Genomic DNA, 72089 nt, shown 5'->3' on the forward strand with positions numbered 1-72089 from the left:
TATAAAGCTCTTGAATGCTGGCTGCATGTAGGCACATTCAAATGATCCAGAGAATTGCATGGAAATATTCACATATTTACCATAAAATCTGGAAGCACAGAAATTGCACTTCCAGTCTGATTTGTCATTTCATTCAAGACTGAGATTACTTTATATAAACTGATTTATTTCTGTGTGCATAGTATAATTTAACTGGAAAATATTTTTTCCTTGATGTTAACCATTAGTACCTACTATGAGCTGCTGCTAAGTTCCTTAACCAAGAATTTTAAGTACAGTGCTTCACAAAAGGCTTGCAGTTACCCATCGGGAATGATCCTGGATAAATACATTTTTGATTTAACAAAATAAAGGTTAAAATCCCAACAAACCCACCAAACAAACCTCTGAAGTGATACATCTCTTGAATTAGTTTAGCAACACATCAAGAAACAGTCAACAGTTCGGTAAGGCAGTTGATGTTTTCCTTAGCATTGTAGAATTGAGCTTCAGTATCCACCACTGTTAGAAAGTTCAATAATTCCTTGTTTTGATAACAAACTAAAAATTGCCCATAAAGTGGAAGGGTCTTCACAGTTATGATGACTCTGCCAATGATTACAAAGATCCTCTTTTCTTCCAAATAACTGTTTGCATAAAATGCAGTTATAGCTCACTTTAGAAGAGATTTCTGCTTTTCTGCTAGGTGTACCAAAACCTACATTTTGCATCTCCTTGGCTGCTTCACCACTTCCTGACTGAGTCAGTTCACTTTTAGATGATACATCAACATTATTTTGATGGTGCAAGTAGATCTGTCTTTTCAGTTTTGGAAAAGTATAAACATCCTCCTCATGGGCACTGCATTTTGCTAAATGTCTTCTCTCATTGTGCTGTTTCCAGAAGTGGGTTGCATGTTTAATCAGTTCCCCCTTCACTCCTCTATTTCCTTGCAAACCCCCTTCCTTTACTCTTCCCTGGATCTCTTGTCCATGAGAGCACAGTAAGTGAAACTTCATTTCACCAAAAGACTGCGCAATAAACTGGCATCGACCACATCTGACCTGTAATTTCACTTCTCCTGGGTTATGGAATAAGTCCTCAAAATTGCATTTATTTCCCCTGTTAAAAAAAAAAAAGGAAATATGAGCTATTTCAGTATTAGCTATGCACAGAACAGGGATGGCAATGTCTGTCTTCGTAAGTTCCAAGAAGAGATGACATTCATAAAACATTCATTTAATTAAAACCAGGCACTGTGCTATAGCAATTAAATTATTTTGAGAAGAAAAAAAGGAGAAATAATGTAATAATAAGGGTGATTAGGAAAACACTGAAACCAAATGTTATTCAACACTGCTGAGTTTAAGAATAGTCTCCAAAATTAGCCTTGGTATAAATAATCTTTTAGCAACACCAAGATTTTAATAAAAGGTTAAAAATGCTTTTTAAAGTTCCTGATTTAGCGAGGTCAATGCAAATACTTCTAATTCTGAGCTAGAAAAATGAAAATAAGTATTACCTGTAGCGTACTGCTAAGAGATCTAACGTGTTTACACTGCGTGATCTAAGGTCAGCTTAAGGCAAAACCACATACTCCACCTCCTACTTCAAGATGGAAATAATGAAACTTGAAAGCTGCTTTTTTTTTTTTTTCTTCCTAAAAGTCTGTAACACTTTAGTTTAAAAAGTCTGGTTTTAAAACTTTAAATACCTAACTTACAACTGGACAGCCCCTCTCACTGATTTAGGACAACTATGCGGTACGAAGGAAGCAGCTACACACAGAGCTAGTAAATCCCTGGTTTAAGCTAAGCTAATCAAATTAAGATCTCCACAGAAACCAACTCACAATGTCTATGAAAAGGACCACATTATACTGTGTGTTTCTACATATTAGACAGATTATCCAACGAGATAAGTAAACTGAATGATTCATTGTACAATGCTAGTAAGGCTGTAAGAAAAGCACTAGTATTTTGTAGGTTCAATACCTGAAAAATTGCTGATGCCCCACAAAGTGGAGCTATGCAAAGCAAAATGTCTAAAACTGAATGGTAGTGTCATAGTGAGGTATCAGGTTGAAGCCCTGAGCTTAATAAGGCATACCTTCATGAAAGTAAATGCACAATGGAACAAACAAAGAAGCCAACATTTACATTGTGTGAAGAAATTTCACCTCAAAATCGTAAGGCAGAGATAAATGTTCTATTCATCTTAATATGGTAAATGTTAACTTTTCTACTTGGCTAAGTGATTGATAAAGCAGCAGTAATAAGCACAGAGCACAGGTTAGTTCACAGCATTCCAGAGAAGGAAATGGGATAATGTATTTAATATGATAAACAAACTACAAGATAATACTGAAATATGAATTGCTTTTCACTTGTTGCACTTGGTTCTCTCATCTTCTGGGGAAAACCCCAAAACTGGTAGGACACAGAAGAGAGCATAGATAAACAGAAAAAGTGTTAGCTATGAGAAATCAACTGATCAAAATAGCTCAACTGGCAGTATATTGCATAGTACTAGAATATATGCAAAATTACTTTGGTTATTCAAGAGTCAGTAATACTTTATAGTCAATAAATCAGCTAAAATATACCAGATGGTCTAATGGATTGAATAGATTTCGTAACAAAATATTTAAACCTTTAGGAATCTCACTGACTGGAGGAAAAAAGCGACAGTTTTCATAAGGGTGATATTTATGAATCTCGACTGGCAACTTGAAATCCTGTTTTCATTCACATTTAATTAGTGAAAATACTCACCTCTCTGTTGCTTCTTCCGCCTCTTTTATATTTGTGTCTCTCTTCTTCAAAGCATCTTGCAGCTGTTGCTCACTAGTAGAGGGCTCTGTGCTGATAACAACCCTGTGGACTTCTCTGAGGTGTCCAAAATACACTTTTGCATGGCCAAAAACTTTAGCACAGAATTCACAGCACACGAGCTTTTGGGGTTTGCCTTCATTGTGATGAAGTTTCATATGCGTGCTCAGGCTTCCAGAATGAATATACGCTTTGCGGCAAATTCGACAGCTGTAGGGCCGTTTGTTTGTGTGGGTGTTCATATGGTCCTGAAGATGGTGTTTAAACTGGAAGATGTGGTTACAAACATGACATTTATGCAACTGCTTAGGTACGTCTGAACATGCATTTCTACTTAAATCACTTGATTTAGCTGATGTAGCATCACTATGCTTATAACTTGTATGTTTTTTGGGAAGTGATCTATTTAAAAAAGTTCCTTGGTCTAAGCGGTCAGGAGATGGTGTCTCTACTGTTGCTGCAGAAGTCAGAGGTGCAAAAGTCTGCACAACTAACACTGGTTTTGGTCTAATACTACGGTATTTTTTCACTGCCTCTGCTTTTTTGCCATCAGGTGGCTGAAGATCAACTTTCGCCCTCTCTCTTCCTTCTTTAAACTTATTAATGATGCATTTCCTTCGCTTGGTCTGAAAAGCCAACAGATCATCTGGGGCTCTTCTTTTCCTGCCTCTTCTTTTAGAGGCTGCACTGTTCTTTTTTTTAAGACTGTCAATATCCACTTTATTGGATGGAGAGAAGGTACGTTCTCGAATGGTTTGTTTGGGGACTTGTGTAAATGACACAGCTAACCGCTTATCAGATGCTTTAGCAGGAACATGAAAGGTTTTTGCCAAAGCTGGTGTCTTTTCACATTCAGAACTTGGTGAAGGACCAGATGCATCTGTAACATTAGTATTCTCCTTAGATTTACAGAACACTGAATTTTTTACCCTTGAGTAAGGCAAAATAGGAAGTTTTCCTTTTGGTGCTGATGGAGTCATCTGTATTGTACTGCCAAAAAATGCTGGTGACAGGACAGCAACAGAATTTGCGGAATTTGTGGGTTTTTCCTTTAGTTTCTCAGATGTTATGAATGACTCTCTTGTGGTTTCAGATGCTCTCTTCACAGAGCGTAGACTTGTTTTCTTGGGATTAATTGTACTTGCCAGCTTGGATAGAGAGTCTTTAACTACAGATGGTCCAGAAACATTACTATTGGCACTTTCAGGTTTGTTCTCTAAAAGAGATCCAGATTCCACACAATTGCTTTTATTTACTAATGTGGCAACGGTAATTTCAGCTGAGTCACGGTCTGTTAGCATTGCTTGCTCAGTTGAATCTGAACTAGAATGAGTTTCAGGACAGTCTTCACTTAAAGCAGTCACGAGGGAAGCCTGTGATGAGATCGATGCTTTGGTAGGAACCTTGTTATGTGCACCCAAACCAGAAATCTGTGCCATTTTTTTGTCACTCAGCATTTTATTTCTTACAGATTGGTACCTAGGGATAGGCAGCTTTGGGTTTTTAGAAGGGCCCACATTTGACTGCTGGACTTGCTGTGTTAGGCCAGGGGCAACGTATGGCAAGGCCAACAAGGAGAAAGTTCCCTCATGACCAGGCACCTGCATAAGAGCATAGTTTTGAGTTGGTACCACCAGTGGTTTAGAACCTGCAACTGAAATTGGTGGCTTTTGATCAGGCGAAGATGACTGAAGACAAGAAACCACTGAAGATGTTAAAATTTTTGGTACCAGTTTTGGAGCAATGGTCCTAAACTGATTTTTCTTCTGAAAACTTCGTATTATATCTGAAGGGGATTTGTGTTTATCTGTAATAACAACATAAGAAAGATGCAATATAATACAGTATTTCTTTTAAAAAAAAATACAGTATTGAAAATAAAACTACTTACAACAGATACTATTATACACAAATTTATTAAAAATAATTAGGTATTTAAATGACCACTAAATTAAGTTTAGAATTACACATGTTTCATGGACAAGAATATTCCCTGAAGCAATGTGCTTGAATACAGATATGCAAAAAAACCCCTCTTAATCTCATCTTAAATGAATGCTTCATTTAGTTTAGAAACTACATGGCATTTCAGAACAAATGCACTTAAAAGCCTCTTCTGCCCTGGAAAAGCTGACTAGCACGTTGGAAATATTCAGCTGGAAGGACAGGATTGAAATCCTATGATGCAGAACTTTTCTGAACACCCGTTCTGATTGTATCTCTCAACCAAAGTCAATGCTATCTTTTAGAGTTTCTGCAGAATTTAGAATTTGTGGGTTTTATCAGCAACAGACCAAAGCTTACCTGATAGAAGTGTTAAAAAAAATTACTGATATAAAACTTGCAAATAGTGTAATGAGAGAAGACGCACCACTGTTAAATACTCAATCACACACGTTGCCTATGTGCCTTTAATACACAGGACTACTGTAGTTAAGTTATTCAAATATTTTCTCGAAAGATGCAATTTATCAAGGTTTTATCACGGTTCCTTCTTATTTCTGCTTGTATTGGTTAGTGTTGCAAACATTTTTAGTAAAGAAGAATGTGTGGATAATTAAATAAATATAAGGAAAAAGGTAAAATGTGGAAGATAATCTGCACTGAGCAGCAGAGATGTATGCTGACCTTTTCAGGCACTCCATACAATAGGATTTGCTGTATAGCTCATTGTACCACTACCATTTCATATAACAGCCCCATTCAACTACTGGTGCTTCCAGTACTTAAAAAAATGGGATAGGTTTCCTGTGGGGAGGAAAAAAAAAAAAAAAAAAAATTCCCAGCAATCTCAACCACAGAAAATTCAACTACAAAGATCCTAAGCAGGAAGGCAATTTGGGAAGGCAACAATGTAAGAAAAATTTATCTAGAGAGGAATCACGTTTGAATAGAACATGTAATAGTAAATGCTGGGACCTTCAAATATTGCAGTAAGATAATTCCATAGGGATTTTTCCATTCCTTACTATTTTAAAGCCTGGTATTACAAATGCCATACATGGTTATGGACTTATAGAGGTAAGTGTGATTTATTACCAATGCTGGAAAGTCCAGTAAGTTTATCTTAATCCTGGATGTTCTTCTCACACGTGACACACTTAGCAAAGTACACTGTAAGTTACAGATCCATCAAATTTCATGACCAAAACTTCTGGACTGATATATGCACATACTCATGGTATGCACATGTGCAGTAAATCCACTGCCTTCAGGACATGCCAGTTTCACTGAGCAATCACATGTAAATTGTTTGGTTCATACATAGTTAGTCTGATGCTTCTCAAAACCCTTTGACCTACACAAGGTTAGAGAGTAATAACTATGCAGGGAATAAACCTTTGATCCATTTATTGCCATCTGTAGCATCAAACATGAAGTCTATTATGCACCTTCTTGATCCTCCAATTAAGTGAAACTACTGGGCACAACCATAACTTTCTTTCTGCTCAATGTCTGTAGAGATGTCCAGAATTTCTAGATACTCTGTGTGGACTGGACTACTAGATAAGGAAATTTTGTGTAGACTGGACTACTATATACGGAAATCCTGCACAAACAGAGAGATCCCTGGGGTAAGTCCAGACCTACAGAGTTTGTGCAACCTGGAAAAAGCAGAAACATCCTAAATTTAAAGTTCTGTTTCCCTACAGTCCTTTTTACTCTCCGAAAGCAAAAAGCATATACTATTTCTCATTTAAGAACTTAATTTTTGACAATCTACAACCACCAAATACATAGAAACCTTTATGTTTTCAACTACAAAAATTGCTAGTAATACTCAGATTATTTTTTGTTTCCTGCCGGATATCCTCTTGCTGCTGCTTTTAATTTGCATAAACTTTTTAGGAAAACCAGCACTTCAGCAGACTGCTACCTGTGCTACTTTACACTTCAAGTTATAAGGCGCCTGCTCTCTACTAATGGCAACAAATTATTTGAGTTCAGGAAGAGACCGAAGTTTTGCTCCAGACACACTACCCTTACAAAAATGTAGAAATGGCAGCTAATGCACCACAAAAGAAAGGTTAATTTGAGGGTAGAAGGCAGTATTTGTAGAAATTACACTTGACACTACCTTTAAAAGTAAGCATATGCTTCCCAAATATGCTGACTTGCCTACTGCAAAATTAGGCAATAAAATCACTTCTCTTTAACGAAAGAATCTCCACATATTTTCTCAGCATTCCACAAGAAAGTATCCTTCTAGAAGCCAAGACCTTCATAAATATCAACCACAAAATGCTCTTTGAAACAAGGTCCATTTAGACCAATATTCTTCTTATGCAGTTAACACAATACTAAGCATTGATAGAACTGCTTGAGAAGGGATTTTTACACAAACGCTCTTATTCCAGCAAGCGCAATTTTATCATAAATACATCTTCCAGGCAAGCTATGTTTGGAATCAGCCTTCAGTGAAGCTTTTTTTTTTCCTTGCCCCACCCCAATTTTATATTAGAATCTAGTGCAGAAATATTCATTGCAGTGCTTCTGGTAAGCAACAGATACTCAACTCTAATTCCCTCTCATCCAACACAGCTGCTGTAGTTAAGCAGCTTAGCCAGTGTCTAAATATAGAGACAGGCTAGATGCAGACTAGCTGTCTGACGATCCTCCACACTCAGTTAAAGTTTTGCTTATGGACTGGAAAAGCTAATTGGAAGAACTGGTGGAAGATTATGTAGCATCTTGCATGAAGAAAAAGCAGTCAGTCAATTCACAGACTGGAGGTCCTGCTGACCCTACCCAGAACGTGCAAGTATCATCAGTGACCCAAACTATTTTTTCCATTTATACTTGGCAAAAAGCTCCAACAATTTCCTTTGCACACAGAGATTGTTCCAGTAATTTCTGTTCACCACCCTGGCACTGAATGACTCGACTACGTTCTGGCTCTCTGGCTACAATAAGACCATTTGGAAACTTAATATGCACTTCTAGGGACATTCCGCTTCTATTCCACACTTTCTGCCAAACTATTTCTGATTCAAAAGACTCATTCTGACTTGTCAGTTGTGACCTGAGGAAAAGCCTTCAATGCTTTTGGAATGAAGTCTTCCATCTAAGAAAGGGAATTTTCAGTTAAGGTAGGTTCTGCAATGGCATTTTTGAGGATGGCCCTTTGTTTTAGACAACTTTCTTTCTACACATCAGTCTACAGGTTCTTCACTAGAAGCCAAAAATTTTTACACTTCCTCTAAAATTTTTATTAACAATAATGAAGTTAACAAAACCTTAGATTTAATACCTAAATGATGTGATGCCCATTTTTAACTTTCATGTTCTAAGTCTTTCAAATAGGCATAGAACTGGGGCAACAGGTAGACACTTTAATTAAGCACAACGTTAAATCAAATGCAGTTCAATTCATATACTTTAAAAGTCTCTGTTAAAACATTAAGGGTTACCATGCTAGCACCTGCAATATCAAACCACTGAGAAACTTGCAGGATGTCATAAGCTCTTGTCTCACCCATTCTAAATAACCTTAAAATTGTATAGGACCGGATAGTGATACACAAATTAAAAAAAAAATGAACAACAATGCATCAAAGTCTTTGACAATAGCCATGCTGGGAAGAATCCTCTGGAGGAAACAAAGTCTTCCACAGGGCTCCTCTTCATTCATGGTTCCCCTTCCTTCCCAAGTTATTCACTTCTGGTCTACTCCAATCTGTCCTGCCTTCTCTTTGTACCTCCTTCAGTTTGTTCTCTATGTAATGCATGTAACATTGCTAACTCAGACACTGTAGAAAACTTGAGAAGAAATTTAATTTTCCCCACTAATCTGGTCTATTTTGAATATTAGAATAAACCACTAATACACCAGAAACTACTGCGTAATAATGTTAATTTTTTTTTAATAATCCTTTTAGGACCACTTCACTTGCATAAGAATGTATTTAAATTGTTATGACTGGAGAAGTGACAGAAAATAACACAAACACAAAAAAGGATTATCTTATTTTGAAGGGAAATGCAGAACACATATGAAAAAGAATAATGAAATATTTTATTCAATGGGTGTTTGTTGTCTTTTGCTGAATGTGAAAAGAAGAATATCTTTTCTATGGGAAAGAAGAAAATGCACAACTTTCTACCAGATTTTTTTCTGTCAATGATAGTTAATTATTCATTTTGCCAAATCTCCATACACACTAAATACCTGTGGATACTGTCTTTCCAGCACAAGTTTCTTGTTTTTGCTGACCCAGCATACTTTGTTGGACACAATGTTTCACTGCAGGATTAGCATGCAAAAAAACACCACCTGCAAAAGTGCTTCAATCAGTTATAAATAGATCTCAGGACAAAAAACCACCCCAAACCACCCCCAAACCCAATGAAAAACAGAAAAAGACAGTATAAAATGACAACATAAAACATTAACTTCCAGTTAATGCATTAAGAAAGCTACTGCAACTTGCTTTTTGCCATTTTTCTTGCCTCAAAAAATATTTTAAATCTAACCTGTTACATGCCAAATGCAAGGTGATAGCTTAAGAATTGAGTAATGCTGGTTAATGTGGTAAACAGATGGGATGCTTTAGCTTCAATGTCATGTAAGACAGTCAACTGCACCAAAAAAAGAGCTCAGAAAAATGAAGATTCAGTAGCTTTAGTAAGGTTTTTAACCAGGGGGGCTAAATAATATACTACTTTTCACTTCCTGTAATTCCACATAAAACACTGGAACCGCAGATATTCTTGAAAATAGAGTATCTTCCTTCTCTATTCAAAATCGGGATTGCCACATACCTATGCAAAGTACAGCTGGTAGTAAAACTTACAAATCAGGAGTGCCAAACTCTGTATATTACAACAATTGATTTCCAAATGTTTCTATTTGTGCCTAATAATAACTGTTTGGGTGGAATGTCCTGGTCTGGCTGTTTGCCCCAGATAATCTTCTAAAATCAATTTCAACAGAAAATGCCAGCCATACCCAGGTATAAAAAAAAAAAAAAAAAAAGAAAAAACAAGAAAAGAAAAGAAAAGAATCCAGTATGTGTGCCTTAGACAAAGACCTTGATATTCAACACAGCAATGTCTCTTTTGTCTGTGAAAAGCCGCCCAAATTTGGCAAAGTTGTAAGCTATTGGCATGTGTTCAATAGATACTTTAAGCAGCTAATTCTTCCAGTGCTTGCGATCTATTGAATGTGCTCCTGCTTCAGGCTGGGCTGGATTTTTCCTAAAACTACAGCTTAGGACCAAACACCCACATTGGAACAAGGAAATGGCCTCTCCTAACTGCTAGGCTGACAGCATGGAAGAGGATATTAGGATTTACACAGGGCAAACGGGAAAAGGACAAGAGAACCAGAAATGAGACTTGGAAAGAGTTTAGGCCACAGAGTCAGGACATGGGAATGAAACACAGACTTTAGATGGGTAACAAACATTACTATTAAATGTATAAGAAGAAGCATTTAAACCACATGCATAACCTTGTGTCTTGCTTTTCACCACATGCATAACTTTGTATCTTGCATTTCTTACTTTTTAGTACTTTTTTTTTTTGAAGAATAATATGTTTACATGAGTCCTTTTGTGCGATTTAAAATTGATTAGAAAAATCACAGAATCATAGAATAGTTAGGGTTGGAAATGGACCTTAAGATCATCTAGTTCCACCCCTCCTGCTATGGGCAGGGACACCTCACACTAAACCGTGCCACCCAAGGCTCTGTCCAACCTGGCCTTGAACACTGCCAGGGATGGAGCATTCACAACCTCCCTGGGCAACCCATTCCAGTGCCTCACCACCCTTACAGTAAAGAACTTCCTCCTTACATCCAATCTAAACTTCCCCTGTTTAAGTTTTAACCCGTTACCCCTTGTCCTGTCACTACAGTCCCTAATGAAGACTCCCTCTCCAGCACCCTTATAGGCCCCCTTTCAGACACTGGAAGGCTGCTATGAGGTCTCCATGCAGCCTTCTCCAGGATGAACAACCCCAACTTTCTTAGCCTGTTTTCACACAGGAGGTGCTCCAGTCCCCTGATCGTCCTCGTGGCCCTCCTCTGGACTTGTTCCAACAGTTCCATGTTCTTTTTATGTTGAGGACACCAGAACTGCACACAATACTCCAGGTGAGGTCTCACAAGAGCAGAGTAGAGGGGCAGGATCACTTCCTTTGACCTGCTGGTCACGCTCCTTTTGATGCAGCCCAGGATACGGCTGGCTTTCTGGGCTGCAAGCGCACACTGCCAGCTCATGTTAAGTTTCTCGTTGACCAACACCACCAAGTCCTTCTTATATTCTTCTTATATTGCAACAAACAATATAAGTACTCTAATGTAAGACTGGAAAATCATAGGGCATCATTCACAAAAACACAGTGTATAAATACACTTTGAAAACATGCTCTGGTATACCACAGGAGGACAAAATTAAAATAGTTTACTAAAATTGTAAAGGGGAATATTAGACTTTTTAAAGCTACATATAATTAATTCTGATTTGAGCATCAATGTGATTTGCTAGTTGTGCAATAAGCATTTTATCATTTAGAAAAGTCTTCTTTGAAGTCCATGCAAGTTTATTTTATGAGATTAAGATTACAGTGCATTTCAAGAAATTCTGTGAGCAGTGGGAGGCTTCCTGAATTCCTTGAATATTCTCCAAAAGACTTTTCTTAGCAGAAGAAAGCATTAAAACAGCAAAGTTATACAATTAAAATGGTGGGGGTTTATATTAACTGGACTCTATTAAAGCAGATGTTCAAACTTCAAATTTCTAGCAACATTTTTCAGTGTGGGAATAAGTTAAAACTATTTTTTGGCATAAACAGTCATTTTGGAGATATAACTCAAACAGTAATCCAAGATCATGGGCACACAGTTCATATTTAGGGAAGTTCTTCAGTTTCCGGTCTAATTCAGTCTTTTTTTCTCCCCTGAAACATCTTTATTGCACTATGAACCATATAGAGACATATGCCAAAGTTTATAGAGATCTACTTTTCAGAAAATTCATATCTAACACAACTTATATTAAAAAAAATATGTATATAAAAAAGAACAATCTCTATTGTTAAGTAATTCCACTTTCTCAATTTCCAGAATTGCTTTTCTCTGTTGTTTGAGAGTATACATACGAGCTGCTTCATTATCATGCTGCCATTGATGTTGACTTCTGTAAGGCCTTTGACATTGTCCCGCACAACATCCTTCTCTCTAAACTGGATACAGATTTGATAGATGGGCTGTTCGGTGGGTAAGGAATTGACTGACTTATTGCAACCAGACAGTAGTGGTAAACAGCTTAATATCCAGATGGAAGTCAGTGACAAGTAGTGTCCCTCAGGGGTCCCTACTGGTACCACTACTGTTTAGTATCTTCATCAATGACACAGACGGTGGGACTGAGTGCACCCTTAGCTAATTTGCAGATGACACCAAGCTGAGTGGTGCAGTAGACACACCTGAGGGACAGGATGCCATCCAGAGGGACCTGAACAAGTTTAAGAAGTGGGCCTGTATGAACATCAACAAGGCCAAGTGCAAGGTCCTACACGTGGCTGGGGCAGCCCTTGATATCAAACAGGCTAGGGGGACAAAGGGATTGAGAGCAGCCCTGCAGAGAAGGACCTGGGGGTACTGGTGGATGAACACCTCGACATGAGCCAACAATGTGCACCCAACAGTCCAGAAAGCCAACTGTATTCTGAACTGCATCAAAAGAAGGGAGGGAGGTGATTCTGCTGGTCAAAGAAGGTGATTCTGCCCCTCTACTCTGCTCTGCTGAGACCTCATCTGGAGCACTGCACAAAGTTCTGGAGTCCTCAGTACAACAAAGACATGGACCTGTTGGAGTGAGTCCAGACGAAGGCCACAAAAATAATCAGAGGGCTGGAGCACCTCTTCTATGAAAACAAGCTGAGGGTGTTGGGCTTGTTCAGCCTGCAGAGCAGGCTCCAGGGAGACCTTAATACTTTCAAAACTTAAGGGCCTTTCAATACTTAAAGGGGGCCTATAAGAAAAATGTGGGCAGACTTTTTAGCAAGGCCTGTAGCAATAGGTCAAGGCATAATGGTTTTAAACTCAAGTGAGGGTAGATTTGGACTAGATTTAAGGAAGAATTTTTTTATAATGTGGGTTGTGAAGCACTGGCACAGGTTGCTCAGAGAGGTGGAAGATGTCCTATCCCTGGAAACTTTCAAAGCCAAGCTGGATGTGGTTCTGAGCAATCTGATCTAGTTGAAGATATTCCTGCTCATTGCAGAAAGGGTTGAACTAGATGACCTTTGAAGGTCCCTTCCAACACAAACCATTCTATGATTCTAATTAAGGTTTGTTTCTGCAATTAAGGCTTCTTTTTGCCAATACAATCTCACCAGCATCTTGGCTCTAGTGACTCTGTTCTCAGAGAAAAGTGTAACATAAAACAATACCTATGCAAAAGCTGATCAAAAGTTAACGAATCAAGAAATCAATGCATTTTGATACTATATTATCAGCATTAGACCACAATAATAATCTAAGACATCATTTTGGATTTCTCACAGATTTAGATTTCACATACCACTATATTTTCCCAACACAAGTAACTTTTAAAATATGTATGAAATCCTGTTTCTATGGATAATAAATTAACAACAGCTTTGAGGTAACCTGAGTTTTTATATCAAATCTATTAGCCACATGTGGGTAAATCAATATTCAAAAGCAACATCTTACATAAAATATGGGCAACCAAGGCTTAATACAACCTCCTATAAAGAGAAGCCATTTTTGTGCTACTGTATAGAGGAAAAAAGTCTTGGAAGTCTTACCTAAAATTCAGCACATATATCTATATGAGAGATAAGAAGAACATATATATGGAAGAGATTTTTAAACACTCTTCTGCAATGAATTTAAAATCTATTTATTAGCAGACCCACCTGTTCTCTTAACACCTCTCATGTGGTGTTCTGAACTTTAAAAGCTTCCCATTTTTTGAAGGCACGGCCTTTCAAGTTATGAGTTACTCATTTATATTAATGGTAACGTAATAAATTTTAAGCAGATCAAAATATTTTCACATCAAGCAATGAAAACTGACATAAAGAGAGCGACACATAAAGCATCTGTAATTTTTAATAACTTTTTTCACCTTTACAGTTGAAGAAATCACACAGATTTATGGCATGAAGAGAACTTAGGAATAAGGTTTATGCAGCTAAATCTTTGGGCTCAAGGTGCTGCTTGGCCTCTGCAACCACACAAATCACTACTGAAGATGAAAACACTGGTTCCTGTGTAAGCACGGAACTTCTGTCTGAGAGAGACTGTTAGATGCATCATCAAGGCCTGTGTTTCAGCTTCTATATGCCTCTACCAGCTTCAGCAATCAACCAAATCAATCAAATTTCAGGTGGGCATTATCTAGAAATGCTGCTGCTACAACAGGACTCAACTGAGTAGAATGAAAACTATTTTGGTATCACTACAAATCCAGTGGTTTATCTTTGTTGGTTTTGCCCAGTCACTCTGTTCCATAGAGGGTACCATCCCTGGAGATTTGTGAAGTGAGGCTTCAGTGCCACAGCCACTTGGCGGAACAAATTGTTTAGAAAGTAGCTGATGGGAGGTGATGGAAGCACTGGCCATAAACTCATAATTCATAAACCTTCAATGGCATTACAGATACAAATTAGGTACTTTGGAAGGTGGGGATAAACAAAAAATTCAAAGAAAAGGTTGCAATCAGAATTTTAAAAATGATTTTCTGGGAAAACAGCCAGTTGAAATTTCTTCTAGCAAGCTTCAAGTAAGATATGGACCTAAACAGTAATTCATTCACTGAAAAGTCAGTATCAATGTAAAGTCCTTTTTAAAAGGCCCATCAAGATCAAGTCAACCTGGACAAAATCATGATATGCCTAATATATGTGGGAATTAATATACTTTTTTTCCTTAAGTGCAGGAAACAATAATTATCAAGTCTGCTACAAAAACGAAGGCAGAATTCCTCAGAAACTATGCAGCACAAAAAGGTCAAGTAGAAACATTTTATGAAAAAATAATGAAATATTTTCTGACTAGACTCTTGCTCCCCCTTCAAACAAGCTAAGAATAGAATCTATCTTTGTCTTACTCCGAGTTTAACCCTCCTTCCTGCCCTCTGTGGGACAGCAAACATTCACGTCTGATTGCAGTAAGGCAACTATGCCTCTTGCAAAATTTATTTTTTCAAATACTGATGCGCAAACAGAGCACAACAGAAGATCAAGCTTGTTATTCCTTTTATAAAGTATCACATTTTGGGAAAATTAAAGCACTTCCTTAGAAGAGAGCCTGTGTGCAGGAGAAAACAGTTAATTCACCCCTTTGGCTCAATAGAGCAAATATATTTCACTGAAGGCATTAAAAGCATCTGTATGGTAACTTCTGTGCTACAAACCTCAGAGAGTGTTCCCTCATTAAAGATGAACAGAGGATCAGAAGATTGTCAGTCTTGGCCTGGCCTGTTCTGAATCTTCCAGTATGAACTATACACAGGGTTTATCATTCCTCAAAGAAAGGGCCAGAACACAGAACAGATTGTTAACTTGGATGACAGTTGGAAAGTATTTTCCATAGGACTTTGTAAATAGCTCATTTTCTTTAAAAATTACCTAAGTGATCTAACTTTTGAACAGGGAAACTCTATCCAGGCATTTTATCTGCTCTAGGTGTCCCCCCTTTTTGTTCTTCATGACCCAAATTTCTTCAGAAAAAGACTTTACAGTTCTAGTTGAGATATGCCAAACATCACCACCTGTAATCAATTCCACTACGGAGTAAAACAAAAATAAAGATTAGACGATCTCCTCAGTACTTCAACTAGATACGTATATTTTTTCAAAGACAGACACAGCTCTGTATAGCATAGGAAAACTAAAGCATCTCCAGAAAGGCTACAGTCCTCACTAGGAAGATATTAGTCTTCAGAACATACAAAACTATTACCTGCTGCTGAACCTGAATACAGCTAGATCTTTCTGGCAGCAGGACGTAGCAGAAAACAATTTAAATTACAGTATCTGAATGGTTTTCCTCCCCCTATGCATAATTGCAATTATTTGCAATGCTTATTGGCATTGCTAAGCACACCCATACTAGCCACTGTCTTGTTTAAAGGCAGCACCAGTTCTCAAAAGAAGGTACTGGATGTGCTGTAAAGGAATTGTTTGAATACATCGCTGCTAAGTGATAATATATCACTAAACACTTGTAAAGGGTGCCAGCATGCGAGGGAATGAAAACAGGAATGCAGTCAACAGGAATGTAGGCCAAAGATGATATCCTTAACTTGCCATGTGCTGAACTATCAGTACATTTCTAATTAAACTCACGTGTATCTGGCTGTGCGGGCAGACAAAGGAGCCCCTGAGTGCAGAGTCCAGCAGGGGGAGTCGGGCGGCCGTCACCGTTGCCTCTGGCCACCACCGGAGCCAGGCAAGCCTTGCTGGGGCCGGGAAGGCTGCACAGGGCACTTTCTGTTCCTTCATGTAAGTGCCAGCTCAGTTTAGATCTGCCACTCACGTCAATTACCCTACAGTAATTTTCAAACAACAGAAAAGCTAAACTATTTGTCTAATAACTTTGGAATGCTAAATACAGTTTCTATTGAAAAATCCCCAAAGTCACGAAATCTTCTACAGCACCACGCACAGCCTTTAGAGTTATGTTATTATTCAAAATTATTCTAATTTTGCCAACTTTTCAGTCAATTCAATGTTTTGTATGAACTTGAGAACAGACTGAAGCAAAGCAGTTGAAACTTCCTGTTAAAAGTAATCACTTTTATTTAACTAGTTAGTATCTTCTGTAGCTGCAGTACAATTTTTGTATGAGAGAGTTAAAAATAAAAAAAAAACAAACCTTCATAGATTTTGTGTTAATCTAGCTAATGTCAAAAAACCCACATGCATGTTACTAAAAACATCAGTATTTATAACAGATGTCCTTCTCTTGGTAGACATCTGAAAATGAAGCACTGTTACCAACATATTTTCCTATCCCAAGCAATACCCTGAAATCTTTGTCAAACTTTCTCACTTTCATCATTGCTCAGCTCATCACACAAACCATCTGCATAAACAAAGATGTAAGCATCTGCTGTATGGCAAATGGTCTCAAGGGCAGATGTTTTTATCCTTGCATTCATGTCACTGGCTTGGATACATTATTTGAACAGATGTACACAATCTGAAAGTGTCGTGTCCCACAGCAAAATGTCTCCAACTGCTTTCTATCAAAGTACATAAATGCTATTTGCACCTGCATTTATGTTAATGATATAAAGGCAGCAGGGGTTCCAGCAAAGTGAGAGCTGATTCTAAGAAACACATTTACACAGCTAATGAAGTTTGAGATCTCCCAGCACCAAATGACCCTACTAACATGGACACAAAATGTACTAAACTATACAATGACTTTTTAAAAACTACATGATTTTGTAAAAAAAAATAAAATAAATACACTCAAAACCATGATTTCAGGCTGTGAGCTACTTTTCCAATGTATATTTTAAAGACAAAAAGGTATTAAATAAATTCCTGGGTAAACCAGGACAGCCTTGTATTTTGCATAATAACTGTATAAGATGCATAATTCTTTCATGTTAGAGTGACTTAACAAAAACGTTTTATAAATCTGACAATGCCAAAGTGTTTCAGTTCTTTAAGGCATGCTGATATTTTATGTCATCATGGAGCACTGTAAAAACACCTGCACACTTGCTCAATAACAAATATTAGCATGAATGTGAATAACAAGATATAATGCTTCAATAACTTCATAATTCCTAAAAAAAAGTTAAAATCTTGGAAATTAAATATTTATCATTATTCAGAAAAGTACATCTGTTTGAACATGGAGTTACATTGTTCAATTGCTTGTTGTGCAAATGATAATCAGCTTTCTTATAAACTATTTTAAATTGAGAAAAATACAGATGCCCTGAAGCAGTACACATCATATTACAGAACTCCTGCTATTACATGACAAATGGTAGAAAGTGATGGGTTTATGCTGTCACTCAAAGAACCTGCACTAACCTTAATCTCCATACTTAACTGAAAAATAACAAGCATTTTTGAAGTACAGAAAGACAGGAAAAATGGTATACTGAATGTAACTGATGGATAGGGTCTACTTCCAATACCATTTATTTTCAAACCTTTTATCTGTAAGAAATGTACCAATGTTATAGTTGTACATAAATCTTTATAAATTGCTAACAGCATCAACATTTTTGAAGGGCCATAACACATTTACGTAAGAAAAGTGATGCGTGATATAAGGATAAAAAAGAGTGACAGTAAAAGAATACAAAAACAAATATACTGAGACTAGTATGACTAAGACTAGACCATGACTTCACACTGATACAGCTCCTGGCCAGGATCTGGGTATGATTTCTAACATGAACCCTCACCTTCAAAGCTTACGACATGGCTCCTATAATTCACTGTGGTGCAAGCTGATAACAGGATACTGACTGGAATGGATTTTTGTTTAGGAAAAAAAAATAAGTAAAAAAAAAAGTCTCAAAAGTGAATGATTAATCAGTTTCAAGTTTGGAAACAGCTTCACAGTCTATATTCTCCTCTTGCTATTCAGAATTACTTCAACGCAAAGATAACTCGTTCCATTCAACTATAACTGTGGTCAAATTCCTGTTATTTAAAGGAAGAATTAAATTAAGGCTTTTAAGTATTGAAATTAAGTATTTCACTCTTAAGTATATGGATGAAGAACACACTGCATGGTAGATAGCTTTACACAACAGTAAGTACCGTCTCTCTTGAAAGAATAGTCCCATTAGACACAGAACTCGTCAACTAAGATCGATTTGCATGACATCCTTCTGGAATAGCTTCCTCAGAATAATTACAGTATCATTAAAATACTCAGTCTTCACAAAACAGGTAAAGTATAAACTTAAACGACAGCAAAAGCTCAAGGCTTCAAGTTAAGTAATATATAGTACTTTTCTTAATTAACATAAGTATTAACAATGGAAATTTAACTGACAACCTGCATTGGTTCTGAAAGGTCCATTAGTGCTTATGTCATATCCATCAAACGTTCACTCACATTTAAGAAATATCATTAAAAATGACATTCAAGTTCAAAATCATACTTAAACATTAGCATTGTGACACAGATCAAAAGGGAAAGGAAATTAAAGTTATGGCTACACATTTAGAGGCTTGGGAACACACAGCTGAAGCACAGATATCCTTATTAATAGCAGAGGGAAAAATCCAAGACACCAACCCTACTGAAAAAATAAATTACCAAAAAATGATGTTTGAAGAAACAAAACATAGAAGAAATACAGTTAAGCACAAATAATGTTAGTAAGGGTAGGAATGATTGAGAAATGGCACTTAAAATCTAAAAATCTAAGTTTATATTTAGAAAACATTTTCTTGTTTGTGCTAGTCCTGTAGCACAACTTGCAAATAGATATGACCCCAAATTATATGGGGGTCAAATATGACAACGATTTTCAAATGTATGAGATGAAAAAAACTGCAATAAACCCTGAACACTTAATTCTACTGAATCAAGCAAAAAGTAGATGAATATATTTCAAGCTTCGACTACAGTTTGTAAGAGTAATTAGCAATGTCCTACAGAAGAAAACAATTTTAGCTATTGTAATCATTTAAAGTGATAAATTCTGCAGTATAATGGCTTTTTAAAAAACACATATTAGGGTAGAATAGCAGACAGGAGTTATACAGTGACTTATTAATGATGATGACATTTCTTCCACGCTTTGAATCACAAGCATCTAATTTCTAAAAAAAAAAAAAAATAAATAGGAAATATATACTATACCTGCAGAAAAAGTTAAAGGATTCTGCATTATGCCCTTCAAAAGTTACGACAAAGTTCCTGGAAAGAAGAAATACAGATACTTAGAAGCTGATAATTTTTCAGAAACAAACAAAAAGAATAGGAAAATGGCAATAGTTTTCAAAAACTGTATTCCAGAAAGGATCCCAGTATGCCCATACCTCATGCGAAAACACCACCAGAGTTTTAAACCAAGTGTTTCTCTGGATCACACATACCCTTATACGCACTCTCTGTATTTCAACAGTGGGTACAACTAACTTAGGCTTCTTATAATTGAAAACCCCTTTTAAAGAAAGAAAAGGGGGCACGTCGTGAATTCCAGTGTGACAATGCATTCTGAAGAATCACAGCCAACGTAGGCTTAAACAATCATTTTTCTTCAAACATCTGACTGCATGGATCCCATATAACTGACTGACAAGCAGAATCTTCCATGGATGCTACAATTAATATATTAGCTTGCATTTGTGAAGCAAACATTACACTGCCACCTCTCCTGAATTTAACCACTAAATTTGATACATAATGTTTGACATAAAATAGCATTACATCAAGTAAACCACCCAGTAACTTAACAGCTGGCTATTTCTTCCCAGTGTGGTCAGTGTCGCACAAGCTTCCATCAAGTGACATTCTAAAGTCAAGTAAAAAAACCCTAGTATTATACAAAGACAGTATAATATTGTGTTGTTATCCGCTGAGAGATTTTCTTTAACGTAAAATGGTCTAGCTTTTGGAATGGCTGTGGAATAGTCTGGTTCATGTTAGAAATCAGGGTATAAAACTCTCTCTCTTGTGATGCAGCTGGAGGCTTTGGGAAGGTAACCAGCAAGTATATTGACCTACACAAATTGAACTTTAACTGTTTCAGGGTTTACTTGGATCTAGGCTTTCATACCAGTGCATATCTATAACACTTCCCATGAGCAGAGGAGTTGTGTGGATGTGAAGTTTGCTTACTTTCCTGGCTAATCTAACAGCAAGTAGAATCTTACATAAAGAACATTCCAGACATGCACTCAAGAGCTCCCTTCTGAGCACATGAAGTACCAACAGATTGGTTTGGGGTATATACAAAAATAGTTAGGACAAATTCTGATGCAATTACTAAACACAAAAGGAAGTCTTGAATATGTTTCTTTATTGTCATGCAATTGACTTTCAAAAAGCAGGGGTGGGGTTCCAGGAAGGAGATGGTTCTGTGGGCAGCAGTAAAGTATGAAAGAGGCAAAACCAATTCCATTTCCAGGAAGTTCAATACTAAAGCATAAAGGAAAATTAACTGTGTCTGCCGTGACGAGACCTCACACACAGCAAACAGGTGAGGCTCTTTGGTACACATATCTCTTGTGCTGAGCCATATGTAATAAGAAGCTCGTGTACCTAAACCATCACCTCCTGGTAGAGGTTTGCCAATGCGTAACAGCAGATCCCAGGCTGCCTCAAAGAGCCTCTGTCCGTGGTACTTAAGCAGTCAACATCTCATCTGTCAGACCCAGTACACAAACGTATGTCAGCTCATCTAGGGGTAGTTTTACATCGTGGTAACATACAGACAACTCTACTAAACTGCAAGAATGAGCAGATTACACTGATGTAAGTTTAGACTGTACAGCTGCCTATACCTACTCTCAGTGGATTTTTTTTTTTTTTTTATTTTGACTATAAATCTGGCTTGGCATGACTACTACCCATAAAAACCATGACATTAAAAAAAGAGCCAAATTAAAATTATTACATAAAATTAATCAAAATTATTAAACAAATTTTGTACCTGTTTTAAGCTCTTACGTATAGAACAAATTTTAGGTTGGACACCATTAATAATCCAGGATGTCCCTTTTTTTATTTTTATTGAATACTGAGGAGGCAAACATTCTTACAGTCTTTCTTCGTTATATTTGAGTCCAGTACTGGTTCTTTCCAAATACAGAAGATATGTGGCATCATTATCAATTTTTCTCTGGGAGCCTATCCCAATGATGACATTTTTAAAATTCTGTATAATCTGTCAATCTGTTTTCCTCAGTTTGTAACTCTATCATAGGACAAAAAATAAAATCATTCAAGTCACAGTACTTCAGAACTCAAAATAGTTCTGTCTAAATCTGCTGCTGACTGCTCAAAAATGAAATCTGTTAGAAAAAAAAAGTGGAGTTAGAATTAAAAAGTAAAAATTACCTTAATGCCACAAAATAAGGTCTGTCATGCCTATACTACTCCTTATGTTACTGCAGAATGAAAAGATAAATGAATTTTCAACCAGAAGAAGCAAAAATATCAATAAATGGGAAAAAAGCCTACACTGTAAATTGGTCTTTAACAATCAAAGGAAGCAGAGCATATATACGTAATAATTTAAAAGCAATTTTCACAGAAAGATACCCACAGGTCTTTTACATGAAATTGGTGTCCTGAGAGACAGACTGAGTATCAGGTGAACCCAATTAACCTAATTTGATGCTTATGCATACCAAGACATTTATTTCAGACGTTACACAAAATCCTTTAGGATACTACACAGAAAACGATAAATAGGCTGTAAAGGTTATGACATTAATTTTACTGTCATTCTCATGCTTTAAGCAGACATCAAAACTAAAAATCTCATCCTCTGGGAATGAAGAACTATCTGAAAGTAATTACAGTACTTATTATCATAACAGTATTAAACTAAACCACTATGACCCTAACTGAATTTATTTTTGGTATCTTTTGTTAAAAGAACAAAGCTTCTCAATGATGACTACACCTTCTAATGCAGTGAACATTAGTTCTGGTACTGGAAGAAAGCATTAAATCAAATCTTGTAATTTTATATTAAGCTTAATTATGAATTTTAATTTAAAACTAGGCAGGTAAAGAAGTGTCAGTCAAATATTATTACATAATTTCATTTCAGAAAGAAAACATTCATATTAGAGAAAAACTGAATACTTAGTACAGTTTATAAAAGACATTCTAACAGAGGCCCACAAAATGTCCATTTATATTTCAAAGCAATTTTATTCACTTCCTTTTTCACACCTGTTCTTTCACATACTGTGCCATCTTGTAAGTGACAGTGCCATGCAAACATTATTTCCCAAAAATTTAGAAACTTCTCAATGGAAACCAAGTCCCCAGAAAGCATGAATGAATCATATCAGCATAACTTTCAGGAAAGTTAGCAAAATCTGTTGCTATTTAAAGGCTGAGTCAGACTTGAAAGATTAAAACATTGGAGCTACACAAGAATCCTGAGGAAAGTAAAACTGACAGACATAAAGACTGTGTAATGTAACACACAAAAGCATTTGCTCAAGCAAGTACATTTGCCAAAAGCTTGAAGTGCTTGGCTACTTTATAAAATCAAGCACAAGGCATTAAGGCAATTTCTTTAAAAATAAAGAACTCTCCAAAACCCTTAAGCGCAATCACCAAGCAATAGCTGATACGCATTTCTGAAAACCTGCAGAACTATTCTGCATATCCCTATCCAAATCTTCAGTCACAGAAATCTGATTTATTCTCATACAAATTTTTCTATTTTAAATCATATTTTAACACTAGGACTTCATCCTACATCAGCAGATCCTCACAGATCTATATCCGAAGAGACATGTATGTAGCCACAAACAACAGCTTTCTCACAAGAGAAATTACATACTGCTTCTGTTTCCATACTTAGGTAATTAATCAGGGAGAAATGTGTGTCAGTGGCAGAATTCTTTTGGCTGTGCCCATTAGGTGACTTTAGCAGACAGCCAAAAAGAAACAGAAGCCCCACTGCAACTGGTCCCTTTTCCCAGTACAAACACAGCAGAACCTAAAACCCAGGCTATTTTTAAATTTTTGGTCATCCTATGAGGTGGACCAGTCTGAGTGCATTTCCTGAACTCAAAGCCTTACACTGCACTGAATGCCACAGTGGTAATCCTGGACAAAAATTCTTCCCTTCATACTTTGTTAGGTGAAGATAGAATGGTTGGCTGGCATGCCTACACCATGCCCATCTGTCAGAGTGGAACTGTGCCTACATGACAGGTTCTATGCTGCTTTCAGTAACATGTTGCTGATAATAACAGCTTATGTATGAAACAACACAGGGCAACTTCAACGTCTGGCTTAAAATAAAAAGCAAATGCAAAGTATTTATTTTTCTTGAGGAGATAAATCCTTTGAAATAAACTTCTGAGGTTCTTCAATTGTCTGAATAAATACAGTGTATACACTGCAAGAAATGAAGATGTTCCATGCATTTTTTACTATTGCTGACAGCTAAGCATACGGTCTCAGTAATTCTTATTTTAGAACTATAACTATCTCCAAGACAACAAATTGAAGGACCTGCAAAAGAATTTATAAAAGCTAAGTTTCTCAAAAGGACACCTGGCAGAAGAGAAAGCTAAAGAAAAAGCAACACTGATTCTTTATTTCATGAAATCTATGTGTATTAAATAAATTGCAGTTGAACAGATTTTATGACAGCAAATAACTCCAACTATTTTCCATTTGAGAAAACAACTCCATTCTGAAAAACTGAAAAAGAAGAGCAAGTAGCAGCACAGTTGCTGTTATGCCTAACATTAGACGATTCACAGAATGTCAAAAAATAACTTTTTTTTTTTCAACTTTCCAATTTAAAATGATAGATTGTCATTTTATGTTTTCCTTAGTAAATATCTTCGTAGTAGTGCTGCTTTGAATGCTGTGAACTGGAGTCCTTTATAAGTTCCACATCTCTATACACATCTTTGCTATTATTCTGTATTAAAAGGTCATAGCTTCTGACTTTAAAACACAGTCTTAGATCTTACTGTTGTGAAAGTAACTGTGAAATGATGAATGAATACAGATCGCTATATTTTTTTCTTCATTCTCAGAGCCACTGGAAACAATAGTTCTGGAAAATGCAAACTACTAATTTTATTTTTGTAAGCTATTACATGAAATCTCTGCCGTCAATAGTTCTTCTATTTTAAACTCAAATTAATTCATTTAAAAAAACTCAATCAAACCAACCAAAACAAAACAAAAAACAAACCAAGGCACAGAAACATCTAGTATGCTTATTTGGCAACGGCTAGTCTAGAATTTACTTTAAAATTCAAACTCCACAACTCCTTCTACTCCTGTTCTGCACTCTCCGCCATGTTATCATGGTCCTAAACTAAACATTAATTTATTGCTTGTGTAAAAACTGCTAAGAAATTTTGCCGGGATTCTCAACAATGCAGTTTCATAAAACAGAATATCTACATATCTTACAATTCTGCCAGCAATATGCAATGTCATTCACAGTGGAACTGAAGTACACCATTATGGCTTTCAATTTGCAATACCTGATTAAACTGTGAGACTTTCTGACTTTGTTGTTGTTCATAATTAATGATTGTTTCAGTCTGTTAAAGACAGAATACATAATTTATCCTTCACTATGTATCTGCTGCAGTACATTAGCTTTCTTCTCAGATAAACAATATCACAAATACTAATCAGCGATTTCATTGCACTTACAATCAAACTTCATAGCATTCGACAAACATCTGCAATTGTGTACATGGCTACTCACATCACCATTCAGGTTGGCAGGGACTGCTCTAGGCCATCCCATCCAACTTCCCTACCTAAAGCAGGGTCAACACTGGGATTAGGTCAACACTGGAAAACCTCCAACTTCAAAAACTGCCTTTCAGCAATCAAATTCTATTTGCCACTTGACAACAACAGCCTGAAAAATCACAATAACATTGGGTCAATGCACAAAGGACAGATTGTTCCAGCAACTCCTGTTGCAACGCTTTTGCCACACTTCAGAATTAGCTAAAAATGTACTCAAAAAACCCTTCACATATTTCGTGCTACATTGAAGGATTAAAGAGAATTTGACTAAGCAACAGAGAACAAAGATATTTTATAACAAATTTCCACATATACTTTTTATTTACTTGCTCTTACACTACAGATAAACACGTTATTTCGAAGAGTACAATAAGTTAACGTACACCAGAGGTACCAACCAAAATAATTAAAGATGACTAAAGGAAAGACCAAGAAAACCACATTATCTGGACATTACTTGCTTTTTTCCATTTCCCTCAACTTTTACATTTGATGAATAAGTTATTACTAATAGTCCAATGACAATTTTCCACTGAAAATGAAGTTTTGAGATTCTGTCAATTATCAGTTTAGGCTACAGAAACAACCAGTCAGGATTGCAATGCTGAAAGGAGAGCAAGTGTTCTGTTTTCTTAATTTGGTAGTCCTAACATATTTTAGAGATATTTGATACCTTAGAACTTACACATGGTCAAAACATATTTGAATGTCTCAGGTAACAGACCCCTAAAAATTCCATTAATAATTTAAGGATTAAGACTAGCGCATGACATATTCACCTGCACAATCTGACTAAGTTTGAAACATGGCACTAAAGTCTTCACAATGTCATAGCTAGTCCTAAAATTACTGCTGAACAAGAAACAATCGATCCCTAAACACTTATTCTGGCTATTTTAGGTTATTTGCACACTAATCTGAATCCCTCAGATAAAACTTATTGTGTCATTCAGGAAGGATTTTGTACAGGGTTTTTGTTATTTTAATAAAGTTCAGGCATGTTGTTACTGTTCTACTTAGCAGAAAGTTAACCAACAGCTGACAAAAAGCAGAAAAACAAACTTTTGCACAGTGAACTGCCTTCGGAATTCTGACTCAAATAATGGAATTTCTTTCGATTTTACAGTGCAAACTTGAGCATAGTACTAAATTTTGCCATTTTACTAAATAAATTAAGTAAGCATTGTAGTTTCTGTAAGAATTTTCATTACAGAGTTTCTTAAAAAGTCAACCAGAGAGCTTTCAGTCAGAAAGCTACATTCTGACATTTATAATGTCTGTGCAGCAATATCTTCAGTGCAAAAAATTATACCACATTTTAAAAAGTAATTTCAATTGTATTATTTGCAGACTGAAGTATTCGAGAACTGAAAACAAATAAATAAGAAGCTTACTATTACATGGCATAGAGGACAAAGCGAGAAGGCCAGCCTATGACTGTGACTGATCCAGCAGTAAATGAGCTAGGCCAACATGGTATGTATTTCCAAGATGTTAAAATTAAAATCACATACCAACTACTGACTTTTAAGAGAAAGTCCGTCCCCCCACCAAAGGGCTCACCTGTAACACACATTTCTGAAAAGTTAAAGAAACAAAGAAGAGAAAAAGGGTATGAGGGACAAAAAAAGAAAACAATGCACAATGCCTAAAACCAATCAAAGCATACTAGATTCTAAGGCTTAATTTCTCTCAGTGAAAAAAGCTCTTAGTACAAATTACACACTGAAATATTTAGCTTGTTACGCTGAAGGAAAAGGCCTATTTTCTTCAGCTAAATTCAAAACTAACCTGCAAATTCTACAAAAGTATTCACTTGAGAATGTGTTAACTGTTGTGAGGCACAGCTGGTGCTTGCAGATTGCCCTGTACTGAAAAATACACCAGAAAAATAGTCGGCTGTACAAAGAACTGTTCAACTGTTCTGGTGCTACACGGATTCTCCCCTCAAACTTTGCCTCTATCATTGCTAGCCTACACTGTGTTTCAGGGCTAAGCACCTTTTTTCTCCTCAAAAGCTGCATGCCCAGTACACTTTAAGAACACACAGACTTTTAAAGCCAGAGATGTAAGCATAGTAGCTGGATTTTCTTAATCATGGTGAACATTATAAACATTGCCCAACTATGAATTAAATCCTATGTTTCCCAAACACGATCTTACTCACCAGAAAGGAATATGCTCTTAACAAGACACACTAAAAAACCCTGTAAAAATCTAATGAGTGGCATAAGCAAGTTAAATCCTGTATAGCTTCCACTTTTACTGCCTTCTAAGCATGTAATGAACTGTTCTACACTAGAAGAATCATCAAATTAGTTTACAAATCAGATCATAATCTCACTGAAATGCCCTCATAAAACTCAGGAGTTCTGAGTTTAGTGAAAAAATGAAAAGGTCACATTTTATGTAAGTTCTGTCATAGTAAGCACCTTAAGCATTAAAGAATATTGCATACATTTTACACTTGCAGATTAAAAGAATTCCCAACACATAACTAATGAAGTCAAAATTATCTTGCAAAATTAAGGGCAGTTCAACTTCCACAGCCAAAGCAACAGAGACAGCTGCAGAACCCTTGTTAACACTGCACCAAGAGAAGCAAGTGGCCAGCTATGTGCTGAGGAGCATCCTCCCTTCCTGCTGCTATGCCCAAACTATTGCACACAGACCCCAGCAAAGAAATTCATCTGTTTGCCTGCATTCTTTGCACAGTCACACTACTCTCATTTTCTGGGAAAGGACTGCCACCACTTCAATGGACTTTCCTGCATGGAATACCCCAGTTCTCTGGTTGGGAGAGCCCGGTAGTCTGACCTAACTGACAAAGCAACTGCTGGGCCAAAGTGACTGATACATTGTTTATTTTAAGAACAGCCAGAATACAAAAGAGTATATTCTATAGCCAATCTCATATAAACACATTTCTTAATACAAACTGTAAAATTTAGATAGACAAATATATTTCATAAGCTTATCTTAGATTTGGTGACACTGCTTGACTGATTAGCATCAAGAAGCAACATAAAATAGTGGCTGTTCAAACTGGCACACCATTCAACAAGTAGTACACAGGACATGTGCAAGACAAAAGTGTATATCCACATACTATGATTTACTTAAATTATACCTTTTTTACAGGATTTATTACTGTCTATCAGCACAATGTTACTGATAAATATACCTTGTCATTACAAAAACCTTCACACAGATAAACATACAAAAAAGAATAAAGTCTAACCGGTCCTAGCTCACTGCCTTCACTCATTTATCTTGTGTTGTTTTCATTGGGCAAATAGTCCCTGCCAATATAACTTTCATTTTTGTATCCACCACCCTGTTTGCTGTTTGTAAAATGTTAAAGGTGCAGAGCTTCAAAGACTATCAGCCATACTTAATGAAGTGTCCCCAAAACATGTTCATGGAGAAAAAATGCGAAATAAACATGTCAAAATTATTCCTGGCCACTGTCCAGCAACCAGCTGTGGTGTGCAGACTATGCTAACCCTGGGAACATTCTTCTTTCTCTATGGGCCTCCAGCTTTGCCTTCTGTTCCTAAGGATATTTGTATTCCTAATTCATTCAGTTAAATCTCAAACTAAGCAAGACCAAACTAAATTAGTACTTCAAGAGAAAAACAATTAAGCATGACCAAGCTTTTAACACAACTAGGGTTTTGTGGTTTGACACAGAGTACCTTTTCATTTATTTCCCATAAAAAAACATGCTTTGGGACACCTGTACTGTCAAGTCTTCAGATTCTGACACTGAAGTTCTGCTCAGTTAGGGTAATTAAATAACCAAACACCTATTTTTTTTTTAATAGAGGCACTAATTCGTACGTTATGGCAAAATTTAAACTTTGGTTGTCATAATCTCAGTCCATAGCAAGTTTATTGAGCAAAGCCTCTCTGAAGCTATTTTCAGCTACGTTAGGGATGAGGAGACTGGGAACAGCCAGCACATATTTATCGAGGGTAAAGCATACCTAACTAACCTAACTATATTCTGTGATGATATGGCTAGTGCTGTGTATAAAATGAGGGCAGTGGGTGCTGTTTATTTTGACTTTGCGAAGGTCTCTGACATGGTCTCCTATAGTATCCCTGCAAGCAAATTGGCAAGATATGTATTGGATGATAAGGTGCATGGAAAACCAGCTGGACCATCAGGCTAAAGGGTGGTGGTGATCAGTGGTATAAAGCTCAACTGGCAATCACTTATACCAGAGGCATGCTTCTGGGCTCAATCTTGAGGCCAACACTGTTTAATATCTTTATTAATGACCTGGATAATGCAATAAAGTGCACTGCTAGCATATGTGCAGTTGATATGAAACTGGGACCTGGAGGGTAGGGCCTCTAATCAAAAGGACCTAGAGAGGCTGGAAGAAAGAGTTACCAGGAATCTGTGAAACTCAGTAAGGGTGAAGTCAAGTGCAAGCACCTTCCCATAGAATAACCCCATGCAGCAATATGAGGTTGTGCCCGACTTGCCCAGTCAGATCAACTTGAATTATGTAATTCCTCTTAAAAATTTTCACTGACGGCATACTACTATGCCTTTTCAAGGCATATACTTTCTAAATTTGACCACATTAGCTTCCCTTTCCCTCCAGCCTTCTAGAATTTCTTCACTGATTTCTTAAAACTCAAAATTAATACTTCATATAGCTTCTAAGCTTTTCTTTTAGTAGCTGTTGGTGCCAATGCAGCATATTTAAAAACATTTAACAGTAACAGTTGCTGGTACAGTGATATGTTCTTTAAATCACTAATGATGGAGGAGGTGAGATGTAAAAACATAATCCAGCCTCTTTCTGAATACAGAACATAATATTTATTGAATATTTATGCCTTTTTCTGCACAGCAGAAATTTACCATCCTTGCCCGTTATAGGACTTCTGTTACTAAGCTTTTATACCCTTCAACAACCTCTGTATTTAAAGAACTCTATTGTACTCTGCTGCCCACAAGTTTTTATTAATATCTTTACCTCCTTAACTAACTGTCTTGAAGCTATGTAGTGCTTGCCATCCTCAGCTCCCCATACTTTAAACTGTATTGCTAACTTCATTCCCCTTCTTACCTTGTTTTAACCAAATAAATTGTGTTTCCTAAAAGAAGAATTGCTCTGGTGTATCTAAATGAGCAAGTAATTGTAAAGTTAGTCAGATTCTTATGCTCAAGTATTCCCTGTTTTTAAAGTTTGATTCTCTCTTAAAAAGTGACGCAGGAGATATGTGCATGTAGAACTTGTTATTGGCTCTGAACATGTAAAGTTAGGTCACTGTTCCTAACACATCTATACTATTTATTCTACACACATCAGAAGGAACACCTACATAGAATCAACTAGAATAATATGGCTTTTATTTGTTAGAAAACTGATGTATTTTTATGTCTGAACAGGTATTCAAGAAGCTTCTGAAATTGATCAGTGGCCACCCATCAGCACAAACTCCCTGTACATGCAGCAAGCTGAATTGTCCTAATTTTGCTTTATTCAGTACAGAACAAGTTTTAAGGAACTACTCATGTTTCTAGAATATGAATTACATTTATAAAAAACCTCCAATATATTTTTTCAGTTAAAACACTGGCACAGTACCACGTTACTTGTCTTCTGAATTGTGAGAACTGTTCATGTAGGCAACAATATGTTTAATATACAAGACCAGAGAACAATCTGTATGGTTTTGTTGTGACATTTTAGTTTTCACAGAGGTTCTTCAGTAGACACTCATAAAAATGTTTTAACATACAGGTTATTTCAGTCCAGTATCACTTTCATTACAAAGCTGTGATTTGGTCTGGGCTTTTTTTAATTAGTGATTTTGCTTTACCTCTAAAAATTAGCATTAAATACCAGAAATCTACAATCTGACAAATATCCCAGAAGATTTAGATAAGAGTTTTAATACAAAAAGAACATTAGCAAATGCATTTCTGTACAAATAAAAATCAATGCTTCCCTTGCAGCAAAGCAGAAAACTCTGCATATTATCTCTATTACATTAATTTTCTCTCTGTAAAGCCCATTTGCCTTTAACTAATAATGAAATAACTTAAGGTTAGCTTAAACTTTTTATTTTTTACATATGCGCTGGGTACATGCCAACAACCTGCATCTTCTGCATCAAACATTCATTCCTCCAGTCCAACTTATTTTAGAGCACAGAAGGGGAGAAAAAAAATAATGGTGAAAACTGCTGAAGACATTTCCCACTTTTCTTCCACAGATATTTCTGATCTGTGTGAATTCATTTACTGCATGCAGGCCTCATGATCCATAGCATGTAAATGTCACTGATCATGCTGCAAGTTTGAACTGAATTAATCTTAAAAAAAAAACAACCGTGCAATGGCAATGACAAAGAGTTCCACTTAAACCCACCATCCTTTGATTAATCTAATAAAATAGGTATTTCCATTGGTGACAGTTACCTTTAAAAATACATCGGTAACTCATTTTCTCAATATTTCAGGTTACATACAAACATAATCTGTAAGTATTCGCAAAACTGTCCACTGTGATAGCTGTAACACCTACTGTATTTAAAGATGATGAAAATCCACAGATTGGAAACCAAATGAATTTTATATAGATGGAAGAAAAAGCTTTAAGATTCTGAAATGCACAGTTTTGGATAGGATTTTTAAAAGAAGCCTCCAATATATATACATTTGGCAGATCACATAGAAAGCATAAGACTACTTCAGGCATCAGACCAGATGGCAAGAATAGGGCTTTTTCTACACAGGATAAACATACTTATATTCAAAAAATGTCTTGTACTCCTGTTTCCTAACCTCTTTCAAACTGTAAAGTATCTTTTAAAGTTCTCTATATTCATGACTGTCCATCTAAAACCATACAATTAAAAAGCCTTAAAAATATAGACATAGCTTAAAAAAAAAAATAAATCACAGGGGTGGGAGTGGGGGTGGTGGTGTGGGGGGTACTTCACCTCAGATGTTACAAATGTCATGATGCTTCATCTTCTCTTAGCACAAAAAAAAATAAAAAATGCCAGCATGTCTGTTATTACACTTCATCCACTTTTATTTGCCTGCTAAACAGTAGTCTCTAAATGTGGTAAACCAGGCAGTAAAACTAAACATTAGCAAAACCTATCAGGTATCTTTTTTCCCTTTATTTATCTATGGGGCACAGATGTTTAAACTAGTCAGTAAGGGTAAGGTATTTCCATCACTGACCTTGAATGCTTATTGTAAATGGTCAGAAATAACAGACACCTGGGATCTTGCTTGTTATATTATTGCAAACATCAATAAATTGCAGAGAGAAAGGGTGTTTACAGAGGGTTTTCTCCCTTCAAAAATCATTTTATTTAGTACAAATCCAGTGAATGCATATAGGCTGGATGCATGCTTTGTGAACTCGGAAAAGTGATACTTTCAAAACCACATGAGTCAATCAGAAACAAAAATTGGAACTGTTAAATATTAGGTGTAAGTGGGAAAATTATCACTCCAGTACCCCAAACTTTCTGTTTCCCATTCCAGAACAAAACAATGCCACCTGAAATTCAATAACAATTATGTTCACATGCTATGGTTTCAATTATTTCAGATAAACAACAAATTGTTTTTTTCTCAATGGTTATGATACAGAAACCAAGAGTTTCTGTAGATCACCAGGTCCAAGACAACAGTCCACCAACTAACTTATTATAAAGGAAGATATTCTTATCTAAGCTGAAATTACTATCTTCAGTGCCAAGTCTTTAATGCACAGTTGATTTTGTCAGCTGAGTATTATCTAATTTTAAGCTACAGAAATCATGCCCATTTCATTTTTTAAACAAAAGATGGCAGTTTTACCCAGGATGCCTGCTTTTTCTCCTTAAAAAGCAGTGCTCAAACCAAGCAATTCTGAGTGGGCAGTGTAACAGAAGAGAGATTTTTGTCTCAAGTAGCAACTATGCAGTCTGACAAACTGCTCTATTCCTCTTTCCTTCCTCATATACATTTTTGACAAACTAAGAAAACATTTCCATTAATATTTCAAGAACATTTTCAAGCTTTTATGCCAAACATTTTCATTTTCAAGCAACAACAGGCAGAAGAGTATTTCATTCCTCTAACATTTGGGTTGTAAAAACCTTATTTCCTACCAAGAACAGGAAACTGTAGTTGTATTGCCTGACTTTCCAGCATTTGATTCTCCTACATGCTGCAAGCATTTTATAATAAGGCTTAAATGTTTTCAGAAGGAAAATACGGTGATGATTTAACATAGTTTTCAAAAGTGACGGGAAGCGAAAGAAAGAACTGGTCAGGAATGTGAAAGTCAATGGCAGCCTTAGCTGTAGATGGTGAATCTTAAAATCCTGAGAAAAGCAATCAAGACTAGTATCAAAATCACAGTCCTGGACTTAAGGAAACATTTCTGTTTCCTTAAAAGCCTAGCCTGGAACATAAGAGAGCCCTGGAGAACTGGTTGATACTCAAGGTCAGCCTCTTCAAAGTACAAGAATCTATTTTGAAGTCCATGCTGTGGCACTCTTATGTTAGCAGCCCACCAAATCCAGTATCTATTCTAGAATAAAAATCCTGAAACACAGTTGCACAATTAACATGTGCTGTGAGATACTCCCATGAATTGATATACAGCATCTTTTGAACCAGGACAAATCTAAGAACACTCAATCATTCGTTTTTGCACACCAGTGATAAATAACATAATTCTGTCAAAGTGCTAATCATGTTAGTAGTACTTAATACTTTCTTATATGTAGTTCAAGTCACTCAAGAAAGCCAGGCACATAAAAATTGCCCTTAAAAATCTAGTCAAGAGGTGCTCTAAATCCAGTCAAGAGGCGCTCTGTGACTAAACTTCAGTTTGTGAATGCTGAAAGTGAGAAACCACTGCATTTAAAAAAAAGTGTCTGTAGTTCTACAAAATGTGCTGTTATACCCGATGTGTGTTAAATTTGTTTACGTTACTTTTTATAGCCAGTTTCAAACTGAGGCACTTAATCTTTCCTTAGATAAGTGAAATGAATTAATTACTATCAAATCCTAGACATATTTATGCATTTTGTCATAACAGTAATTTACATGTCTTCTCAAAGAGAGAACTTGTAGAACTCTGAATATAAAACCACAGCTGACTACATTGTCTGAAAGTATAAAAGCTAACCTAATTCAAGTAATTCCTCAATTGTATAGTAGCTTTTTAAAACCAAACAGTTCCTTTCTTTTTACTAAATATACTTAGATTAAATCCTGTTCTCCCTCGCATCAGAGCTACATGCATCACCTTGCTCCCAATACATTAGAGACATCTAAATCCAGAAGTTTTAAGTTAAACCAGCAGAAGATCAACATGTACACAAACACAGGAACAGTACTAGTTTACATCCTTTAATGCCTTCTACACAAAAACCAGAAGGTAATTTGCATAGGACTCTGAAATCACTGTATTTTTCATACAAGAAAATTTTTTTCTTGTATGAAAGGTATGAAGGTAATTTTTTCTTGTATGAAGGGTATTTTCCACTGCAAAGGTGAAATTCATAATGGAGAGTCAGTTCAGTTACATTCTAAGCACTTTACAAAGTAAATTCAAAACAGGTGACCTTTAATTACAACATAAAGTGTAATTCCTCACTGTCTTCATCTGAGCAGGAGTAAAATTAAACAGGAAAACAGAAAGGAAAGATGATCTATACATCGAATTAGACAGAACGCAGGCTTCAGTACAGTTGCACTCACTTTCAACTAACTCTAAATTCATCAGTGTTTTTCTTAATATAAAGACAAAAGTAAACTGTTCTGAGAAAAGCTTTAACTGAAGCACTATCCTGCTGCACTTTATTGCACTGGAAACCTAGAATGTTTGCTATGTGTTTAGCGCATACCCAAGTGAATGTGTTGAGGTCAGCCCTCTTCATATGAAGTTTCCTACAAAATCTCAGGTATCTGGAAATCACATGCAGGCCATGACAAAATGACAAAGGAACACTAACTGCAAGACATCAGCGGTATCTTCTTTCTGTGTAGCTCTACTCACTTGGTGCTTCACATTTTTTTTCACAAGACTATTGTATAAATAGCTTATGCAACAGCCAGATTTCTGTGTGTTGAAAAATATCATAACAAAAACCTCTGGGTACAACAACAAAAACAGGCGTATCTGACAGCCATGTTCCCAGTTATATGACAGAGTATGCAATTAAGAATTGAGTAGCATACTGACTGCACTCCAATTATAATTAAGCCATCAAATTCAAGAAGACTTCCTGATAAAAATTAAAAAGACATTTTCATTAAAATGTATTTTTCCTATCCTTCACTAGCACAGCAGCACACTAGCAATATGCACACCAACAATATGCACACCAACAATATGCACACCAACTGCTCTAACTTCTATTTATATAGTAAAGCACAGGCATTGATATGCATGAGAATTAAAATAACAATAGGACTCAAACTGCTACAGTTTATTACCTACATAACATTTTCTTCCAAGTAATAAACACACTGAGCTCACACGCAGCCATGCATTCACAAGACTTCAGTCAGTCGGTCAGTTACTGGGAAGACTTCTGAGCATCTGAGTTGTAAGCACAATACCACAGCTAAACAAAATCGAACTATAGTGCAGCCTGAGAATTTCACAAAGTGGCTAATTAAATGCACAATGTAATAAAAGTAGGATTAGGAGAAAAAAAAACACAACTATCTGTAGCAGGACAATAAGCTAATAAGATCACTCTTGAATGAAGTACCAGAATCTGGGCTTCCTAAACCGATGGTGCGCAAAACCTCCAGCTACTCCCTCTTGACATTACATTGTCAGCAACAAAAAACCTAAACCAAACAACCCACTGCTGTCAGTATATCAGCACATTACAACTCCTCACACCCTAAAAAAAATCCTGCCATCACCATCTTGCATCTTTCTTGGCACTGTGAGAAAACAGCATAAAGGTCATGGAAAGCAAACTTCACTTGCATTCTTACAGGTGGATCCTCTAGATTACAGCTGAAGAGCCGCTGAGCAGTGGCACATAGGACCTTTCAGTGTCTTCACAGAATACAACACTTCAGTTCCCACACTTCTGAAGCCAACATTTTTTAGCAGTATGTAGTCACTTCTATTTAAAAACAAAATAATACCTTGTGTTTACTGCTTATATACCACAAACTGAAAATCAGAAGACATACAGGACGACTGAACTACATGGGAAAGAAGAACTGAGTAATAGCCTCTCCTTTTTTGTCGGAGTCACAGCTACTGCAAAGAATTCAAAAGAAAAAAAAAAAACCAACCTAGCAGCTCAACTAAGTAGTTCTACATTCAAGCAAGCTTTAAATGATTTGCCAATTATACAGTCAAAAGTAAGAAGCTACAGTCAAAATCTGTCTTTTTTATATCATAACCTATTTTCCAAATGTATTAAGAAAAAATAATCTTTAATATGCACTAGCAGTCATTCAACCAAGATTCAGCGAATTCTAAGCCCACACACTTGATTTGTCACCTATTTGGCTGCTAAATCTGACTCTGAAAGAGTGATGTGTTACCTTATTATTATTTTTAAAAAGATTTCTCTTGGGATTGCACAGCAAAGGAATGAGTATGTAGCCTATCTTCCACAGGAAGGAGAGATTTTTATCCTCAAAAACAGGAGGCTCGCCCACATGATCACCTGGGACAAACTTGGCCAGTGTAAGCAGGCTAGAAGGTTATAGGAGCCTGGGAATGTTTAACATCAAGAAAGTAATTACAGCCCAGCAAGATCAGAAGGAATTACACAGGAAATGTGAACAGTAACCCTTTCATGCCAAAAAAATCATGAAAAAGTGAGTTCTTGGCTGCCAAACTATGAGGCTGTGCAAACCGATTGCAAAAAACAGGAATGGAAAAAACACTATATATTACTAGGCTATAAATTCCCAACAACGTGATAAAGCCATACTACCAAGAAAAGAACAAAACCTCTGGTCTTTCTTCTTGCCATGTATCTGCAGTATAATTAAAGCCCAGAAGAAACATGAAAACATTTCAAACACTACTTAAGAATGGTCAGTTGTCTCTTCTGACTTTTTTCTTTCAATTTTGTGCTGACCAAACAGTCTCCTCCCTAGAAGGTGGTCAAACATCTTGTTCTTATTTAGACATGGGAAATTCCCTTCCAAAATAAACAGTGCATTATCTGAGCAAGAATGCTAACTCTCTCAGTTACCTATTCCATAAAAACGATCTCCCAGATTCTGAAATATACCCCATAGCTCAACAGAATAGGCTTAAGCCACCCTATGTATTTGCTGGTGAAACAACTTGTATTCTCTAGGGACATGAGGGAATTTGAATAATCTGCCTATAGTTCAATCTAGTTACAAAGCCTTCAACTGCCATTTCTGGAAAGTGAGCAGTGCTCATACATGCATGCTCTTCATACAGAACTGGGAAACATTTTAATGAAGCAAGAGACTTTTTTTAAGCTCCCTACTAAGGATTATTGCATTCCTTTATATCCACCAACAGATGATGCTGCAAAGTATGTGCATATAACCCTGATCAGACAAGAGATGAGCAATAAAGCAATCAAATACTAGTGTTTTTATTAATTTGTTCATTAAAACAATGATGAATATAGTCTCATTTTAGGAAACAAAAACAGTAAGCTCCTGTAAAATGAGTATTAGTGTACATCTGATCTACCCAAAAATGAAATAGATACTTTTATTATTAAAAAAAAATCAATAAATTACCTCATTTAAACAACATGCTTCTTTAGTTGTTCTTAAAATTACAAACCACACACTGCATTTGCAGAGCACCTCTATACCAGCATTTCAGCTTCTTTTCTTCCAACTTGTCACTCAGTTATTCCCCTCTATTCATGTGTTCTCTTCTACTTTGTTTCCTTTTCTTGCCTTCACATCTAAGGCCGATCTTTGCCATCTCTAACACCACTTGCTCGAGCCACGTCTGCATGACTGCAGTCTACTCAGCTACCTGCCCAATGGAATTACCAAATAAATAAAATCAAGGGAAAAAAAAAAAAGAAAATAAAATACAAAAGAAGCACATGAGAATTTTGGGCATGGGCATGCAAACAAGGCAGATACAGTGTAGTAAAGATCTACTAATCAAGAATGCCAAAAAGTCATTGCTAACATTACGGCCTGCACAAGTAACTGTAACTCCTATTCTTCAGGAGATAAAACTGAAATATGAAACAATTATACTTTCTACTGTTTTACTGAGATGGAGGCTGAAGAGACAAGCAATGTGACCTCATTCTGAAAACAAACTGAATGTTCCATTTTCTCCTGCACTAAACTTAATCCCACTTCTAAGGGTTGGGGATTAGCAAAAACAAACTGAACTAACTCTCCCAATCAACACATGTTCTCCTGAGATTAAAGTCACTTCTCCTAAATTTGTCTGTCTCCACAGCAGAATAAATATTCAACAGTATGATATCCATAAAAGATGTTGGCCAAAAACTGCAACATATGATGAGACACTAAATTTTCCATGGCTATAAACTCAACACAAATCTATCCACAGCAAACAACAACATTTGCTGGTCAATCAGAAAAATATCTCCGTATTGTTGCAAGATACTTGTACATGTAAAGCAAAAAGACTTCCAGTGATACCGCTACTGCTTTTTTAGTGACCGGTGATGGTTCAAACATTCGTAAAATCAAAGCCTTTCTTTCAGCAAGGTGAACTGATGGGTCTGAAGTCTGTTAGAAGCCATGAGCCAACTACAAGGACTCTTACCACGCAAATGAAATGATAACAACAGCACTGGGAAGTGCTTCCTGTACCTCTGAAGTGTAGGCAGCATGTCAGAAGGTGAGCATTCCTTTCAAATAAATCAACAACATTTTCCACTTAATAACATCTGCTCTTTACAAAACCTCTTTAGACTTAATATCTGAAAACTGGTAATGCAGCAGTACTAGTAATGTTTTTTAATGGACAGGTTACAGGCACTTATCTTATTTCTAGACAAAAAACCACAATTAACTTTAAAAATCTTAAAATAAAGAATTTCATAGTCTGGGCCTGTGAATCCCCTTTACAGTGGGCGAAAAAAAAGAAAAAAAAAAAGAATTCCGAAGGTATCAGTTTAGAAATTATTAAGCTTATAAATACAATTATTTGTCATATAATTAGATTTCCACAGAAATTTATAACTTCCTCTGTTGAGAGCATCTACAGTTAGTCAATTCAACACGTGTTAACATTCCCACCCAGTCTCTTCCTAACCGCAAGTATACATGCTAAATATTCTCTCTTTCCCAACATAAAGCAGCTTTCTAAATATAACTGCCAAAGACTGAATTATCAGATAACTACACCATTCACAAATGTGTATTTGAGAGAGAGGCTGCTAAAGAAAATCTGAAACTCTTCTTCATAAATATCCTTCAAGAAAGCATGCATGGTCATTTTGTGCCAACCAGTACTAAAGCAAATTTTGAAGTTTATATATAAACTTTTAATTATTTAAACATTTTTGAAATAGTCTTTCTAGTATTTCATGTACAAAATGTTAAAAAGTGACAATTTAATCAAACCGTTTTCATTAATTGAACAACACACTCTTTAAAACATAATTCCATTTAGATAAATAAAGGCTTATACTGCCCAAAATTACTGTTTCTCCCATCATCAAAATTTCCTAGGGTTAAAGAAGACCTGAGATACTTAAGCCTACCCTAGTTCTCTGACAGGACAGGGCAGTTGCAATAGTATATAGGTACAGTCCATTGTCCAAATGATGATTCTTTTTTTACTTTTTGTTTTCAAGGGGGCAGATGCTTTGCAAATTATTAGACATCACCATAAAGACATCACTGTATCCTTGGCTTGCATCTTTGATATTCCAACTAAATCCCATTACTCCACAACTTCTTTAATCAACTTTTTATAGTTAGTGAATCTTTTGCTTTTTTTTTCCAAAATGAACATCTTCCTGAAAAAGGAGAAAACATACACAGAACAAACCAATTCTATAGTTAGGAGTTTCCATCAACCTATGTAGCAGCATTCTTAAGTCTCAGTTCTCCTGCTTCCCAAAAGTTGACCAGCTAAATCTTCTACAGATATCTGCATTTCTACAAACTCAGTCTGGTTTTAAAATCAAAAAAGTTTGTTCAACTTTAATCTTGAAAATGAAAATAAGCTTTCAGCCTCAAAATTAAAAAAAAAACCAACCCAAAAACCACAAAACAAACCAAAACAAAACAGAAAAAACAAACAAACAAACAAAAAAAATCATAAAAACCACTGGCCAGTGAATATCAAGAAGAAATTAAGTATAGGGCAGACATAAATAATGCTAATCAAATGCATGAAACTGTTACAGTTTCAGCATCTCAATTTAAGCAGAAGAACATGCCTGAAACCAGTCAGAAATGCAAAATCCTGCACTGGACTGGATTTACTCACTGTCTGAATAACCCTCACAGCAGCTGTTGATCAAACCTGGCTTCCTTTACATTTAGGAAATCAAAAAGGCTTCACTCAATCCTCTTGGAGCAGCTCTAACCACAATTATTTCCAGGCTTGTCACTTTCAAGCTGCTGAAATTAGCTACCGAACCAAGAAACTCAACATGCTACAGCTAACAGATGAGTTGGTTTGCTCTGTTTTCTTTTAGCAGAGCATTTACATTTTTCACCAGCAAAACATATGGGAAGATTTGTTCTCAAATCTAAACAGCATACTACAACCATGACTCTGTACGCTCTGAGGGGAACAGGGCACGTACATTACGTATCTCACACACATGATTCTTTTAACAACTCACCACACTATTACTAATTGCTTTTTTTAAAGAAGTCAGACAACTTCATTAAATTCCAACTAAATACACAATAAGACACATTTCTTCTATTTCAAAGCCCATCTCTCCAGAAAATGGTAAGAGCTATGACAACCATCACTAGAATAGGAAGACTTAAAGCAGGAGGCAACACAGTTTTCTAAATCACTAATACAAGATTAAGGAGCATCATCTCAAGAAAAAGCAGAAGATTTATTACTACCCTCCCCTGTAGATGATTTATTGCATAAGTAACACTTTTTCACTGCAGGGAAAAAAAAATCCTCAGGCTCCACAAAGTCTTAAGTACATCATTAAACATATAAGACAACAGAGAATTGGCACAACTTTCAAATACAGTGACCTGCAATCAAAACTACTGCAAATTACACCTCATTTACTTTTTTATAATCTATACACTACACTGTGGCAGTATATGTTCTTGAAGTGCAGGTAGATGATGAGTGGAAATACAGATGTGAGAAAGATAAACAAGTAATTATTCTACTAACAAATTACACAAGGTGTTTTCAGGAATGGCCTTTTAATCAAGGCAAAGATAAAATACTTCCAGCAGCCACTAACTTTTGAACATTCTGCTCATTGCAAATGGAAAAGAAATAAAACAAAGCATCAGACTTCTCTAGGATCCCACACACATCTGGCACCCACCTGCTTATGCAAAGACTGGCAATGTAGTGGTGGCTTTTAAATGCATATTTTCCAAATAGTGACAATCCCAAAACAGCGAAGCTTATTTTTCTGATGTTCCAACCCTAAATAATGTCTACAAGTTGACCATTATTTTAGGCTTATCATCCCTGACCTCTCAGTTATTGAAGTTTTTCTGCCTTGGCAGGGGAATTCCATTTTTAAAATTCATACAGAGAAAATGTTTTGGTATAAATCATGGCTATTCTAAGCCAGGAAAATGTCCTGTAGGTCACTAAGCTACCATCTTTTAGGCAAGTTCTCCATAATTAAGGTATCAATTATAATTTCACAGGCATATTTTATTTTATAAATAAACTCTGTTACCATAATTTGAGCTGTGGGAAAGAACGCCTGCATCAGTGCACCAACCCTTGCAGCACAGCAAGTTTTCAATTGAATGCCAACTCTAAATTTTATAATATGGATTCTAGCAGCGAAAAAAATAGGAGGAAGATTTCCCCTTCACCCCTCAAATTCCCACAAGCCTTCTGAATTTTTTCATTCCTGTCACAGCACCTCCCCGACATCTGCTCTTTGCTGCTCTAGAGCCAAATACAACAAATCTGAGTCAATCTGTTGCTAAACACACCAAAAGTGAAAACTGCAGCCTCCATTAAATAGAGTGAAAAGGACATTTCAGTGGGAATGAGCAACAGCTGATTCCGTAGTCTTTTTCTGCTGAACACTGCTTTTGATGCTTTTATCACAGAGTTCAGTATTTGAGTTTGATAGAGACGGAAAGCAAACACAATTTCTAAGACTTGAACCATGCCAAGAGAGAAGTCTGGCAGAGAGACAAGCATGCTTATTTAATTAAGATACCCCCACTGATATTTTTTATGAATTTTTACATACTTTCTGGAACTTGGCTGGATGACACAGAAGGCCAGCATTAGCTCATCTCACCCTCCCTAAATATTTGATTGCCCTAGGTACAGAATAAACTTACATACCGATTTGGATAAAATTACTACAGGAATACTTACTTAATGCATAAGCTGAGGCAAGAGAAAAATCAAAGCTGAACAAAACAATGCCCCACTAGTGGCGAGTCACAAAACCTGCCCTATATAATTTAAAACAACTACCCTACATGATTTCTTTCCAAGTTGATGAGGACCCCAATGTTACTTCCCAAAACTTCTTCCTCAATGTCCCTACTTACAAGAAAACAATGTAAATCAGTGAATGATCAACAGAATTAGACCTCGTACCTAGTGGTTATTTCACCTAGATATAACCTAACACAGGGAGAGAGAGAAAAAAAAAAAGTGAGATTTTATAACCCTTTCTCCTGTAAACAAACTATGGAGTGATTATATTCTTTCAGGAGTCTGTGTAAATACACATCTGAGTCTGTGTAAATATTCTTGCACTCTAAATTGTCCAATTTCTATTAGAATTTTACTAAATTAAAATTACCCCTAGACTGCTGATCTCCCTGACTTACCAATTTACTAAAAAATATATCCTTTCTCAAGTTTTCTTTCTCAGTTTGCAGGCCTAATTTCACAGACCATCCCTTCCTCTTACATCATGAACCAGCAGAAAAGCTCTCGAATTACTTTTCTCAAACCACTCATCATTCTGTGTACTTGTGTTATACTTCATCATATCCATTGCCTTTCAAAGGCTAAACAGTCTAACTTTTTTTTTTTCCAATTCATCTTCATACAAGGAAATTTTGATCCCCACAGACCCCTCTTTTAGCCTTTTCTCTGAATCTCCTTCTCCTCTACACCCTCCTTTTTAGGGGAGGCATCCAGCACCACATACACTCTGATGGCATACTATATGACAGTAAGATACTGATTTTTACCATAGTATTTTATTCCCTATGCTATTCTCCATCACACTTCATTTGCTCTGACTGTAAATACAAACACATAGAAGTTAACAGCGCTCTCAGAAACAATTCTTAATACCCAGCCTCGTACTTAGAATATGTGACACTATAAACATGTGAAGACTTATCATTTTGAGCCAGGTAGTCTTTGATTTTTTGTCCTTCAGTGTAATTTCTGCCTCACATCTCACCCATTACAGTCTACAAATCTTTGTCATATGCCCATTGGGGTATCTTCCCAGAGAGAAAAATCACTGGTTTACAAGAGAACATAAAAGCACACTAAGCAAAGGTAATTGCCCTAAACTGCAGGTATGTGGACTTTTCACTTTCAGGCCTTCAGTGAGGCATAAAGTATGCTTTGGTGCAAGAACAAGTCTGTAATGTAATACAGCAAACCTGCCCTTTGAAAAATTAGGGCTTAAATAGAAAACATAACACATGAGAAGACGAGAACATTCTACATCCACCTACCCTACCAGAACTACGAAAAACACGCAACATCCCTGAATTAACCTACTAAAATATCCTAAAATATGGCAGATATTACATTAACCCTTAAAGGGTACATATCCAGGCAAAACTAGACAAGAGTTCCCAAGAAAAAGGTGCAATTCAAAATCTGAAATCACACCTGCCTATTGTTATTCTTCTCTGGAAGCTAAAAAACCCAAGAGAATCAAAAGTCTAAGGTTTGGGGTTTGTTTTTTTCCCAGTCATGAACAGTATTGTAAAGTTTAACACTGCCATTTAGGGAAAAACATAATAGAGTGACTGACCCAACTCTCTGTCCTTAAACACTCTGATAAAAGAATAAACTATTTGTGAAAATAACAAAAAACAGCTGAAGGCATTTGGGTGGTTTCAATTTCAGTCCTGTAATACGCAACAGTCCCTTCTTTCTAAATCCAACACCAATCTGCTTTTCTTCTTCAGTAAAGCCTCAAAACATGTTGATAACAAAAGCTGAAAAAAACCCACTGAACATTAATATTACCAATCTAGGACATTTTATTAGTATTCTGATAACTTCAAAGCATTTGATTCATCATACACAAAGTACTCTCACATACACAACAGAACGATTCAGGTTTTTAGAGACTGATCCTTTTTTATTCCCTAACAGCATTTTGAGGGTTTGCATACTTTCACCTTTAAGATGGTGGCTATAATTAGCAGTGAATCATGCTAGATATTTAAACTTTGCGGCCTTGCTTCATAAAAACATGTATCCACCTTATTTCTTTACCACCCTGTTTTGAGCCGAGCAAGACCAAGAACTGCCAGAATCTCATGTCTTGGTGTACGTAGCACTACTTGATTGAAACATCAGCCAGATATAAATCTGAGATCCCAGGCACTCACAGAAAACTGGCAGACTATAACTTCACTCTGGGAGGCTAACCAGCCAATGACAGATAAAAACCCAACCAAAATTAAACTTTGTATCATTACTATTGAAAATCTGGCACACAGAAGACTAACGTATATTCAAAACTACATGTCAGTAACAAGAACATCTGTCCTGGGTTCAGCAGTAGCAGTCATTTTTCCCCTTCTTGGTGGCTGGTGCAGTGCCCATCCCTGTTTTCTATGGTTCATACAAAAGAACCACAAACATATATAAAAGAAAAGTGAAGTGGTAAAGAAGTATGGGTACAACAGAAGTTACAGTGGTCTAAGCTGTAATTTGTCACTATGCATCATTTTCAGAACACTGTCCCTAGGGAAAGTTCTTAGAAGAGTAGAGTCCCTTGCAACTGTGCCTTACAACAGATGAATAATGCACCAAGAAGTAAGACAAGCCACCTTTAGGGGGTTGTTTGCTTTGATTTTTGTTTTTTGGGACAGGTAAAGCCATTAAATACTTCCTACAGTTAGTTCAACCTGCAGTTACTGATAACAAAGGGCTTCACGTGGTAGACTGAGTACGGAAACTTTGCTCTGACTCATCTGTCAGCCAAACTCAAACAGCAAAAATTCTCCATGAAACTATAACCCAAAAGGCACCTAATATCCCAAACCGATTTCAGTGATAGGTCCTAGTAGGTCTGGCAGGAGTAGTTTCTTTCCCCCACTACTCCTATATCTATCAAATAAATTTTATGTGCTGCCTTTCCACCTCTTTTGCACTTGGATCTTCTAGCAAACTGTAAGAATACTCCTACCTTCCAGCTTCTTCAGTGACTTCCTGTGATGGAGATACTTCAACAGGGCTGGGATAAATCCAGCTTCAAAGCTCATCTCAGCACATGACCTCTTCTTGGCATTAACCATGGTACTTTCTCTAAACCAACAATCCTGGCCTTAGACTTTCTGGGGGAAAAAAAAAAAAAAAAAAAAAATAGCCAAAGAAGAACAATAAAGGGCTAAGCCACAGAACTAAATGACTGGACACATACACAGAAATTAATATCATATAGCAGCCTCTAAAAGTCCCACTTTAATAAATATATAAATATGTTAATTACTCAGTACTGCATAATTTTACTCTTTATATGATCCCATGAAAAAAGCCCTCAACATGCTGCAAAAACAAAAAAAGCTTTTTGTTTTTTCTAAAAAACAGCTTAACCACAAATGAATTAACTGCAATGCATTACAAGTCTGAAAGATGCATCAAGCTACCTATTATATTCTTTCTTTTCCATTTAATCAATAGTTGAAAGTATACTGACAGCTCAATACTGAGCCTGTTTGGTATCAGGACACCAGCTATCAGGCTAGCTTCAGGCAAAGCTTTCAGTACTGTATACCCTTCAAAAATACGCAAGAAAGAATCAATGATAACAAGAATAGTTCACAGTTTAGGTGAGGACTAAAGTGGTAAAGTGGTAAAAGACTGAAGTGACAAACCAAAGATAGATTCTCCTTAATTTATGCAGTTTGGCATCCTTGTTTCATACACACAAAGTACAGTTCCACTACAGTTAGGTTCATGGTGTTTTGATTACATTTTTGATATTAACTAGGAAGAATTATCAGATTAAGATGTATGACTCTACAACTGTGATAACATTTCCTACAACATTTAATTACACTATAAATACCCATTAAATCAGTCCTTTAAATAAATAATGCTTGAATACTACCTAAACTAGGTTTAATCAGCTTATTAAGGACAAACCAGTACCTGCAAATATAGCACTATAAGTCAAACACACTTAAGTAGCAAATATGACATGAAGAACAGCATGACTTCTAGCCAGCTCTTCTGTGTGTTTTCATGAAAGGTGACAAGACCAGTAGTAATAGAGAGTCAACACAATACAAAGAAGAAAGCATTCTCCAAATGCCATTTTAAGCTGAGGGTAAGAACCTTTTTGTTACACCAGCAAGAAAAAACATGGAATCAAAAAATTTATCACAACTTTTTGTTTTCAAAGTTAAAAAAAATATCATTAAATGTCTACATACTATTTTTAATCGTTACATTGTGAAGTAGTTTGCATTTCATTCAACTTTGGTAAGAATGTGTAAATACACTTCATGAGAAAGTGCCAAATTATTATTCAAGTACTGCTGCTCTCTTATCTGCCAATGTTAGTCTTGTAAAAATGCATCTTTTAAAATGCATGTTTTAAATTTTGTTTAAAAAGATCTTTTTATGTAAAAACATGTTATGGATCTCTGTAAGTGAATTACAATGATAACATGAAGCAATAAGTCTAAGCAAATAAGGACAAAATCTTGACTGCAAATGAGGATGAGCATAAAACATCTCCTACTGCTGCTGAACACTAATATCTTTCTTGGAAATTCTGAAAATACCGTTTCATTGTTTCAACATTCCATTGGAATATACCCCCACTGGAATATACCCTGTATGACTCTACAGAATTTAAAACAAACCAACCAACAATCAGCAACTCAAACATAAAGACAAAAACTCTCTATATAAGGGAAGCACCTAGATGGCAACTGAATCTTTTCCTTCCTTGACTACATTTAACCAGAATCCTGAAAACAGGTTCTGAAACACTGCGGTAATTCCTCGGTCCAGTTTTACAAAAGCAACAGCATACAAACCTTAGGGAAAGAACACATGGAAACATTTCCATTAAAGGATACAAAGTTAAAGCATATCAGATACCTAAGGCTCTCTGCATCTACTAATGTAACCTGCACTGAACATGTAGCAGTTTACCACAATTGAAAGCAAGTAAACTACCTGTATCTACCACTGGGAAGAACCCCAAGCTTATCATATGTAATTTCTTTGTGCTCAGACAAAGAATCAAAAATTAAAACATTCTCTGAAGATATAAACCATATTCTTTCAACATACCCACCTTATGCATCCTGCTGCTGCTATGGCAAAGAAAGTATTTCATCCATCTTAATTCCTATTAAAAGGAGAACAAAAAACAGTTAGTTGCAGTATCTCAGGATATGTATTAAGCAAAAGACTAAAAATCATATTAAACAAAAAGCACAGGCATACATTTTAGAAAATGGTAAATAAAAAAGAATTCTACTAAAACATGTTTACCCTCAGTACAATGACATCTCCTCTGAGGCTCACCATACATTAACAGTACTTGAGATTACAAATTGCAATAATAAATATCTGAATAAATATTGCTAAAATAAATGATAAAGTTCACACATTCCTGATTTTACCACATACTTTTAAAACTCTGTAAGTTTCTATTATTGCAACAGCAGTAATATTTTCAGCCAGTTCCAAATAAATGTACTTTCAGCATTTGACCGAACAACACCTACCTCATTAGGTACAAATAAATACATGAAACCATCACCAGCTTCATACAGACATTTAAAATATTAAACTACTTCCACAAATCAAGTATTACCTCTGCACATAAAAATCCCTGAAACACCACAAGTCACAGATGAAGAACACTGCTTTCGTCTCATGCAGCACCACTGAACCTGTACATCAAGAACATGACATTCACTACATATATCTGAAGTTTCACGTGAGAAAGTCAGAAATACCTCACCATATGGTGTCACTGCCATTGCTAGTTCCGATATTCTCCCAAATGAGAAGTTCAGGATACATAGGAAACTAGTATTTCCTTCATGAATTACTTGAAAAACATTTTAACTACAAAATTTCAGTTACCCCACAATCTATTACTTTAACAGCCTGCCTCAAAGTTAAAAATACCTGAACCATACCATAGTGCTAGTTTTCTTCTGATCCTCCAGTTATCATTACCCAAGCACATTTTTTTAAACACTAAGAACATCATATCAGACCATCACAAAAAAAGTATTTTAAACATACTCAAGTTTTTGACAAACTTTAAGTTTGAAAAAAATCCAATTCTAGCTACTGAAGCAGAAAAAAATATGTATTTGCATAATAATAACTTAAAAATTAACTTAAACTAGTACTAAAAATAACTAACTACAATCTTTGTAGTTAGTTAGTTACAAACGATAGACAAAGAAAAAAAAAAAAAGGCAGCTCAATATTTGTGTTGTCAAATGGCCCTGTGAAAAAAAAAACAAACAACAAAAAACCTGCACATAGAAACTACCATGACCCAAGGGAGATGTGTATTTACCTTATGCTGTCCTCCTCTTTTTATTATGGAATAATAATATGAAAAATACTTTTCAATGGCGTATTACAGGTTCAAATAAATCTGTACAAGCAAATTCAAGACAATAATTTCTAAACTACATGGCATTTAAGGGCTAAATTGTTGACTGAGACTTCAACACACATTAAAAAGCTTCAATGAAATATCCTTAACCTGGGGAAAAGAAACGAACTGAGCACAAGACAGTATGAAGTGAAATGCAAGACTGACAATAAAAGGTAAGATGTATCACACCCATTTTAGTTCAGGCATAGACCTAGGTAAGGCTTTTATTAAAGCATGACTTTTGGACAAAATAAACCAGCCAACTGCTCGCATTGTTTCAAACCCACCACACTGCAGGCACTACCACAGTCATTCCAAAACTCTCTCAGGCTGCTTTCAAACACTTCCTTTCTTATTTTGCCAATGCCAGCCACATCAGATCACTGAAAACTTGGGATATGTTCTTAATTTCATAATTATCAATATAAAAGGTTCTAATTCACAGGCCAGCAGGTCTCAGCACCAGTTATGCACAATCACTATTCCTATGGCTCCATCTCTGCAGACACAGAACAAATGAAAACCCTTTGGCTCTCGGGTTCCTTCCAAAACCTAAGGAGCCTTAGAAGTGCACATCGTATTTGTACTTTTACAGAAGCAGCAGCGAGGTTTCAGAGGTTTCTCTGTGCACAGCTCTGACTCATGCTGGCAGGGGGGGTTTACACAGGCCACATACTTCCACATTTCGGCATCACAAAACAGGAGGGCATCTGCTGCATCCCTGATAACGTACATTACATGGCCACGTGTACTATAAGAAGTGGAAGGGAACTGTAAAAGAAGTAATTTTGGTGACTTGTAAAAATCAGTAATCAATAGCCTTTCTGTAGACCTTTATTGTCACATCACATTTGACAGACACAGCCACACTCTCTAGCTTCTGCGTTGGCAGAAGCAGGCACCACCTGAACAGGAGGAGCGCCAGGTGTTTGCGTTAGCACCGTAACGTACAGCGTCGGCAGCAGCCTCCACCGAGCCCTGCAGCCAACAGGCAGGCCGCGCAACGCCGCTCTCGGACTCCGGCTGTGGCTGTCGGGACGACCAGGCCCCGCACGCACCTCGTCCCGCACCGTTGCAGGGGGCAACCCACGCTCCACAGGCCGGGGACGCGGCTGACCTGCGGGCTCGGGACCTGCTTTCCCGCGATCGGGGGAGTCAACGGCCTCGGAGCCCCAGCTGCGGCAGGCCCCGAGGGGGACCCACTCGGGCTCGCCGGGGGCCGGGCCGAGGGAGGCGCCCACCTCCGCACGTCGCTCTGGCTGACGGCCGCTGCCCCGCCACCGCCTCCTACGCCTACTCCACGGCCGCCAACGGGGCGGCCTCCCCGGCCCCGCGCCGCCGCCCGAGGGGCGGAAGTAAGCAGAGCGGGTGCAGGCACACCCCGCACCACTGCCTTCACCCACCCCGGGACGCGGCCCCCACCGCCGCGGGGGAAGGGAACTTACGAACGCGCCCTTCTGCGTGCCTGCGTCACGCCTCCAAACGTCACAGCGACGACGCTGCCTGGCGTCACACCCCAAGGGAAGGCCGTGTACGCTGGGAAGCCTGAGCCCCTTCGGGCCTGCGCGCAGGCGCAGTGCCGCCGCTGGGTGTTGGCGGGAAGGTAGCCGGCGATGCTGAAGTGGTTGCACTTACGGCTACGTCCGGGCCTCAGCTCCTGCCGTCCCTGGGACACTGTGCTACATGGGTGACTCTCTGGGCACCCCTGTGCTGGGAGTGAGGCCCTCCCTTCCCAGCTAGTCATCAGCTCCCAGTCGGCCCTAGAAGAGACTGTAACCATGCTGCGGGTTAGGGGCAGTGTGACTGGGGATTGCAGGCAGGCAGGTAGGTTAGAAAAAGGAGTTTTTGGAAAGTACAGGAGTTCTGGGGCATGGATATGAGTGACCTGCAAGCACTGGGCCAGAGGTGAGCACCGCTGTCTGAACGTGAGCCGGCAGTGTGCCCAGGTGTATGTATGTCTCCTTTCCCAAGTTACAAGTGATAGGACAAGAGGAAATGGCTTCAAATTGCATGTGGGAGGCTTAAGTTGGATATTGGGAACAACTTCTTCCCCAAAAGTGTTGTAAAGTATTGGAACCATCTGCCCAGGGAAGTGATGGAGTCACCATCCCTGGAGGTATTTAAAAGATGTGTTGACGTGCTTAGGGACATGGTTTAGTGGTGGACTTGGCAGTGCTAGGTTATTGGGTGGACTCGATACTAAGGATCTTTTCCAACCTCAGTGATTCTATGAAAGAGGAAAAAATAAAGTGTGATATGGAATAATACAGGTTTTAAGGGAAGGCTGAAGGGCGAAACGAGTTAGGGAGTTGAGAAGGTGCAGAAGAATGAAGGCAAGTGTAAAATACATGAGTAAAAAGAAGGGAAACATAACATTCAGAAAATAAAAAAGCAAGCTCTCTTTTTCTTCTAACCATCTGAGAAGAAATTTTCTTGTGGAGAAGAAAATTACTTTGCCTGCATGGCTTCAAGGATTATTGGGCATTGGGGCTGCCTCCTTTTTCAGTGTCATCCTGTGATGCAGGGCTGTCTCCATCTTCAAAACTTTTTTGTGTGTGTGCTCAGCCAGGACACTTATCTCCTGTAAGCCTGCACTTAGCACAGCTGTTATGTTGTGCCATAGCCTTTTGCTGGATAAAGGGGGTATCAGGGACCCTCCAGCCACTGCTGGAACAAAGAATCTGTGAGGCAGCCTTGGCACAGTGCCTGGAAAGTGGGAGCAAGGGAAAGGGGGGAAATGGGGTTTGGCGAAACATTTAATTCTGATGCTTTTTGCTATCGTGCTTACATTCATGAGCCTGCAGTGCTATAATGTCCGCAGGCACCAAAAATGGAAAAAAGGAAAGGGTCAGTGTTGGAGAATGTGCAAGGAATATGTAATTCCTTCCAATATCCACATTTCTCTATATGTACCTTATGCTGAAATTTGAACTGTGTAGGCTTACACAGTATGCTGACAATTAAAAATATATTTAAAATATATGTGCCATTTTCTGAAAATCTGTTTCTGCAGCTCCCTGCAGAGTTACATCTAAAGAAGCAGATATTCTGAGTCTTTGGCCCTGAAAACTGTTTTTCTAGCATAGGCAAACAATAAAAAGAAATTAAAAGGCTTTTTTGAACTCTGATTTCATTAAAATCTGACTTACATTAATTAGAATTAGTTATTTTGAACATAAAAACAACTTTATGAGTTCAGAAATTTCATCTCTGCAAATGGAATGTGTGGTGATAAAGTAGGCAGACTGGCTCAGAGCTATTTCAGAACCAAGGTACATTTATGATATGATACTGTTCTTCAGTCGTGGGTTCCACTTGGAGGTTCTGTATCTGAAATAACTGTTCTTGTGCTTTAGAAAATTTCATTTAAAAGTAATTTACAGTTTCAACAGGAACTGTTTAAAATAAGTATACTTATTCTTCACCTTTCTGTGCTTACTAAAGCTGAACTGTTCTGTGGTTCAGAACCTATAAAATACAATGAATTTGAAGGTGAACGCTCCAAATGGTCTTAAATAATTATAATTCCCTTTTGAAGTCATACAAGTCTTGACTTTTGCTTAAGCAAAACTATTCCTAGACATCCTTGTCTCTAAATTGGAGAGACATCAATTTGATGGATGGACCACTCGGTGGATAAAGAACTGACTGGACGGCCGCACACAAAGAGTTGTGGTCAATGGCTCAGTGTCCAGGTGGAGATCAGTAACGAGTGGTGTCCCTCAGGGATCGGTGTTGGGACCGGTCTGGTTCAACATCTTTGTTGCTGACATGGACAGTGGGATTGAGTGCGCCCTCAGCAAATTTTCCGATGACACCGAGCTGTGTGGTTCGGTTGATACCGTGGAGGGAAGGAATGCCATCCAGAGGGACCTCGACATGCTTGTGAGGTGGGCTGATGCCAACCTCATGAAGTTTAACCATGCCAAGTGCAAGGTCCTACACCTGAGTCAGAGCAATGCCAGGCACAGCTACAGGTTGGGCAGAGAAGAGATTCAGAGCAGCCCTGTGGAGAAGGACTTGGGGTGTTGGTCGATGAGAAAATGAACATGGGCCGTCAGTGTGCTCTTGCAGCCCAGAAAGCCAGCCGTATCCTGGGCTGCATCAAAAGGAGCGTGACCAGCAGGTCAAAGGAGATGATCCTGCCCCTCTACTCTGCTCTTGTGAGACCTAACCTGGAGTATTGTGAGCAGTTCTGGTGTCCTCAACATAAAAAGGACATGGAACTGTTGGAACAAGTCCAGAGGAGGGCCACAAGGATGATCAGGGGACTGGAGCACCTCCCGTATGACGACAGGCTGAGGAAGTTGGGGCTGTTCATCCTGGAGAAGAGAAGGCTGCGTGGAGACCTCATAGCAGCCTTCCAGTATCTGAAGGGGGCTATAGGGATGCTGGAGAGGGACTCTTCATTAGAGACTGTAGTGATAGGACAAGGGGTAACAGGTTAAAACTTAAACAGGGGAAGTTTAGATTGGATATAAGGAGGAAATTCTTTCCTGTTAGGGTGGTGAGGCACTGGAATGGGTTGCCCAGGGAAGTTGTGAATGCTCCATCCCTGGCGGTGTTCAAGACCAGGTTGGACGAGGCCTTGGGTGATATGATTTAGCGTAAGGTGTCCCTGCCCACGGCAGGGGGGTTGGAACTAGATGATCTTAAGGTCCTTTCCAACCCTAACTATTCTATGATTCAGTATGTATACTGCCTTTCTGAGCCACAAATGATGCATAATTACCATACAGTGGTTCTTGATGTATTACATGCCTCTTCAAGAGACACAAAATATTCATTCTGATGTGCAAATGTGTTTGTGCCTTTACCAGCTATTAGTTTTCATTTAAAAATACAATAATATACTATGATGAACTTATCTGTTGCTTGTGAAAAAGAGATTGGATGACAATGTAACCTTCCATTATAGACTGTTTTCCGTATTCACAGAAAAGATCAGTTGTTTCTAGTAGAGAGTATATAAATTTTCCTCAAACCTCACTTCATGCTAAACTGTAACAACTTTGTAGCAGAGTTAATGTAAGGCTGGGATATCAGATTTTAAAACAATACTGAGAAAAATAATGCATTGTGACTTGCTGAAGATAGTATTTTGCTTGGAGTATTGCCTCAGCATCCTTGGTTATGATATTCTGAAAAACTTTTCCTTGAATTTGTATGGAGAATTGCACCAGCAATCTCAATTCTATTTACGGGCTCTTATGAATGAGTTGTTCTTAAAAGCAAAGTAATGGAATGTTTTTATAATTAGAATTGAAAGTAAACAGAACTTAGTAACCAATGAACAATACATTAAAAAAAAAAAAAAGCAAGCTATGATACCTGATGAAGATACCCCTTTTTCTTTTTACGTCCCACAGTAGACAAAGATACTGTTTTAAAGATAGTGTTGGTAATAATTTAGACTAAATATTATGTAGAGAACGTTCTTTCTCCATCATCTGTAAAAGAGTAGTAGTGGATTGTCACATAGAGTATACTGAAGAGTATAACTACACAATTAAGATTTTTATTATGTGCAGTATTAGTGTGCACTACTTATAATTAGTATGAGTAGTTTAGGATAATAAACTAAGAAAATTTTACAGTATTAAAGGCCACATTAATTTTTTCATATTTAGCAATTTAGCACATTTTTGGAATTAAATCAGTAAAGGTGTTTGCACAGTAATGCTTATGCCATGCACAAATAGAAATGCCAATACGTTGTAGTAAAGGGGTGAACCACAGTCTTCTGTAGTGCTTTGAGCTGAGGTCTTTATGGGGCATCTTGAACAGACAACTGTAAAACTTCCCTCCTTTCCATTATCTATAAAGTTTAGAACATTTAGGAATTTTACATCACTTTCAGAGAAAATGCGCCCACATGCAGTAAGGTGTTACTGCATAGTACTAATTTGGTTTAGACTAGGTAGAAAATGGTTCAGGTAGTTCACTTTTAAGTACTACAGCAGACTTCGAGAATACTATGTGTTTTAGAAGATGATTAATGATTTTAAATCCACTCTACTAGAGACACAGAGAGTTTGGGGAACCTGGACAACACCAAACACAAGCTTTGAAAAAACCCTAAATACCAGACTTCTGCTTCCTAGAGATCAGGCTTCTAGCTGTATGTTTGTACCTCTTAAATATGTAAGTTGGTTAGGCTTTCATGTGTGCTCTTCAGTTCCCCTAGCTTTGTAACAGTGATAATTCTGACTTAAATATTATGAAACTACATTAATAAATATGAGTAAAATTCTTTGAAGTTGAAAAATATTATTAGCTTTAATACATCCCTTTTTGTCGTCATTAACCTGTCAAACCATTAAATGCTGAAACACTGCTTTTGGGAAAAAAAGAAAAAGGAGAAACGCCAATTAATATAATAAAGAAGCCAAGATCCAGATAACTAAGCAGAACAAGTAAGTAAAATAAATATGGGGAAAAAATCAAGAATTGGAGCAGATCTAAAAAGATACAGCTCAAAAAAAAATGAGAAGAAAATCTGAAACAAATGCTGCCAGCAATTAGAGGGGCAGTTAATATGTTACTAAGAAACATTTTTGCATAAAATTCAGATTGAATGAGTGTTAAGAAAATGTGTTAGAGAAGTCTGGGCAGCAGTTTGTCTCCTGAGGTCTGGAATGGATAAATGCTGCCCTGTAAGTTCTTGTTTCTTCTCTTGACTGTGAGAGGAGCCTACGGCAACTACCTCAAACAGATGAATCCCAGCTCTTCAGAGCTCAGGTCCCTCCAGTCTCAGAGGGTGGCTGAATGGAACTTTTCAAACTACACAAGAAGCCTGACACTGGGCAGAGGTCCGTAAGTGAAGTAGGTCATAGACTTCAGTCTGTTGAGTTGGATGAAGACATACTATCAGGAGTAGATAGAAGGAGGAGGGATCAGATTTAGGGACAACAAACAGAATGGTCTTGTACACAAGAAGACATCCCATTCCAAATCCTGGAACAGATACAAGATGCTAAATTTTCTTATTTCTCCTTACAGTAAAGTATATTTGCAGATTAAAGGTCAGATTTGCACAGAAGGTGAGACTCCATCACTGCTAGTGGTCAGCGCAGTAGCCAAAACAACAGACGTCTGTATGGTGGGTCACCTACCCAGCCATAAAGAGGAAGCAAATATACAGTAATTACTGACTTAGTGAGCTTTTTGTTCTGTCAAAAATTAAAAACAAAGAGCTGGACACACATAACTAGGAATTGCATCATCATGCATAAGTACATAAAAGCTAAAATAATGTTGACTGGCGTTTCCTAACTTCACGGGATGTGATTTCTCAATCTCCTGATATTCTTTCAACATAGCTTTTGTTTTGTGATATGTGTGAAGCCAGAATTTATATCTATTATTATTGCTTCATAGAAGAGAGTAGAAACTTATTCAAGTATTTATTATCTTTCTTTTGAGGTGACACCTTCAAAAGCTTCTGAGAAATCATAAAGTAAGAAAAATCTCTGTTGGAGCTGATTTTGTACCAGCTTAGGATGACTGATTTTTCAAAGACAGCAATAGATTTCAGCAACTTGAAAGGCTTGACTGGTGATGCCAAATAAAAAATACTTTAAAAAAACCCACCCAAACCAACCCAAGCTGTTTGTTCTAAAGTTTTCATTTTATGCCCAATAAGTTGATTGCTGTCCTTAAGGGTAATAAAATACTGCAACAAGGCAAGAACACATAGTTCTTGTCTCTTCTTTTGTTTTTCTTCATGGGAAGCCAAGGAAACTGACTGAGGAAACCTGCAGGCTTGCAAGCAGGAAGAAACAAACTTGCTTCTCTCAGGATCACAAAGTAATTCTTGCTACTGTTGTGGACTGTAAAGCCTCTACAAAGAACTATAGCAATGGGATGAAAAAAAAAAAGCAGAACTTTTTGGAAATTGAAATTTAAGATGCATGCATACATAAATAAAAAAGTTTTTTAAATGGGAGGGTAGAAAAAATGTAATGATACTTAAAAAGATGGGGAAAAGAAGCTTTCACAAACAGAATAAAGAGGGGTAAGGGAAACTGAAAATAAGCACAAGATTAAATGGGGTGGACAGAATGAATTATGCAGAAGTAGTGAAGAGATGTTTTGCATTCATTTGGAAAGAAATTTCCATAAAGGTTCGACAACTTAGAAGTAACAAAAAGTTCATAAAAATAGCTATTCCTGAAAAGCAGTTAAGGAAACATTTGAAAAATGTGCAGAGTTGTAAGTCTGTCAGCCAGCCCAGCTGCTACACATCCTAGTGAATAAAAGGTATTTGCTACAAAACTTCCTATAGCTCTGTAAATGAAGCCTGAAACGAAGGACAAATACTAGAAGACTGAAAAGTTTCAAATATGGCCTCTTTCTCCAAAGAAAGCATAGAATGCCCTTTGTCACTGCAATCCAGGAGATAATACTTTAACCCCACGTATCTTATTCTAGAAATGCTGTATACAATAAAGGATGCTGAGCTTCAGAGTGAAGGTTTAGATTATTTTTGCTTAGAATTTTGAGTTAGTAGTCCATGATGATGTTATGCTGACGATGAAAATTACAGCTCACAGACCTTTCAAGGCAGTGACAGGAGCAGGAGCCCTGCACAGGTAGCTCTCCTTTTAGCACCTAACTGTCTGTGGCAAGTGTACACTACTAGCTTTCTACATGGCTTATTACACATTCTTACAAAATTACTTTTTTTGTATCTGCTTTTGCAATACGTCTATGCTGTAATAAAAGGAAATGCCTCTCTGTGTTTCAGTTTCATAATGCAGAGCACTTCCTTGTTGGGTCTTCACGTATTCAGAAGACTGTCCTAGGATATAGTTTACAGAGGACACACTGGGAGTGCAGAGGTGGCACACATGCAGCACTGTCTAGCAGAGCTGCAGAGTTGAGGGGGAGAGGACTGCCTTTGAATCACAAGATAGGCCAGTCGTTTTAATGAAAATTGCAATTTCCTGTGTTACTTCTGAACGTGGTTTACATCATCCTATAGGTCTCTGCAAAATGTATGGGAATGGGATGTGTTGGAGACTGAATGGTGAAGAATTTGCTTGATTTTAACCTCAAGAAATTTAAGATAGTTTTTTAATACCTCATAAAGCACTTCTTAGTATTTCCTTTCTTTAATTTTAAAGAAATAATTTGAATACTTCATCTATATGATATCCATTGAGCAAGAAAACATATTCTCCTTTTCCGGTTAGGCACTGAGGCAAGGAAACCTTAATGTTATTGCAAGTTTTCTCAGAGGACCCCAGCCAATCTGTTCTGCCCAGACTGCTAAATATATGGAGGCTCCTCTTAGAGGCAAACCAGGTAGGAAAAAGATCCCGTTATGGAAAAGCTGAGTGTCACCGAGCTATTGGCAGTCTTCTCTGGAAAGTTAGGGATTTGTTGTTTTGGGTTTGGAGGTTTTTGTTTTTTTTTTTTCCCTTGTCTGCTCTATATAATGTGTATTTAAAGTTGTTTTTGTTGTTGTTTTCTTTTACCATTACTGGCAATCCATAATTTCTACATCCCTTGTCTTCAGTGTACTTCACTACACAAGAGAGTTATAAATACATCTAAATTTATTTGGTCAACTTCTGTGTTTATACAGTTCCCACTGCAGTGAGGTCACTGAACTAGAGAACTGACTCTCCAACTGGTTCTCAAACCCCTGTAGCATCACACTGTCATTCTTGGCACGTGAAGCGTGACCTCTTGTCCCACAGTGGCCAGGCATATTGGCAAGAGCTTTTATCATAGTCACTGACTCCACATTTAATTAGTAATATTTTTTTCACAGCAGTGCATCTACATGGCAGTTTTATTTTTTATTTCCATGAATAACTCTATGGCCTACAGATAGAAGTAAGAAATCAAAGCTCATCATAAATCATAGAGTGGTTTGAGTTGGAAAGGGCCATAAGATCATCTAGTTCCAACCCCCCTGCCATGGGCAGGGATACCTTATACTAGACCATGTTGCCCAAGACTGTTCAACCTGGCCTTGAACAACCACCAGGGGTGGAGCATTCACAACTTCCTTGGGCAACCCATTCCAGTGCCTCACCACTCTCACAGAAAAGATCTTGTAAATGCTCATGTTTCTAGAAAAAAAAAGGAATAAAAACCTGAAAATTATATTCAGATTTTATGTACTTCTATTCCCCATCTGAATTAAAAAATCATGGGAACCAGCTTCGGTCACTATGAAGTATCATGTGCTAATACCTCATCATATCGACACATCACCGGCTAAGTTTAGAGTACACTTATGGATACAATCAAGTGACCCATGGCCTTGGCAAAGATCTAACTTGAAGTCCCATGGGGAAATAATTTCTGGTTCTTAATGTAAGACAAGGCCAAATGAATTGAGCCCTGCAAGTCCTAAAGTTAAAACACAGAAATCCCATTTTGATTTGAATAGTAAGCTCTTCTGTTGCTAGCAGGTATGTGTGTAAGAGTTAGCAAGGCACAGATCTCCTGCTATTTTGCTCCTAATGTGGAAAAATCAATCACCCTTTTAAACAGCAGACTTCAGATAAAGCATGCAGTGCCTCCATGGTTGTCAAAAGGCTCTCTTTTTCCAAGACTTTGATAAGAAGAGGAAATTAAATAGAATTTTAACCTCTTGTACGTGTACTTTTGAAGTGACTGAGGATCTGATTTCATTTATATCAAGGCTTCTGCATTAAGCTTAAAGAACCTTAAATGGGCATAAGCGGCAATTAGGACCTCGTCCCCTGTCTCTGCTAGCTTAAGGTATGTAACAACCCTGAATCTTTAATGTCTGTAGATGCAGCTCCAGGGGACAACCTCTGATGTCGAGAGATTCAGCTCTAGGGAATAGTGACAGCCTGGCAACAGCCCAGAAATACGATTAAATGAAGTCTGCCCTCTGAAACCCCCAGAAAATCAGTATGTTTAAAAGCATTCAAAACTTATTATCATTCTTTATACTTGCCCTTTTCAGGATTCATAGCATTACATATAGATGAAACCAACTATTACAGGTTTTAATCAATGGTTAAGAGCCTAATAGTTTTCATAGTTCATTATCTGAGTATTTTACATAGTTGACACATTTACAGTTATTTTATTTTTCGTATGTATTATTTGTACATAGGTATATTAAAAAGGTATTAGTGAGGAAGGTCCACCAGGAAAAAGCTAGAGCTGTACTTTAAAAGAGCAAAGCTAGTTTACATGGGTTTTTTATTAACACAGTGAGTGCCTGATTTTAGAAGGTGTGCATGTGAAAATAATGTAATGCTTGTATAGTACATTGTGATCCTCAAATAGAAGTTATACTAAAACCTGGTTTTAGCTTTAAAACCATAAACAGTATGTTCTTAAAAGGATAGTGTAAGGTAAGAGGAGAAGTTGTTTCAATAGTCTTAAAACTCCTTAACCTTGTTTTCATACACATTTGCCTACCTCTGTGCCATTCAGGACCATCCTGATGCTCACATTTTTGCAAGGGGCACCAGTACTACTGCTGGCATGCTCTGAGTTTGCTGGCTCATCAGCCAGCCACTGCCACCAAAGACATGTCACAACTTCTGTCCAGTAATCCCCCACAGTGGCCCTGTTTCAGCTCACTGTTCTCCCCTACATGCTTATTACTGCAAAACCAGTAAGAACATAATTTTCTTTGAGATTCTATCTTTCAGTTGTAGATGAACTTTCTCAGTGTATTCTTATGTTATCACCAGGGCACTGACAGGCAGAAAAAAAAACCCAGATGAAAAGCACTGTTGCAAATATCTCATTTCCTTAGTCAGCCAGGTTAAGAAAAGAAGCTTATAAGGCCTGTGACAGAGCCCAACTCTTGGCCATAAGCAGTCTAGCAGTGAGAGGAGGGAAAAGACCGGTAATATTGAGCTGTGATTCTTCAGTGCAAATCGTCTACCAAGACATCTGTGTCCTGAATAGGAAGAAATTGAACCATTTTGGTAATTATTTCTCCTGAGTTAAGGGCAAAATATGTCACAAGAAGGATGTAGGATATCCTAGGGAATTCCTACCAATTATAGTACACATAGTAATGAGAACACAAATGAAGGGAGATCTAACATACTCACTGAATTACTTAGCAGATATAAGAGAGAAGAAAGGAGATGCCTGATCTAAGGAACCTCATGGTATCTCTGGTAAAACAGACAGCAAAGGAGTAAGACAGATCCTGGTTGTTAAGCTATAGATGCACTCAAGGTGCAAGGAGGATCCATTCAGGTTGAGAGCTGCTGGGACTGTTTCTATGCTGAGGGCTTGCTGAGGTCTCCCACAGCTGCTTCCCCCATCCACCAGGTTCCGGAGCAGCACAGCCTGTCAGGGAAAAAGTGAGGAGGCAGCTTTTCTGTGGCACAAGCAGTACAGCTAGAATTTTCCAGCTTGTGGAGTAAAGCTAAAGAAAGGTGTTAGCCTAATAATGGAAAATATACTATATATAATAGATATAATTCTATATGTACAATATATTATTATATTTGATTCTAATAATAATACCATATTAATACATACAATATAGGTTAAAAAAAAAATAAGGCAACCCCAGGGCCAGAAAGTATGGAAGGTGGGAGAGTACTCCCAAGAAATGCTGAAATGTCCTTTTCTCGTAATACTCTTCCCTATGAATCTGTTAGGAGATAGGACACTGGAATAAATGAAACTTTGGTCAGAAAAGCATTCTTTAATCCGTTTGTTCATACTTGAGTTACTGAGATTTAAAATTGAACATTCATACAGTAGACAAAGGAATCATAGAATCATAGGATAGTTAGGGTTGGAAAGGACCTTAAGATCATCTAGTTCCAACCCCCCTCCCATGGGCAGGGACACCTCACACTAAACCATGCCACACAAGGCTATGTCCAACCTGGCCGTGAACACTGCCAGGGATGGAGCGTTCACAATTTCCCTGGGCAACCCAGTCCTCACCACCCTAACAGGAAAGAATTTCCTCCTTATATCCAATCTAAACTTCCCCTGTTCAAGTTTTAACCCGTTACCCCTTGTCCTACCACTACAGTCCCTAATGAAGAGTCCCTCTCCAGCATCCCTATAGCCCCCTTCAGATACTGGAAGGCTGCCGTGAGGTCTCCACACAGCCTTCTCTTCTCCAGGATGAACAGCCCCAACTTCCTCAGCCTGTCGTCATACGGGAGGTGCTCCAGTCCCCTGATCATCCTCGTCGCCCTTCTCTGGACTTGTTCCAACAGTTCCATGTCCTTTTTATGTTGAGGACACCAGAACTGCTCACGATACTCCAGATGAGGTCTCACAAGAGCAGAGTAGAGGGGCAGGATCACCTCCTTCAACCTACTGGTCACACTCCTTTTGATGCGGCCCAGGATACGGTTGGCTTTCTGGGCTGTGAGTGCACACTGAAGCTGGCTCATGTTCATTTTCTCATCAACCAACACCCCCAAGTCCTTCTCCGCAGGGCTGCTCTGAATCTCTTCTCTGCCCAACCCGTAGCTGTGCCTGAGATTGCTCCGACCCAGGTGTAGGACCTTGCACTTGGCATGGTTAAACTTCATGAGGTTGGCATCAGCCCACTTCACAAGTGTGTCGATGTCCCTCTGGATGGCATTCCTTCCCCCCAGGGTATCAACCCAACCAAACAGCTTGGTGTCATCGGCAAACTTGCTGAGGGTGCACTCAATCCCACTGTCCATGTCAGCAACAAAGATGTTGAACCAGACCGGTCCCAACACCGATCCCTGAGGGACACCACTCGTTACTGATCTCCACCTGGACATTGAGCCATTGACCACAACTCTTTGCGTGCGGCCGTCCAGCCAGTTCTTTATCCACCGAGTGGTCCATCCATCAAACTGATGTCTCTCCAATTTAGAGACAAGGATATCGTGTGGGACAGTGTCAAACACTTTGCACAAGTCCAGGTAGATGACATCAACTGTTCTGCCCCTGTCCATCAGTTCCCTAGGCCCATCATAGAAGGTCACCATATTGGTCAGGCAGGATTTCCCCTTGGTGAAGCCATGCTGGCTGTCACCAAGCACAGCTCTCTTTGATAACACTAATATATACCCTGCTGTTTATTTCCTTTGAAAAAAGCAACAGCTATCTTTTAATTCATGAGCATGCATATTACATAGTTTAAGTTACATGAAACTAGGAGGCAGAGCATCATATCTAGAGATGAAATGTAATGGGTATAAGTTACACTTCTGAAAGGCAGAGTGTGAAGACGTCAGTTTGATTTACACCTGGAAGGAAAAACTAGAAAATACAAGTTTTTCTATCGCCAGGTTTTTCCCAAATGTCATTGAAAAAAGCTTATTTAAAGCATCACTAGTTAATTTATACTAACACACAGTACAAGATTTTCAAGCCTTTAAGACATAACTGTAATCCTAAACAGAGAAGATGGTTGAATCTGGGAAGAAAAAAAGGTTTTAATGTATATGAATGTCTGTTTAATATTTTTATGAATTGTATGCTTTATACTTGATAGCGCAGTCAGAATTATGTTGAAAAAAAACCACACTAGAAACAGGAGGTAAAAGCTGAAGTTTAGTAACTGTTGCTAATGATTCTAGATCTAATGCTTTCATGCATAGCGTACTAAGCCAAATGAAGATGTGTAATGAAAAATGTCACTGAATTGAGAATGTTAGTTTTTCAGGAGATATTCTTAATATTTAGCTAGGAACACATACCAAAGCATGTTCTATGACATGTATAAATAACTGCATCTTTCCCTCAGAGATAACATGTATCTGAATTTGCACTAGTAAAATTCAAGATGCCAGAATATACACAATTAAAAACAACCCAAACAAACAGAATATAGGAGAAGGGCTGTTTTGATTTTTAACATAAAATCTTTTCTCTCTACAGAAGAAAGAAACAAAGTTTTTGTAGGGCTACTCTAAATTGAAAAAAGCTGAGGAATAAAGTGTACAAAATTAGAAGTCTTTTTTACTAAACAATAGACACAAAACATGCAAAGAGTGGGTATACCATGTGGGACATCAGTGGGAATTTCCTGGGTATGTCTACTTGGATTTGTTCCATTGGATTAGTTTATTCATTCATTGAAAGTGCAATAGTTAAAATAAAACACATTAAACAGAAAAGTACACCGATACCACCTTTTTTTTTGGAGTCAAGGTGCTTTTCTTGTTAATCAGATAGTCTCTACAGCTCTACATCTGTATGAATAAATCCTTCAGTATTCCATGAAGTTATTTTAAAGTGTTTTTTCTAATGGTGAATGCTAAGATGCCTACCAGAAGCTACAGGAATTTGGAGATCAGACTTCAAACTAACAACTTCTATTACTCTTCTGATCTAATGATTTTGCCAGTGCCACTTTTGACCTGCTGACAGGCCAGTGTAGCGGATGCTGCTGAGTGCTATGAGCATGTCTGTTAGAGTATACATGCATTGGCAGGCATGCAGGCAGAGGGATTTGGCAGTGTAGTTTCATAGGGCTTCTGAGGACATGGGAATATGTTTAATGGAGAAGGAGCAGGAAGGTGAAGACTGAAGAGCTATTTTTCTGGACTCATTGCACTTGGTATGAGACAGGTCCGAGGACTCGGCCAGCTAGCAGGGCTCCTGGGATAGGTGCTGAATCAAAATTCAAATGACTGAGCCTCCTTGCAGATTGTCAGGAAGGCAAAGGACTCTTCCTAGAAATTTGTTTCCTAGAATTCACCTAAGAGTCCCAGCACCAGAGCAGCAGTATGAAGCTTGTCCACAATGAAGAAGAAATAGATTGTTCTTGCTCTTTGGGAAGCTGTCTACCCCCACTTACTGCCTGCTAGTAGTTAATCAGGTTGGGGCTGGCAGATCAGCTTCTGGGCTTGTTGCCATGAAAGATTGAGATGTTTCTCTGAGCAGATCTGCTCTACCAGGTGTATGCACAGGAGGAGCTGGCATCTCTTCAGAGAGCAGAGGGGAGGTATTTCTGTCCACTGATTTTTGGGAGCACCTTTTCTGCTTTATTTGCTCTGACAGTGCCTTCTAGATGTTCATGTTCAGTGACTCCTAGGTGGAATTAAATGTACCACTTCTGAAGGACAGGACCTAGCCCAGGACCTCTGCAGCAGTCCACACACATGCATGGTAGGGCATTAATGATTACTGCCTGGCACCTGTGGCTAAATTTTCCTCTGACAGCAGTAGAAGTTAAAAAAAAAGAAAAGGAGTTCCCATCTAGCTGGCACGGATTCCACCTACAAATGTTAAAACGCTGCCAACTATTTCAAGAGCTAAAACAGAGTAGAAAACCTGTTTGGTGATATTCTAGGTGAGCGAGGTAACATGAGAAAAGGCAGAAAGTTCCTTGATGATGCTTTTGGAGAAGAAACGTAAGGATGGCACATAACTGCACAGGCTGGCAGAGGCAGTGGCAACAGAAGATGCTCTCTAGTAGACACTTCAGAGAACTTCACTATAATCCGCCTTTCTTTTCACATCTATTCTTGTTTCTACATCTTTACTCAGCTATAAATGAAAACCTGTAGTTTCACTTCTTCCTCTTAAATGAATGAAAAAGTCTTCAAAAAAATCCTCATCCAAATCCCACATATATAAAACAAGATTAACTTTGTTTAATGGCATCCATTGGGATGTACTTTACTAAAATTCATCGACAATTAGATCACTTGACTTAAATCAAGTGTACAAATAACAAGGGTATTTTCAGTGCTTTTTTCTGTAAGGTGATTTCATTTGGCTGTCTTTGGAGTCAGCCTTTGCCCTGAGTTCAAAAAGACCTGATTTTCACCCAGAGGCATTCCATCTGCATAAATCTGGTTTAAGTGATACCACAGTAAGTTCTACCAGCTTCTAGTGAGCCATGCAAGCATCTCTTGAATCGCAAGTTTGGGGTTGCCCCCTGTCTAGTACACTGCTAAGGTTGAAAGGGAACACATTTCACCAGTGATGGGAAAATGAGGAAAAATATTTGCAGTTCAAAAAGAACAAAATGGAAAAGCATTGCTTAGAAAAAACTCCACACACATCCTTGCATAAATATCCTTTGTCTGTGGGTCAGGGCTAACTTGTACTGTAGTCTTTGATGTGGGATTTCATTTTCCTACCACTGCACATACAGATCTTTTCAGAGCAGTAACTGTACTGTTTACTGCACACCACAGCCATTTTTAGAAAGAATTTCCACAAAATGTAATTTTAGAAGAACTTTCATGAGACCCACAAACCTCTAAATCCTCCTTATGAAATAGTACATATTTCTATCAGAAAATAAGCTATATTTAATTTTTCTCAATAGCAATATCAAGTTATTACATAACTCCTTTCTTCAGTTTATGACAATGCTCAATCCTTTTCCTGTGTGATAGGAGAAAAAAGGTTATTTTGATTCTGCATTGCCTTGTCTTTATGTATTACACTTACCATGCAAAATATATAAAAGCTACTATCAGGTATTTGAGCAGCTTTCTATGCATAGTTTGCAACTGGTTTGCCCACACAGCTGCATACAAAGCAGTGTGTGGGTAAATCAGGGCCCCACACTCAACCAAAGACATAAGTGGACCGAGGGCCATACCCCTATCTGATATAAGTCAACATCATTCTGTGCTTAATAGAGCCAATTTTCTGCAGGTAAGGATATGGCCATAGGGGTCTTCACACTGGTAAAGCTAAGAAATTGTGGATGGAAACTCAAATGGGAAGAAGAGTTTAATGTCCAGCTTTTCATTTGAGTATACTGAAAATTCATTGTCTCCCTTCATTAAATGTGATTCTGAAAGGTAGAAGAAGACAGCTGTTGTAAAATAATAATTGTGTGCCCTTCTTTTCCTACTCACGAGCATCCTTCTGTCCTGAATCCTGTGCTGGAAAGCTCTCTTCCCATAGAGAGTTTTGCATAAGATATGCTTATCAAGTATTGTAACAAGTCTGTCTTAGTCTTTGCACATGAACAAAATGTACTTGTCTTAGTCTTTTTTTTTTTTCTTTTAGCCATAAAGAAGAAATAGTGCATTTAGACACACTATATCCATTTTGACCTTCATCTAACTGGAATCCTGCTTATTCAATAACCTCATACATGTGCATTCAGCTTCTAAATGGCTAAATTTATACCAATGCCATACTGAGCAGCACTGCATTACTCAGATGAATAGCTATGTCAGTTTACAGCAGTTGAAAAGACAGCCTTTGAGGTCAAGCATTTTCAGATTCTGCTTGTCTGGGATGCCCAGAACTATAGTTTTTCTAATGTGTTTTTCATGTTGAAGTGTGGACAGGCCACTGAGTGCAAAAAAGTCCCATAAGTTTATTTTTCAGCATTGTTGTATCTCAATTGGTAATAAAACACAGAGGACTGGAACTAAGTCAGATATCCCTGCCTTTAGCTAACTCAAGCTGTAGCATAAATAGGCCTTGCAAGAGGATAGAAGGTATTCCAGCATGCTGTCTCCTTTCATCTTTTTGTGCAGCTGTCCTCACCATCTTTTTTTTTTCTCTTTTTGAGATAAATACAAGCAAATATATGTGCATAATATCCACAATGTTATTTTATATAACTCAAGATTTACCTGTTATTTATATACTAAAGATAAGTATGGGAGAATTTTCTAGCAGAAAATTTAAGATCACAACTGAAAAGCCACTTCTAGGAGAACTATGTATTTTTGAAGACGTAAAAGCACAGAGGACCAGAGCTCTAAGCAATGTATGTCATTTTCTCCCAGACCCCTTTCCTATTGTACTCCCTCCTCTGCCTATATTGATGCTACTGCACTATAAAAAAAAACAACGTGCTCTAGGGTGGACCTTGGAGCCACAGTTTCTACCGACCTCCTCCTTCCTTATTCTCAGTAGCAGAAGCTACTTCAAGGTTACTTTGCAGTCAAGAGAAGAAGTTTGTACAATGCCCCAACTCTGCAACTTTCAACTGTTCCTCATTTTTCCAGATTAGTGCCTTAATTAAGTCCAAATGTTTTTCATTTTCTCCCTCACGGTCCCTACTCTGAAACTTGATGCTGGCCATGGACACTGTCCTCTTGTGACCTTTTCTCTTCCTGTTCCTGCTGCTGACTGGCTCTTAAATTGCGAGCAATTGTAAAAGGGTGATGGTCACACACTTTCTCAGTCTCCCCACACCTGGGGGGCTGTTTGCTATGTTACTGAGGTCAGAACCAGTCAGGAATTTACTTTGCTTTTTCCCTCTCTTTATGAGGCAGAAGTGAGACAGAAGGGAACAGATTTTTAGTTGGTGAATAAAGCAGTTCATACCATCCACCTGAATCACTCTCAGTATAAACTCTTAACACAGTGCAGCAGTAATTTATCACATCACATAGAAGGTATAAACCAGGTTTCTTAAGACCAGCCTTAGATTTCAAGGCAATTATATTTAGGGAGCTATCTCTCAAGTTGGGCCTGCAATTTCACATAAATTGTTTTAGCAAATCACATGGGGGCCTATGAGGGCAGGAGGAGAGCTCAAAATGTTCAACGCAGAGGAAGGATTTCAGTAAAAGAGAACAGCAGAAATTTTAACTGACTCATTTCAAAGTTTACTTGTAACAATGAAGCACAAGTTTTGCCAATACAGTGAGTTAACGGGCTGAAGAGAACAGAGAAAACTTAAATCGGCTAAGAATCTGGCCCAAAAACTTTAGGAGAGAAGAACTGAAGGAAACAAAAAAGGGCTTGGTGCTTTCCTTAGGGTGTGAGTAGCCCAAGTTACTGGAATCACACTGATGTAAAATTGGTTTATGTAGCAGAAAAATCAAATCATATGTCAGTTGGAATTGCATGACTGATGGTAAACATAAAAATTAAGCATGAAAACTATGGTCAGTGGAGAAACTGTTGCAGTGTGAAAAAGATGGCAGTAGTATCTTGAAGAGCATTTGCATGACATTACAAATAAGTTATTTTTATATCTGCAGGAAATAAAAGGTATGTTTTATCTTAATACAGGCAAACAGCATGTCTTTCCTCTCAAATAAAAGTTTGTATCACTAACCCCATTTTTCTGTATGAGGTGTAATAGGATTTGTAGAAATCATGCGGATGTGTCCATAGCAATTGCAAGTACAGAAGATGAATGATGTACAGAAAAGGTAATTGTTTATTTTTTTCTATGCAGGGTTTGTTCCTTGTTCCCCTCAGGGAGACAGATGTGTAGGCAGTATGTGCTGAGTGAAATGAGTACCGCTTTCTTTTTGACACCTTTAAAATTATTAGAATTAAGTCTATGCTTTGCTAAGTGAAATGTTTCAATTTAATCAAACTGTGCTGTCATGACCATACTTGCATTATGAGTTTAAGAGCCCTGCTTTGCCCTCAGCTAATCCCTCACATATGAGGTTTTCATGGTTAAATTGTCTTCTGTGTAGGTAATCAAGTACATATGAACTCTGCTGCAAGGAAAATGGAGCACAAGTCAAAATCTGTAAGAATGAATTGCTAAGAATAGTGGGGTTAAGGAAAAGATGAAGAGCTGGCCTCAGTCATCAGGTCCGCCTGCAGCTTACTCCTGTGAAAATCCTGAAAATGAACAAAATCTGCTCCAGTACCATGAATTTACATTCAAGCTGTGTGCTCCTGCCACTACTCTTCATTCTTTTAATCATTCTCCTATTTATATTTTGAACTGCAAACACTGATCATCTTAAAATTTTGAATGTCTTTACCATTAGTCTCATCTTGAAATACTCTTTTGTTTTCAAGTACCTGTTCAGTACCGTCAATCAAGGAATGACAGCATAGATAGGCATACAAGCAGTGATCCAGTTCATCCTTCCTAATTTTATTTACCACAGTAAGAATAGGTTTGACTATATAAAAGGAGTTCCGTAGTCTTGACTGATGCTGAGAATCAGTGTCCCTCAAAAAAGTCTATGAAGCTGTACTCTATTCAGACAACATAGAGAAAATAATGCTGGTCCATGTAATAAGACACAAGATTTAAAGGACAGCATCACTGTGTAGGAGTATCCAAGTGGAAGGAAAATGTGCCCATCAGGAATGAAAAGGACAGTAACAGAACTTTGAATTCAGGAGATCATTTTTTTTTTTTTTTGGATCACTGGCAAATACTGTTATCAAAAAATGCAAGAAACCTGAAAGTGAGTAGGGCAGTTCCAGATTTTAAGGAGAGCAGAGGTATACTAGCCAAGGCAGGACTAGAAAGTTTTCGTGTATAGCTCCTTTTCTCTCTGTCTTCTTCCTGTGCTGTTTAGGCTGTGCAAGTGAGTTTCTCTCAGGCTTTCATCCCAGGTCATGTTTCCTGCTGCTAATCATTCACACTGGTCTCTGTTGGGATGTTTTGAACTAGTTTCCATGTTTTTTGAAGGGCATTGATTAAGCCTGGGTATGATGCTTCAGCCTAATGCCCTAGTAATGCTCATTAGAGCAGGTGAAAACCTTCCTGTGCCTTCTAACTCATACTCCTGTTTACACTGTCCAGTACTGAGCATCACTGTGTTGAGTCCTGCTTAGCTCATGACCTACTATAACTCCAGACTTCTCTTTGAAGAGTTGACAGATAGGCCGTTGCCCGCACAACTCTTATTTTTTCAGGAGATCATCCTTGCACACAGGTAGCTCTTTAAACTTTTCCCTATTAATTTTCATTCTGGTTTTTGAAGGTCATTTCTTCAATAAATTTCTTCAAGATAATTTTGAATTCTAATCCCATTGTGCAGTCCATCTGCAGTCCCTCCAGCTCCATGTCATCTGCACACTTATTAAATATATTGCATTATTCAGGTCCTTGGGAAAGACGTCAAGCAGAAAATATCCAGACCAGATTCCCATGGAAGCCCTGCAGAAGTGTACCTCTACTGTAACAAAGAACTGCTGATAGATAATTTTTTTTCTGGATAGTTTTTTAACCAAGGTTTTGTGCCATCTGCAGATGGAGCTTATCAAGCAGGTGCAACTGACCTGAAAGCACCTAACCCTGTCTAAGAATTCCTTAACCTATTCTCTGTTCTTAAGCCCTGTGATCGTTAGTTTTAATTGTATTAGACAGGTGGTTAGAGCTGATCGTTTAAGTAGAACTGATGCAAAATGATCACTTCAGCTTTATATCTTTCCTTCACTTTTAAGTAGAAACAATCATGTTCCTTGGATTCACCCTCATTACTGCTGAAGTTGTTGGCCTCACAACTCTGGCTCTTTGCATCTAATTTTGGATCAGAAAGGATGGAATTAGAAAAGACAAAGCACAGATTTTGGTCCTGTACGATCAGGCTACTCTTTTTCAGTGCCTTGAGTAATCTGACTTGGTTTCATTTTTTATTATATACATATTACATATATAGTTACGAATGACCATAGCTTAACCGGTTTGGTCTCTTTTTGCACTGTCTATATTAAAAAAGTATATTTGAGGAATTTACAGCTGTCATTAATGTTTATGTTCACATAGATACCAGCTATCTAGTAGTTTATTGAAGTATCCACACTTACAGTACATCACCTTTTTTTTGCTCCTCTTTATTTTCTTTCTAAAGGTCATACACCTTGTGACTCCAAGATTACTCTTGCACATATCTTCCACCTTCACACTCTCACATAATACTTTACTGCTTATCATCTAATCTGGAAAAGTCTGCTTTCTGACTCTTTCCTCCACTTTTTAAAACAACATTGCCAGTAATTCCTGGAACTTGCTGAACATCGGCATTCTGTTGCATTCTTTCACCAATGAATACCTGGATTGTTAAAATCTGTCATTAACGTAAAATGCTGTCCTTTGGCTGATTCTGCTTTTTGGACACAAAAAGCCTCAGGTCTTCCTGGTTTGATATTTTGCAATCCCCACAATCAAAGCCCTTGTATTCTTGTCCCCTTTTACC

General features: G+C 37.6%; 1 protein-coding gene across 8 annotated transcripts; it reads right to left on the minus strand.

Moving 5' to 3' along the window:
• Window positions 1–353: 353 nt before the first annotated feature.
• On the minus strand, window positions 354–50790 carry ZNF438 (zinc finger protein 438). 8 transcript variants are annotated; one of them, XM_057432855.1, is made up of 6 exons: window positions 50727–50779; window positions 47950–48003; window positions 19642–19698; window positions 8980–9084; window positions 2754–4617; window positions 354–1101 (listed from the first exon to the last, which is right to left on the minus strand). In XM_057432855.1, the coding sequence occupies exons 3-6, from the start codon at window positions 19667–19669 to the stop codon at window positions 489–491; spliced, it is 2610 nt and encodes an 869-aa protein (XP_057288838.1). In that variant the 5' UTR covers window positions 19670–19698; window positions 47950–48003; window positions 50727–50779; the 3' UTR covers window positions 354–488. The 8 variants fall into 8 exon arrangements, with proteins under 8 accessions (XP_057288838.1, XP_057288837.1, XP_057288841.1 ...); XM_057432854.1 differs by lacking the exons at window positions 47950–48003; window positions 50727–50779 and adding exons at window positions 16140–16339; window positions 25217–25239; XM_057432858.1 differs by lacking the exon at window positions 8980–9084.
• Window positions 50791–72089: the final 21299 nt, after the last annotated feature.

The sequence above is a fragment of the Pezoporus wallicus genome, unplaced genomic scaffold (genome assembly GCF_028554395.1).
Source record: "Pezoporus wallicus isolate ANWC-B61680 ecotype Strahan unplaced genomic scaffold, APGP_CSIRO_Pwel_v1 scaffold_2584, whole genome shotgun sequence".
NCBI classification, from domain to species: domain Eukaryota; kingdom Metazoa; phylum Chordata; class Aves; order Psittaciformes; family Psittacidae; genus Pezoporus; species Pezoporus wallicus.

Excerpts from the sequence above, each read along its gene's own strand:
- ZNF438 (XM_057432854.1), bottom strand. Across the intron at positions 4,618-8,979 it reads TGGAAAGACAGTATCCACAG|ATAAACACAAATCCCCTTCA; the intron begins GTATTTAGTGTG and ends TTGTTATTACAG. Across the intron at positions 1,102-2,753 it reads GCGGAAGAAGCAACAGAGAG|GGGAAATAAATGCAATTTTG; the intron begins GTGAGTATTTTC and ends TTTTTTTAACAG.